Source organism: Myotis yumanensis, unplaced genomic scaffold, assembly GCF_028538775.1.
Source record: "Myotis yumanensis isolate MYYU_CA2020_CCGP unplaced genomic scaffold, mMyoYum1.0.hap1 SCAF_9, whole genome shotgun sequence".
NCBI classification, from domain to species: domain Eukaryota; kingdom Metazoa; phylum Chordata; class Mammalia; order Chiroptera; family Vespertilionidae; genus Myotis; species Myotis yumanensis.
Genome location: NW_027223760.1, coordinates 33741049 through 33813137, shown reverse-complemented (window position 1 = coordinate 33813137; position 72089 = coordinate 33741049). Strand labels below are relative to the sequence as shown.

At 43.1% G+C, this 72089-nt stretch overlaps 1 long non-coding RNA gene and 2 gene segments (V, D, J or C); all 3 read right to left on the bottom strand.

Moving 5' to 3' along the window:
- Positions 1–24945: 24945 nt before the first annotated feature.
- On the bottom strand, positions 24946–25911 carry LOC139015978 (T cell receptor beta variable 5-5-like). The segment is given in 2 exon segments: positions 24946–25295; positions 25833–25911. Coding segments are annotated over 2 exon segments (429 nt in total).
- Positions 25912–30151: 4240 nt separating this feature from the next.
- Positions 30152–30570, bottom strand: LOC139016901 (uncharacterized). The gene is made up of 3 exons (XR_011472736.1): positions 30541–30570; positions 30320–30392; positions 30152–30234 (listed from the first exon to the last, which is right to left on the bottom strand). It is a non-coding gene; the product is annotated as an uncharacterized lncRNA (long non-coding RNA).
- Positions 30571–56411: 25841 nt separating this feature from the next.
- LOC139015977 (T cell receptor beta variable 10-2-like) lies at positions 56412–56941 on the bottom strand. The segment is given in 2 exon segments: positions 56412–56797; positions 56893–56941. Coding segments are annotated over 2 exon segments (435 nt in total).
- Positions 56942–72089: the final 15148 nt, after the last annotated feature.

Genomic DNA, 72089 nt, shown 5'->3' with positions numbered 1-72089 from the left:
AGAGGATGGGCTGGGGGGTGGGAGCGGCTGGGGAGAGGTCAATGGGGGGGAAGGAGACATATGTAATATGTTAAACAATAAAGAATTTGAATTAAAAAATAATAAAAAGAGAAGGCTTCAGATGAAGAAATAATAAAAATAAAAAAGCAGGGAGGAGGGGTGGGGAAAGATTATAGCCTTGAGTATAGTCTGATCTGGTCCTGCTGTTTGAATAGAGGAGCTGTTTAAATCATAAGAGCTAACAATCTCAGGGTTTAATTATCAAGTACTTCTCATAAATTGTGGAAAGGCCACAACAAAGAAAAGGAGAGGCCTGTTTTCTGTCCTTACATTATATTTTCATTTTCATTTGGTTAAAATCACTTTAGAATTTCCCTTTTGCTTTGTTCTTTCCCCCATAGGTTATTTAGAAGATTGTTGTTTTCTTTCCAAATATTTGAGACTTTTCCAAGTCTCTTTCTGTTGTTGATTTCTAATTTAGTTCCTTGGTGTTCGGAGAACATGCTTTGTAAGACGGATTCTTTTAAATGTATTGATACTTATTTTATCATGATTCATGTACACTCAATAAGAATGTGTATTCTGCTGCTGTTGGGTGAACTGCTCTATAAATATCAGTTAGGCCAAGGTGATCAATAAGTTATTCCATCCATTACTGACAGGTGTTGAAATGTCTGACTATAATTATGAATTTGTTTATTTCTCCTTGCTGGTTTGGTTCAATGTTTTGAAGCTTTGTTTTTACATGAATAAATATTTATTATTGCTATGTCTTCTTATTAGATTGCTTTGTTATCATTAGAATATGACCTCTGTTATCCAGACGACATCCTTTGCTCTGAAATTTACTTTGATATTAATTTTGCTGCTCCAGCTTTTTTGTTATTAGTGTTAGCAAGGTATATCTTGTTCAGAGAACGTTCTGAGTCTTCATGTTTATAGTGCATTTCTAGTTGGTAGCATACAGGTTTTTTGTTTTTGTTTGTTTTGTAAGGAATATCACAGTCTATGGTTTTAATTGCAGTATTTAGACTACTTAGATTTGATATAATTATTGATCTAGTTTGTCAATAACTATCATCTTGCTATTTGTTCTATTAGTTCCAGCTCTTCTTTGTCCCTTTTCCTTTGTTTTATGTTTTTGTGTGTATTAATTGAGCATATTAATAACTCCATTTCCTCTTTTTTTGTTGGCTCATTGGCTTTAATTGTATTTGTTATTTTAGTGATGGCTCTAGGGTTTGCAATTCACATCTCTACTTTAACACAATCTACCTTCAAGTGATATTATACCACTGGACATAGATTAGGAAAACCTCACAATGGTAAGGTATCTATTTATCTACTCTCTGTCTTGCTATTGTTTTTACATACAGTAGTCCCGCCTTATATGCAGTTTCACTTTCACAGTTTCAGTTACCAGCAGTCAAGTGCTGTTCAGAATTGTTAATGGTCAATTCCAGAAATAAACAATTCCCAAGTTTTTACTTGAGCATCATGCTGAATAGCCTGATGGAATCTTGTGCTGTCTCATGCTGTCACACACAGGATACGATCCATCCCTTTGTGCAGCATATCCATGCTGTGTACACAACACGGTATTGGCCCCTTTGTAGCTGTCTTTGTTATCAGACTGACCGTACCAGCATCACGTAGCTTGTGTTCTAGACACCCTTATTGTGCTTAATAGTGGCCCCAAAGCACATGAATATTGATGCTGGCCATTTAGATTTTCCAAAGAGATGCCATAATGTGCTTCCTTTAAGTAAAAAGGTGTGTTTTATAGGAAAAAAACAGTCTGTATAGAATTTGGATACTATTTGTGGTTTCAGGCATCCACTTGAAAAGTATCCCCCCAAAATAAAAGGGGTTTACTGTAACTGTTATCAAGTCGTCTTTGAATCACTTTTCTTTAACACATTCTCAAGTAGGGTTTTTATTACATCAAGCTAAAGTTAAATTTTTATTAAAAATAGAGTGGAGAAGAAGACTACAGGATTGCAGAGAAAAATACTAAAACAATACATTAATGTGCATTATTGTGGGTGACAGGTGCTCCTGGATAATTGATTTCAATGACAGTTCTTACTGAGGGTTCTAATTTATGTATTTTAAGGCTGGTGGCTGCATGTGGCCTTGATAGTTCTTTGCATGGGCTGTCCACACAAGAGCTTAATGTGGTCTGAGTAAGAGACACTCAGTACAGGTAGTTTATTGTAAATGTGTTGAAATTTTATATTTTACAGGAGAAGAATTTAACATACTTGACTGAGCCTAAGTACGGGCGCTCAATCTCAATTGTAGAATCTTGAACTATAAAGGAATCCCAGAAATCCACAGACAGAATATTATTACCCAGCAGATCTGTTCTTGGGTTTCAAAGGTCATTTCCTGACCTCCCAGTATCAGAAAGACAGTGAAAGTGCCAACGGCACTTATTCCCCTTGATGAGGGAAGAAGAGGGCCACTCCTTTGTTCTGGGAACTATGAGGAGTGGTGAGCACATGAGGGTTTGAGAGCAGGAAGAGGGTGACTCTGCATCGCTGTGGTTAAGCTGCTGGCACAGAGGTACACGGCTGAGTCCCCCTGCTCTGCACGCTGGATCTTCAGAGTGGAGTAGGAGCCAGCAGGCCTCTCAGCATAGAACCGCTCTTTAGGCATCCCTGATTTGTCTAGGGGGTCGTTGTTCTGAAAGGAAATAAAAAACTCTGGGCCCTGCCCCAGCCTCTGTTGATACCAGTAAAGACCAACATGTCCAGAAATTGGATCACACCGGAGAGACACATTCTGTCCCCTCTCTGTGACTATAATCCTGGGGGACTGGGACACTCCAGTATTGGTGTGACCTGTGAAGACATAATTTGAAAATAGAATTAAGAAAAAACAATTGTAATAATCTCTCTCTCTCTCTCTCTCTCTCTCTCTCTCTCTCTCTCTCCCCTACCCCAACCAACCCCTCACACACACCATAGACACCTAGTTAAACTGCCTGGATTTCTGAGGACTCACCTGTCCCTAGGAGACAGAAGGTCACCCAGCAGAGAAGCCTGGTGCCCATGACAAAGTCAGGACAGGAACGGGAGGTTCTCCAGGTCAGAGTCCTTGTGAGCATGAGCAGAGGAAGAGAGGCCTCCTATGTCTGCACAGGCAGTTCCCATAGTGACATCACTACCTCGATCAATCCCCTCAACCTCAGAGACATGGGATCTATATTATAGCATTCTTGGCTGATTAATTTAAATATTTATAAGCTCCTTTTTCAACAAAATCCATGCATGGCTGTCACTCTGGACTTCCATGCTGTCTGGATTGCAGAGATCTCACCGAATCTCTAAGTTTATCTTCTCATTTGCCAGTCACTCCTGTCCCCTGGGCATTTTCACTAAGACCCGACAACAGCATCTTCATTACCAAAAGGTGAATTCATTGTCTTATTTGTAAGTCAGGATCTCCAGCGAGCATCACTGTGTATGTCACCATTCCCTACATTCTCCCAGTCACACATCCTGAACCTTATCTATTTCTTAGGCAAGGGTGGGCACTGGGTGTGGACGTGGCTTTGCCCTGGAATGCACTGGCATTCAGAGATATAAGAGATTAAATAATGTGGTAGAAAATTGTCTGAGTTGGATGCTCCTGTTCTTTCTGCAGGTCATGACCAAGTGCCCTCTCTATCTGCATTACCCTCCATGTTGTTTTATGTCTTCCCAGCTCATGGCAAAGCCTCATGTCCTTCTAGGTCACCATGCAGTAAACAGTAGGTATCCTATAGCTTTTTTATGGAAGAGGACTCCACTTCATTAACCTATAAGACACTAGTGTATAATATATAAGGGGGTCCACATGGATCTGAGTTACTGATTACTTTCCATCCTGGAGGCATCAGACTCAGATTGATGGTGAGAAAAGCTAGATCATGCGGAAACAACTTCCCAGCTAATGGTATTGCTTCAGAAGACAGGTAAACAGACAGTAACAGTGGGTAGTGTGTGCCCAAGGCCCTGGGTCTGGTCCAGGACTAACAGAAAGTACCCTGCAGGAGGACCACAGCACACAGGTATAGGAGTCTGTATAGGGCTCTGCTGAGACCTGGGGAGGGACTGCCCCCTGCCTTTTTGTGCAGAGAGGATGTGGCTTTGCTATGCTGTGGATTCACTGCTGGCACAGAAGTACACAGATGTCTGGGAGGGGGTGGCTGAGTCTAGTGTGAGGGCAAAGTTCTCTCTATTTGATCTAGAGACACTGTACCCATCAGCAACATCTCCTTTGTCAGTGATCCCAGCACCAACTGAGTAATGGATCAGCCTCAGCCCATGCCCCAGGTCTTGTCGATACCAGTACATATTGTTGTGTTTATCAGTCTGGTGACATCTGAGAGTCACCTTCTTTTCTCTCCCTGTGACCTTGTATGTTGGGCTCTGGGTGATTCGGGCATCCAGGTGTCCTGTAAAGAGAGAGTCACAGACCTGATACTGTCATCCTAAGATGAAGATTTGGGCTGAGATCTTGGGAATCCGGGCAGGAAGCCTACCATACTCACCTGCACACAGGAGACAAAGAGCCACCCAGAAGAAGAGCCTGGTGACCATTTCAGGTCCAGGGCAGAATCTCATGTCTTCCTGTTCTGTCTCAAGGAAATAGACTCAGTGATGTCTGAGCTGTAGAGCTAACCTGCCACACCCCTTCCCCACAAGAACAAATCAATGATCCTCTCAGTTACAGGAACCACATGACGTCCAGGAAGTTTTCAAAGTCTCAAGGTCAGAGTCATTGGAATCTGAAGATTTGTTTTACGTTGTCTCACAATTCACCGACTGATGGGAGACCTGCCTTCCTGCTCAGGTCCTTGTGTGCTCATGGGTGAGAGTTCTCCCTTGGTTTCATCTGAGGCCACAGAAGACTGGACCACTTAAGTCCCCATGACTGTGCCTTTTGTGAAAAAAAAAGAGGAGGCTTGCTAGCCAGGTGGATGAGATATTCAACAGAGGTACAGGTTTGCAGAATCACAGGGAAATGTTCTGTCTCCATTCAGAGGTCTTGGGAGAATATTGATTGAATCATATGTGTGCTACAGTGTGAAGGTTGTAACTAGTCAATATCAGTTCAAGCTGCTATTTCTTATACAGGTTATATCTCAGTGTGAGGTCACCTATTTCTGTGACTACATATTTTGATGTCATCTTGCTGACCAACTATAATCACATAACAGTGAGAAAGGACACGGAGTCATAAATCAGAGGCGAGGAGGAGGTTGATGGTCATCACATATAAAGGCTTGCAGCATGGGGCCTGGTTAACCCAGGAAAGGCCATTACATCTTATTCAGGACTTACCTGGTCCCAGGAAACCAAGAGCCAGAAAGCAAAGGAGCCCACTCCCTGAGGCAGGATCAATGCAAATAAAAAAAAAAAAAAAAAAAAAAAAGGAGTTTTTCAGCGAGGACTCACTTTGGGTTAGAGTACATGGAATCCCAGAGACCTGAGGACTGTTCTCACAAGAAGGTATGACCAAACCATACTGTTAGTATTCTCAATAATACCCTAATTTCTTTACAGATATAAGCATTCATTAGTAATAGTTCCTTTGTAAAGTATTTTTAATCAATTAGAGCCACAAATTTGATATTGCAGAAAACATGCACCTCATCTCAAAGCTATTTTTTGTGTGTTGTTTGTTTTTTTGCATTGGTGTCTCCCATGCACCCGGAGTAGTGCCTATTCATGTTAAATAGTGAAGAGAGGTTTGCTATGTGGACAATGAAGAATAATGCCAGGCCTTCTCATGTACACAGGACCTTTAGAAGACATCTACAAAAAATGTTATTCTCTTTTTCAAAAAGCAACCTAAATCAGCCCTGGCTGGTTTGTCTTAGTGGATAAAGCGTCAGCACGTGGACTACAGGGTCCTGGGTGAGATTCTGGTCAAGTGCATGTACCTCATTTGCAGGCTGGATCTCTGGCTCAGGTTGGGGCATGTGCAAAATGCAACCAATCAATGTGTCTCTCTCACATTGATATTTCTCTCTGTCCCCCCACCCTCCCTTCCACTCTTTCTAAAAATCAATGCAAAAATTTCCTCAGGTGAGGATTAACCAAAAAAAGCCCTCTAAATTTTCATAGATTTCAACCCACAAATCCCAAACTACTCTGTACCTGTATTTATTTAGTGTTGTTGAATGAATGATGAAAGGAATGAATGGTTATAGGAGTCCAGGCAGACTCCACTTCTGTAAAGATAACCCAGTCTAGTCAGTTATACATAGGTTCAGAGCTCGAAGGGAGCAACAACCCATGTGAGTCTGTTGAGAATTCAAAATTAATCAAAATAAATGGGGAAAAGATTCATTCCTATAAGTTATTATAAGACTTTTGCTTTTATTAGGCTTTTAAAATTAATAGATGGCAGAATGGATGAAATAAAAATGATGGTCACTTCCTTCCATACTGTCACCATTTAGGCTGGCCCCTGGAGGCACAGTCTGAGATGAGGACTTAGGTGCAAGTAGTTTATTTTGAAAATAATCTCAGGAAGCAAGAGAAAGAGAGCAGGGAGAAAGAAATAGTGAAGGAGAAATCTAGGATAAGGTGCAATATTGCAGTTATGCAGGCACATCAGGAGATGGATTTATGGATTTTGTTGGAATCTGCAGAGAAGCACACAGACCATCTCCTGAGCTGGCCTCCTGGATACAGAGGCTGAGCTGTCATCCCTGGCTCCTTTCCTTCCAGGAGCATTAGCACTTCTGCAGCTCTGGCTGCCGTGCAGTGCAGGCCATTTGTGCTCCCATGATAGAGAGGAGGCCAAAGCAGAAAGCAGAGGGACTCCCAGCCTGCAGGTGATGGGGTGCTGTCAGAACCAGGTAAATGCACACAATCTTGGATGTAATTCTCCACTGCAGCTGAGGCTGATACCAGAGCTGGGCCAGGACGGTACTAGAGGCTCCACTATGATAATCTCTCTTCACACAAAACTCTCCCTTCCATCAGCTCTTCCGTGTAATCACCAATCACTCTGAAGCCACAACTTTCTGGTAGCACCACACCTTTTTGTACATCAGACTTAACATCAAACAGGAAGTGCTGTCTTTGGTCCCATATTTATTTTCCCTTAAGAATCACCTCTCTGTAGTTAATTTAATTCAATAAATTATCAGACAACAGTATTAGCATTTCAAAGGAGTTTCTGTCTGAACCATAGACGAGTCAGGCAAAAGTAACCCATGGCTGCCTTTGATCCCAGAACTGCACATCTATATATATATATATATATATATATATATTTATATATATATATATATATATATATATATATATATATATATAAAAGCCTAAGCAATCATCCGATTGTCCAACTGTCTAACCGGTAGCTATGACATGCAATGACCACAAGGCGGCAGGCGCTCAATGCAGGAGCTGCCGAGCTGCGGTGACTTGGCAGCTGCGGTTCTCGGGTGACGCAACCAGAACCAGAGAGGAGGGAGCCCAATTCCAGGGTGCAACACCCGAGAACTGCCCTCTCACAATCCAGGACGCTTCAGGGGATGTTGGAGATCGGTTTCAGCCTGATCCCCACAGGCCAGGCCTAGGGACCTCATCTGTGCACAAGTTCATGCACCGGGTGTCTAGTAGTAAATAATTGTCCTAGACTAGAGATTTATCACAGTTTATAGAGAACAAAGATTAATTGAGCCTATATTTTTTATTAAACAGTTTGTTTTATTTGTTTGTGCAAATCTCTGCATGACACACATTATTGGCCCCAGGTTACAAATGCAAATATTCAGACAAATATTTTCTGAGTCCAACCCAATGCAAGTCAGAATATGAACAGACAGGTCCCCAAAGCTGGATCTCTTTCCTCTTCAGCATGTCCCTTCCCAGGTGAAAGCTGTTATGCAGATGATTTGGGTTAGAGCTTGCATTTCTGACAGGAACTTTTGGGTCCATATTCCTATTTTGCAGATGCCTCCCTCCACCAAATGCAGAAGGGTGGGATGATTTAAAGTATGGGTGGAAGTCAGTATGGTCCATGTTTTAATCCCTGTTCTGATATTTGTTAGCTGTGCCTCCTTTAGCAAATTATCCAAACAGTCTAACAATCAGTGTTTTCACCTATAACCTGGGTAATTTGTGTGCTACCTCACAGAAAATGAGCAACAAATAAGGTGATTGGATCAAATGCACAAAATGAATAGAATTAAAGTCGTCTGCATTCATCAATAAACTTGTATCCCGGTCTGTAAATGTCTACACCAGTGGTTCTCAACCTTGGCTGCACATTAGAATCACCTGGGTATCTTTTAAAAATCCTGATTTCTGGTCCTCATCCTCCAGAAATTCTGTTTCTTTGTTACTAATGTTGTGGCCCCACCCCATAACAAAGAAACAGAATTTCCGGAGGATGCGGCCCAGAAATCAGGATTTTAAAAAGGTTCCCAGGTGATTCTAATGTGCAGCCAAGGTTGAGAACCACTGGTCTATACCATTCATTTAATAGCTGTTTTGCTCAGGTGTTTTCTGCAGTTCCTGACCTGGGCAGAAGCAGCGATTTCAGATGTTCTGATGGAAAGTTTGGGCAAGCTGAGACCCTCCTTCCTCCACACTTCCCAGTGGTTTAGAAACACTGATTCCCTGCAGTAACCCCCAGAATCCTGCCTGCAATTCCTAGAGGGCTTCTGTTTTCTTGATGCATCTTCTGCTAGTCTGGAAATCCCCTAGTCCCTTAGCTCCTTTATTGGAGGGACATCATGGTCTCGCTCTATGTGAACTAGGACAGGACAGACATGTTCTCTGGCTTGAAGTTCTGTATCCTAGAAGTTGGCAGGCAATCAGCTGTGTAACCACGCATGGTGTGTGACCTCTGCATACTTGCTCTGATGCTCTGGAAATGGCAAAGACAGGGCTCTGTTATATTTTATTTTGTTTTTTTTTTTTTTACTTTTATAAAATTTATTTTTATTGTTGAAAGTATTATAGACCTCTTATTTTCACCCCCCCCCCTCCACACACACTGACCCCCTTCACCCCGTTCCAGCCTCCACCTAGACCTTCACTACACTATTGTCTATGACCATGGATTAGGCATATATGCATATTAGTTCTTTGGTTAGCTCTTCCCTTTCCACTCTCCCCCCTTCCCTCTGAGGTATGTCATTCTGCTCCATGCTTCTATGTCTCTGTATCTATTTTGTTCACTAGATTCCACATGTAAGTGAGATCATGTGATACTTGTCTTTCTCTGACCGGATTACTTTGCTTAGTATAATACTCTCCAGATCCCTCCTTGCTGTCTCAATGGATGAGAGATACTTCTTTTGTATAGCTGCATAGTATTCCATTAACTAAGACACAGGCAGCACCATGGAATTCTGGGGGAATGTTGACTTCCGAGGCCTGGAGATGTATGGATGACAAATGTGAAATATTTGGGACATCCAGGAGCTGCAACATCCTGGCTATAAAACCATATATGGAGCATTTTATCTTCTGTAAAATGGACACACAATGTCTACCTCGCATTAGCACACACAATGTGGACAACCAATCTACCACAGCAGGAGTTCCTGCCCTGTGCTAGGAATTGCAAGGTGCTGGAAGAGCTGGGAGGACAGTCAGGAAAGCTCTGGCTGAGCTCAGCAGGCCAGGGAGGTTGTTGCAAAAGAAGTTAGCCCTATACTGGTAACTTGCTAAGGCCCCCTCCCTCTTCTGTGACATCCTCAGCTGGGGCAGGGAGGTTTGAGCACAGAAAGCCATTGACCCTGCAGGGCTGTGTCTAAGCTGCTGGCACAGAGATACATGGCTGAGTCTCCCAGCTGCAAGGCACTCAGGGTCAGCTCAGAGCTGTAGTCACTGGACTGTTTCCCTGAGAACCGATCAGGGATGCTCCCCTTTTCTCTCTCCTTTTTTTCAAAATATTCAATGAGGAACTGGGGGCCGTGTCCCAGAGTCTGCTGGTACCAGTACACACTTCTGTGTCCAGAGATGGGGTGGCACTTCAGAACAGCCTTCCCCCCTTGTCCTTTGATTACATGTCTTGGGGACTGGGTGACTCCAGCAGCCACTGAACCTGTGGAGGAAGGAGACAGAAGCTGGAGACCAGCACAGGAAGGACATAGACAGGCAGTGACAGTTAAGAACTTTGGGTTCAAGGGATGTCCCACCTGAACTCAGGACTCACCTGCCCCCAGGAGACAGAGGGCCAAGCAACAGAGGAGCTGAGGGCCCCTAGAAGATTTGGACAGGGCAAGACTGGCCATCTCCCAGCTCTGGGCTCTGGTGCTTAGGGTGAGAGAACAGAGGCTTTGCCCCTCCCTTTGCTCTGAGTGGAGGGCTTGCCTGTGATGTCACTGTCCTTGTAGGCTCCACAGGCACCTTGCGCCTCCTGGACAGGCTCAGCTGCTCCAGGCATTCCTCATTCTGTCCATCTTCCTATGAACAGGTGCTATTGGCTGTGCTGAGCTGTCCAGGCAGGGTTTGGGCCTGTGGTTATCCCCACAGCTTCTCTGTTTCCTAGAAGCAGGTGCTCCTTGCTCTACACCTGACTTGAATTATCCACGCTACCCCACAGAAGGAAGCTCCCTCACACTCTCCACCAAACATAGGCTCCAAGAGAAGCCTTACCTCCAGACAAGCCAAGCTTGTGGCTTCCTGCTGTGACCAACACACCTGCATAGCAGTTAGTGTGAGAAGATATGATCAGCAAACCTGATTCATCAGATAGTCTCCCTGATGTAGGGACCAAGCCAAGACTCTCTCCCTTAACCCTCCCTCTCCCACAGGACCCCTTCAGCAGCTCACTCAGTGGATACACAGCGCCCCCACGCGGCCACTTGTGCAGTAGCGGTGTTGACACTGCCCAGGCTGGCTGGGTTCTGTCTGAATTAGGCCTCGGGATTGGTCGGGACCCTGCACGGTGATGTTTGCCTGTTTCAAGTTCACTCTTTCCAGGTGGTAGTGAGGAAGGCGTGATGCATATTTCCAAAAAGGGAATAAAATTCTAAATATCATCAATGAGTGGTCTAGGACGGCGGACACCGTGCATTTGCTGCCCTGGGAAGGGGTAGAGGGACCTTGGGCAAAGTGCTGTCTTTAACCAAAGGTAATTCTTGGGCAGGGTAGACCATGGGGTTCTATCGGCCAAAAATGCTCCTACATAGCTGGAAATAAACGCTCTATGGAGTGCCTACTTATAGATCCTTTTGGGGGGGCGGGGCAGGGGTGGGGGTGAGATCACCCTATTCAACTCTTTAATCTTTAAAAATTATTCATTTGTAGGAATTATTTTTATTTTTTATACATACCCTTCCTCAGATATATATTTTTTCTTGATTTCTTTTGATGAACAGGATTTCAAAATATTTGTAAAGAAAAATGTGCTTTTTAAAGATTAGAATATTTTTTGTTCTCTCTAAGAAATCTTTGCTATTCCAAGGTCATGAAAAGAATTTGCTCTGCTTTTTTTTTCAGAAGCTTTATATGTCATAATGAATGCTGACCCATCTCATATGAAAGTTTGCAAAATCAGCAAAAGTCTTCTGTAAATATTTCCGGTTTTCTGTCCCAGCTGCTCAGCTCTGTCACAGCTGTGCCAAAGCATCCAGAGACACTGTGTACATGAGGGAGCAAGGCTGTGCTCTAATAAACTTCCTGTATGGATACCAAAATCTGAATTTTACAGAAATTTTGTATGTCACAAATACTGGATTTTAATCTTTTTCAACCACTTAAAAATGTAAACACCATTGGTTAGCTTCTGGGCCCTATAAGATGGAGTGAGGTAGGATTAAAAATCATTATTTTCCCATATGCACCACTGATTATTTTTCCAGCACCATTGTTGAAATGACTATTTCACTCCTTTTGTGCTACTTTTAATGTTCGGTCTAGGGATTACAATATGCATGTTTAACTGACCATACTGTACTTGCAAAAATGTCCATTAACCATAAATTTTTTCATACATGCCCTTGATTAGGGGAAGGACTTTTTCCAATTTTTTTTTTTTTTTCGCTAAAAGTATTACAAAGGGTATTACATAAGTGTCCTTTTTTCCCCCCCGCCCTTGACAAACCCCTGCCCTCCCTTACCCCCCAGTGTCTTATGTCCATTAGTTATGGTTATATGGATGCATACAAGTCCTTCGGTTGATCTCTTAATCCCCTCCCTCCTCCCCCCCAACCCTCCCTGGCCTTCCCACTGCAGTTTGACAATCAGTTTGAGGCAGCTCTGCCTCTGTATCTATTATTGTTCAAAAGTTTGTAATGGTCTTTATTATCCATGAATGAGTGAGATCATGTGGTATTTTTCCTTCATTGACTGGCTTGTTTCACTTAGCATAATGCTCTCCAGTTCCATCCATGCTGTTGCAAATGGTAAGAATTCCTTCTTTTTTACAGCAGCATAGTATTCCATCGTGTAGATGTACCACAGCTTTCTAATCCATCCATCTACTGATGGGCACTTAGGCTGTTTCCAGATCTTAGCTATGGTGAATTGTGCTGCTATGAACATCGGGGTGCATATATCCTTTCTGATTGGTGTTTCTGGTTTCTTGGGATATATTCCTAGAAGTGGGATCACAGGGTCAAATGGGAGTTCCATTTCCAATTTTTTGAGGAACCTCCATACTGCCTTCCATAGTGGCTGCACCAGTCTGCATTCCCACCAGCAGTGCACAAGTGTTCCTATTTCTCCACATCCTCTCCAGCACTTGTCGTTTGTTGATTTGTTGATGATGGCCATTCTGACAGGTGTGAGATGGTACCTCATTGTTGTTTTGATTTGCATCTCTCGGATGATTAGTGACTTTGAGCATGTTTTCATATGTCTCTTGGCTTTCTGAATGTCCTCTTTTGAAAGGTGTCTATTTAGATCCTTTGCCCATTTTTTGATTGGATTGTTTATCTTCTTTTTGTTAAGTTGTATGAGTTCCCTATAAATTTTGGAGATTAAGCCCTTATCAGATATGACGTTGGCAAATATGTTTTCCCACGAGGTGGGTTTTCTTGTTGTTTTGTTGATGGTTTCTTTTGCTGTGCAGAAGCTTTTTATTTTGATGTAGTCCCATTTGTTCAGTTTCTCTTTAGTTTCAACTGCCCTAGGAGCTGTATCAGTGAAGAAATTGTTTTGGCATATATCTGAGATTTTGCTGCCTTTGTATTCTTCTAGAATTTTTATGGTTTCCTGTCGTACATTTAAGTCCTTTATCCATTTTGAGTTTATTCTTGTGTATGGTGTAAGTTGGTGGTCTAGTTTCATTTTCTTGCATATATCTGTCCAATTTTCCCAACACCATTTATTGAAGAGACTATCTTGGCTCCATTGTATGTTCATGCCTCCTTTGTCAAAAATTAATTGAGCATATTGGTTCGGGCTAATTTCTGGACTCTCTATTCTATTCCACTGATCTATATGTCTGTTCTTGTGCCAGTACCAGGCAGTTTTGAGAACAGTGGCTTTGTAATACAGCTTGATATCTGGCATTGAGATCCCACCTACTTTGTTTTTTCTCAGGATCGCTGCAGCTATTCGGGGTCTTTTTTTATTCCAGATGAATTTTTGGAGAGTTCGTTCTAGATCCTTGAAGAAGGCCATTGGTATTTTAATGGGAAGTGCGTTGAATGTATAGATTGCTTTGGGTAATATGGACATTTTAATGATGTTGATTCTACCAATCCAAGAACATGGTATGTTCTTCCATCTGTTTATGTCTTCCTCTATCTCTTTTTTCAACGTCCTGTAGTTTTCTGAGTAGAGGTCTTTTACCTCTTTAGTTAAGTTTATTCCTAGGTATCTTAATTTTTGGGGTGCGATGGTAAATGGGATTGTTTTTATAATCTCTCTTTCTGAAAGTTCACTATTGGTATATAGAAATGCCTCGGATTTCTTGGGGTTAATTTTGTATCCTGCTACATTTCCAAATTCATGTATTAAGTCTAGTAGTTTTTTGATGGAGTCTCTAGGGTTCTGTATGTATAATATCATGTCATCTGCAAATAAGGACAGTTTTACTTCCTCTTTTCCAATTTGGATGCCTTTTATTTCTTCTTCTTGTCTAATTGCAATGGCTAATACTTCCAGGACTATGTTGAACAGGAGTGGAGAGAGTGGACATCCCTGTCTTGTTCCTGTTCTTAGGGGAAATGGTGTTAGTTTTTGTCCATTGAGTATGATGTTGGCTGTGGGCCTGTCATATATGGCTTTTATTATGTTGAGGTATGATCCTTCTATTCCCACCTTGCTGAGAGTTTTTATCAAAAATGGGTGTTGGATTTTGTCAAATGCTTTTTCTGCATCAATTGATATGACCATGTGGTTTTTTTCTTTCAATTTGTTTATGTGATGTATCACGTTTATTGATTTACGGATGTTGTACCATCCTTGCATCCCTGGGATAAATCCTACTTGGTCATGGTGTATGATCCTTCTGATGTACTGCTGGATCCGATTTGCTAAGATTTTGTTGAGGATTTTGGCATCTATGTTCATGAGGGATATTGGCCTGTAATTCTCTTTCATTGTGTTGTCTTTACCTGGTTTTGGTATTAGGGTGATGCTAGCTTCATAAAATGTGTTTGGAAGTGTTCCATCCTCTTGGACTTTTTGTAGTAATCTGAGGAGGATAGGTTTCAGTTCTTCCTTAAAAGTTTGGTAAAACTCCCCTGAGAAGCCGTCTGATCCTGGGCTTTTGTTTGCTGGAAGCTTTTTGATGACTGCTTCAATTTCTTCCATCGTTATTGGCCTATTGAGATTTTTGGATTCTTCCTGATTGAGTTTTGGAATGTTGTATTTTTCTAGGAATTTGTCCATTTCCTCCAGGTTGTCTAGTTTGTTGGAGTAGAGTTGTCCGTAGTATTGTTTAACAATCATTTGTATTTCTTTGGGGTCTGTTGTTATTTCGCCTCTATCATTTCTGATTTGGTTTATTTGGGACCTCTCTCTTTGCTTCTTGGTGAGCCTGGCTAGGGGTTTGTCAATCTTGTTTATCCTTTCAAAGAACCAGCTCTTGGTTTCATTGATTTTCTGTATTGTTTTTTTGGTCTCTATTTCATTGATTTCTGCTCTAATCTTTATTATCTCCTTCCTTCTGCTCACTCTGGGCTTTTCTTGTTGCTCTCTTTCTAATTCTTTGAGTTGTAGAGTTAGATGTTTAACTACCATTTTTTCTTGTTTTTTGAGGTAGGCCTGTAGAGCTATAAACTTCCCTCTTAGGACTGCTTTCATTGTGTCCCAGAGGTTTTGGATTGTTGTGTTTTCATTGTCATTAGTGTCCAGGATGTTTTTAATTTCTTCTTTGATGTCATCGGTAACCCAATCAATATTTAATAACATGCTATTCAGCTTCCAAGTGTTTGAGTATTTTGGGTTGTTTTTATTGTGGTTTATTTCTAACATTATGCCATCGTGGTCTGAGAAGATGCTTTTTATGATTTCAATCTTCTTGAATTTGTGGAGACTTTGCTTGTGACCCAATATGTGGTCTATTTTTGAATATGTCCCATGAGCACCTGAGAGGAATGTATATTCCGCAGCTGTGGGGTGAAGTGTTCTGAAGATGTCAATTAAGTCCATCTGATCTAGTGAGTCATTTAGGATTGCTGTTTCTTTGCTGAGTTTTTGTCTAGCGGATTTATCCAGTGATGTTAGTGGTGTATTAAAGTCCCCTACTATGATTGTATTGTTGTCGATCTCTCCCCTGATACCTTCCAGGAGTTTTCTTATGTATGTGGGTGCTCCTGCATTGGGTGCATATATGTTTATCAGGGTTATATCCTCTTGTATTGATCCCTTTAGTATTATGAAGTGGCCTTCCTTATCTCTGGTTATGGCCTTCACTTTGAGGTCTATTTTGTCGGATATAAGTATTGCTACCCCAGCTTTTTTTTCATTTCCATTTGCCTGAAAGATATTTTTCCATCCCTTCACTTTCAGTCTGTGTGAGTCCCTTCTAATGAGGTGGGTCTCTTGTAGACAGCAAATGTATGGGTCATGTTTTTTTATCCATTCAGCCACTCGATATCTTTTGATTGGACCATTTAGTCCATTTACATTTAAAGTTATTATTGAAAGGTACTTGTTTGTAGCCATTTCTATTTTTTTGTGGCTGCTTTCTTTCTGGGCTTTTTATTTCTTCTTTTTACACCAGTCCCTTTAGCATTTCTTGCATTGCTGGCTTGGTGGTGATGAACTCCCTTAGCCTTTTTTTGTCTGTGAAGCTTCTTATTTCCCCTTCAATTTTGAATGATAGCCTTGCTGGATAGAGTATTCTTGGATTCAGTCCTTTGCTTTGCATCACTTTGTAGATTTCCGTCCATTCTTTTCTGGCCTGATGTGTTTCTGTTGAGAAATCGTTTGATAATCTGATGGGGGACCCTTTGTAGGTAACTCTCTGTTTCTCTCTTGCAGCCTTTAAGATTCTCTCTTTGTCTTGTACATTTGCCATCGTTATTATGACGTGTCTTGGTGTCGGTCTTTTGGGGTTCATCTTGCCTGGGACTCTCTGTATTTGTGTAACTTTTTTCTTCCCCATATCTGGGAAGTTTTCTGTCATTATTTCTTCAAATAGATTTTCTAATCCTTGCTGCTCTTCTTGTCCTTCTTGCAGCCCTATTATGCGTATGTTACTTCGTTTCATGTTGTCCTGAAGCTCCCTTAGGCTCTCCTCCTGTTTTTTAATTCTTTTCTCCAGTTGCTGTTCAGATTGAGCTTGTTTCTCTGCCTTATCTTCTAACTCACTAATTCGGTCTTCTGCTTCTTCTAGTCTGCTGTTGAAACTTTCCATGGTGTTTTTGATTGTAGCTATATCACTTTTCATTTCTTCCTGATTCTTGCATAGGTTGTTGATTTTCTCATCCATCCGGTGAATGAATTGTACAACCATCATTCTGAATTCTTTTTCTGTCATGTTGCACGCTTCAGCTTCATTAATTTCCTTTCTTGGTGATTCTTCATTGTCTTTCCTCTGGGTATTGTGTCATCTCTTCATTCTGATTATCTCCTGATGGTTCAAAGGTTGAGTTGCGTGGGCCTGGGCCGTGCGCAGTGGGAGGCTCCCACCACCCTAGTGTCACTGAAGAGCTCTGACACTAAGATGTGTGGTTGTTGTTGGTTGGTGGGAACCAGGCTCGCTCTGTGTCAGTGTTGCCAACACTCAATGTGGCCTCACACGTGCCCTTAGAATTAGGGACCCTGCCTGCACTGTGCTGAAATAGAGGCCCCCCTGACGCGTGTTTAGAACCAGAGCAGAGCCCCCTAGCTTGCGCCAGGAGTCAGAGTTCCCCAAGAGTTCAGTATCAGAGTCTCTGTTGCTTCGCTCAACCTCACCTTGAGAATCCGGGTCCCTGTGTGCCCTTGCACCAGGAATTGGATTCACTGGCTCTTAGTATGAATGCACAGGAAATCAGGATCTCAGGCGCAGGTGATAAGAAACACAGTCAAGTCACTGGTGCTTGGTGCTGCCTCCTGCCCTGAGAAACGGGGTTTCTGGGCCTGTGCTAGGCGGAGAAACTCCCGTTCGCGCGATTGCTCCCAGCCCAGGGCTCTGATGCCAGCAGTGCGCACAGGATTAGTTCCTGGTGCTGTGCGCGTTTTTGCTCCCAGCCCAGGGCTCTGATGCCAGCAGTGCGCACAGGATTAGTTCCTGGTGCTGTGCGTGTTTTTGCTCCCAGCCCAGGGCTCTGAAGCCCGAAGTGCGCATAGGATCAGTTCTAAGGTGCTCGCGCACTTTCAGGCCAAAGTTTCTGCAGCGCTGAGGCCCCGGCAAGGGGTAGGTCTATCAGTTAGTTACTCTGGCACTGCCCGCGATCCTGGGGGAAGGGGGGATGGGCTCTGTTACTCACGGATCTGCAGCAGGGATTTCTGAACTTTCCGTGTCTGCAGGTCTGTAGCTGAGGTCACAGGTCTCTGTCCCCAGTGGCTGCAGGGTCCTGGTATGCGTCTGAGATCAGACTGGGTGGTGCTGAGGCCAGGATCCTAGTCTCAAGCAGCTCTGTTTCCCAAGGTGGCGTGGTCGCTGTGCCTTTGCTGGCCGCCCAGGAGTGTCTGCCTTTCCGTGGAGGGGTGCAGGTCTCCTCTGGGCTCTTGCAGTCGCGCTGCTTGCGAGTCGTTGCCTCCGGGTTAGTAGCCGCCGGGTTAGTAGCCGATCTCTGGATGCCGGTAACCGCTTCCCAAGATGGCGCGGTCTCGCCGCTGCGCTGGCGCCCAGGGGGAAGTTTCAGCCTCAATCTCTAACCATCCGCATTTTTCAGGAGTTCTCTGTCTTTCCTGGCTGCAGACTGTCTCTCAGCTGAACCTCCCCAGCTTGATCGGGCTGATTGTTACCCGTTTCAGCTGCTCGCCCCTATCTGCTCCGGGACGAAGGACCAACACGTCCGTCTAAGCCTCCGCCATTTTTTTCTCTCTCGACTTTTTCCAATTTACTGAATTTTTATCAGGAATTGATGTTGGCTTTAATCAAATGCTTTTAAGAATTTATAGAGATGATCATGTGATTTTTCTTTTTTTTTAATATTTGAGTACATTGACATATTTTTTAATGTTAAACTAACTGCACTTTAGTGAGATAAGCCCCACTTGATTATGATGTTTGTTACCCTCTGTAGATGTCATTGCATTTTGATATACTGAATTCTAAAAGGATTGTTAATCTGTGTCCATGAGGGATATTGGTCTGTAGGTTTTTGTTTAGTGTTGTTTTGGTAATTTCTCGGTCTCATTTGAGTACCATAGTAGTGCTGGCCTCAGGATGAGTAGGGAATTATTCCTGAGTTTTCGGGTTCCTCAGTAGGTACTTCTTTAGTGGCATCCTACAAATTTTGATATATTTTCATTAAGTTAAAATCCCTTTATAATTTCCATTTTGATTTGTTCTTAGCCTCATGCGTTATTTAGAAGATTGCTATTTCATTTCCAAATATTTGGAATTTTTCCAGATCTCTTTCTGTTATTGATATCTAATTTAATTCCTCTGTGGTTGAGAGAACATGCTTTGTATGACTTGAATTCTGTTAAATGTGTCAATACTTATTTTATACCCAAAGTTTATAGCATTCTGGTCCATGGTCCATGTGCACTCGATAGAATATGTATTCTGCTGCTTTTGGGTGAACTGTAAATATCCGTTAGGTTGGGGTGATCATTAATGTTGTTTATGTCTTCTATATCCTCACTGATTTTATTAGGGGCGGTCATGATGTTCAATCAATTACGACAAGTGGCCCTAGCTCAATTGCCTCAGTGGATAGAGTATTGCCCCAAGAACTAAAGGGTCCTGGGTTTGATTCCAGTCAAGGGCATGTACCTCGGTTGCAGCCTCGATTCCTGGCATCCAGTATGGGTATGTGCAGGAGGCAACCAAGATATGTGTCTCTCAGCAGCACTTGACAGTTGGGGACTAAAATGCTGACTTTATCACCTTCACTCTGAGCTCTCCTATTTCTAATCTTCATCCTGCATTTTCTTGGTCCTTCCCAGGATTTGGGCAGCACTAGGATATGTGGGAAGGAAAAGGTGGGAAAGATGGTAGAATTTTCAAGTCTTTGCTCTTTGCCCTGAAAGCAGTTTGAATTCACAGTTCAAAGCTGCTGGGGATGAAATGGTGCCTCTGGTGGGTACTGATCTAAGTTGGTTAGGTTCTTCTATTAACTTTAAAGGAAAAACAATACCCTCTATTATTAATTCATTTATCTACATATTGACTTTTGCCCTCAACTCCTTATCACAATACCTCTTGTATTTACAAGTCAGTTCTAAAGTAAATAAATGTTCCCAAATTACAAGAGAGTGGAGGTTCTGACTCCTCATTCTAGGTCCAGCCTGTGAATAATCAATCCCTTTTATCTGAAAAGGAAGGTAAATGAGCGCCCTCTAGGGCGTGCATTTCCAAACTCAGTAGAAACAAGTAACATTTCCACAGGCTTTAGACTTGCTCAGTTTGTGTTTTTAATTCAAGTGGCAGTAGAATTACAATGTTGGTTGTGGTGTCAACACAGGGTTGATGAACACGTCATAGCTTTCTCAAATAAAGTTCCCACAAAGAAGTGGGAAGAAATGCTGTTGTCTCAGGAAGATATTCTCACTCCAGTACTTTTAGGGTTCTACTCTTTGAAATAAGAGTCTATTTTCAGTCTTTGCTGACTGACAGCAACAGTGGGGAGTGTGCGTCCGGGGTCCGAGGTCTGGTCTGGGCCTGGCAGACACTGCCCTGCAGGTGGACCTCAGCACACACTGAAGTTCATCCTGCAGGCACAGGCCACTGGGGATTCCATGGTTTGTTAGTTTGCATAGGGCTCTGTGGAGTCAGTATTCAGGGCCCCACCCCTACCTTTTTGTGTAGAGAGGAGTCAGCCATGAACCAGTGGATTCACGGCTGGCACAGAAATACACAGATGTCTGAGAGGAGGTTGCTGAGTCCAGTGTGAGGGCAAAGTTCTCTGTATTTGATCTAGTGACACTGTACCCATCAGAGACCGCTCCTTTTTCAATGCTGCCAACACCATATGAGTACTGGATCAGACTCAGCCCATGGCCCAGGTCTTGGCGATACCAGTACATAACGGTTTGGTTATCTGGTGACACCTGAGAGTCACCTTCTTTTCTTTCCCTGTGACCTTGTATATTGGGCTCTAGGTGATTCATGCATCCAGGTGTCCTGTAAAGAGAAAGCCACAGGCATGATGCTGTCATCCTAAGATGAAGGCTTTGGCTGAGGTCTTGGGAATCTAGTGCAGGTAGCCCCCCTGTACTCACCTGCCCACAGGAGACAAAGAGCCACCCAGAAGAGCCTGGTGACCATTTCAGATCCAGGGCAGAATCTCATGTCTTTCTGTTCTGTTTTGAGGAAATAGACTCAGTGATGTCACTGTCCTTGACAAACACTTTTTCTGCAGAACTAATCTGCTACACCCTTTCCCCACTGGAACAAATCAATGACCCTCTCAGTTAGAGGAACCACCTGATGTCCAGGAAGTTTTCAAAGCTTCAAGGTCAGGGTCATTGGAATCTGAAGATTTGTTTTGCTTTGTCTCAAAATTCACTGACTGATGGGAGCCCTGTCTTCCATGTTCAGATCCCTGTGGTCTCCCTTGGTTTCAGCTGAGGCCACAGAAAACTGTTTCACCTAAGTCCCCATGACTGCTTTTTGTTAAAGAGAGAGTAGGCTTGTTAGCCAGGTAAATGAGATATTCAGCCAGAGGTACACATTTCTGATGCTTGAAGAATCACAAGAAAATGTCTGTTTCCATTCAGAGGTCTTGCACACACCTCCACCCCTTCCCCCGACAGTATGAGAGAATATTGATTAAATCCTAAATGAGCTACAGTGCCACGCTTGCAACTAGTCAATATCAGTTGGAGCTGCTATTGCTTATACAGGTTATATCTCAGGGTGAGGTGTCCCCATTTCTGTGACTGCATATATTGATGTCATCTTGATGGGCAACTATAATCACACAACAGTGAGAAAGGACAAGGAATCAGAAATCAGAGGCAAGGAGGAGGTTGATGGCCATTGCATAGAAAGGCTGGCAGCTTGGTGCCTGTCCAACCCAGGAAAGGCCTTTATATCTTGTCCAGAACTTATCTGGTCCCTGGGGAACAAGAGCCACACAGCAAAGGAGCTGCATACCAGGCTGGAGCAGTGCAAAATAGAGAGTTTTCACTAGGACTCACATTGTTTGGATTAGAGTACATGGATTCCCAGAGATCTGAGGACTGTTCTCACAATCAGATATCATCTATCCATATTGTTAGTATTCTCAAAATACACTAATTACTTTAGTAAAATAAGCATTTACCAGGAATAGCTGCTTTGTAATTTTCCTATAAATTAATGAATTAGAGTCATAAATGTGATGTTCAATAAAAAATGTATGTCATCAGAAAGCTTTTTTCTGGACCTTGTGTGTTTGCATAGGTGTCTCCCAAGCTCCTAGATAATGCCTCTATATGGTAAATAGTGAAGGCAGGATGGGCCATGCAGGCAATGAAGAATAATTTCAGGCCTTCTCATTTGTGCAGAAACTGTCCAAGACTTCTAAATATTTTCTTGTTTTCTTTTTAGAAAAGCACCATAATTATAAGCATACGTTTCCACCAAGCCCAAATGATTCTTTACCTGAATTCAATTAGGGTTTGTTGAATGAAAGGAATGAATGTTTATTGGAGTCCAGGCAGACTCAACTTCTGTAAACATAACTCAATCTAGTCAGTCACAAATAGAACCTATTTCAGAGCTTGAAAGGAGCAGAGACCCATGTGAGTCTGTTGGGAATTTTAAATAAACCAAAGTGAACTGGGAAAAATCTATTTATACCTGTTGTTATAAAACTTTATTTTTTAATGTACTTTATTGATTTTTTTATTTTTATAAGACTTTTTGAATGATTGGATGGCAGAATGAACGAAACAAAAATGGCAGTTCCTCTTCCAAAGAGAAGAGATGGTCATTTCCATCCATCACTGTCACTGTTTAGGCTGCCCCTGGACACCCATCTGAGATGAGGATTTAGATGCAAGTAGTTTATTTTGGAAATGATCTCAGGAAGCAGGAGAAAGAGAGCAGGGAGGAAAGGTCATGGAAGGAGAAAATCAGAATAAGGTGCAATACTGCGGTTGTGCTGGGACACCAGGAGATGGATTTTGTTGAAATCTGCAGAGAAGCACACAGACCACCTCCTGAGCTGTCCTCCTGGATACAGAGGCTGAGCTTTCATCTCTGGTTCCTCTCCCTCCAGGAGCATTAGCACTTCTGCAGCTTTGGCTGCCCTGCTGTGCAGGCCACGTGGGCTTCCATTATAGAGAGGAGGCCAGAGCAGAAAGCAGAGGGACTCCCAGCTGGCAGGTGAAGGGGTGCTGTCAGAACCAGGTAAATGCACACAATCTTGCATGTAATTCTCCACTGCAGCTGAGGCTGATACCAGAGGTGGGCCAGGAATGGATGGGTACTAGAGGCTCCACTATGATGGCCTCTCTTCACACAAAACTGTCCCTTCTATCAGCTCTTCTGTGTGATCACCAGTCACTCAGAAGCCACAACTTTCTGGAAGCACCACACCTTCTCGTACATCATACTTAACATCAATAGGAAGTGCTGTCCTGGGTCACCTTTTCATTTTCCCTTAAGAGCACCTCTCAGTAGGTAATTTTACCCAATAAATTATTAGGCAACAGGATTTTCATTTTAAAGGAATTTCTTTCTGAGCCATAGATGAGTCAGGCAAAAGTAACCCCTGCCTGCCTTTGATCCCAGAGCTGCACATCGCAAAAATTTTTCTACACTGGAGATTTGTCACGGAGTTTATAGAGAACAAAGATTACTTGAGCCTATATTTTTTATTAAGCAATTTGTTATATTTGCTTGTTTTAAATATCTACAAGACACGCATTATTGTCCCCAGTTTACAAATGTAAAAACTCAGGCAAATAGTTTCTGAGTCATCATCCTGAGGCAGGCCAGAATATGAACAGACAGGTTCCCAAAGCTGGATCTCTTTCTTCTTTAGCATGTCACCTTCCAAGTGAAGCTGTTATGCGAATGATTTGTGTCAGAGCCAGAGTTTCTGAAAGGGATCTTTGGGTTCATGTTCTCATTTTGAAGATGCCTCCCTCTACCAAGAGCAGAAGGGTGGTGTGATTTAAAGCATGGGTGGAAGTCAGTATGGCCCATGTTTGAGTCCCAGTTCTGATATTTGTTAGCTGTGCCCCTTTAGCAAAGTATCCAAACTCTAACAATCAGTGTTTTCACCTGTATCCTGGGTAATTTGTGCTACCTCACAGAAAATGAGCAATGAATAAGGTGATTGGAGTAAATGAACAAAATGAGTAGCATTGAAGTCGTCTGCGTTCATCAATAAACTTGTACCCCAGTCTGTAAAAGTCTACACCATTCAATTAATAGCAGTGATGCTTAGCTGTTTTCTGCAGTTCCTGTCCTGGGCAGATCTAATGATTTCAGATTATCTGCTTGAAAGTGCTGAGTGTTAGGGCAAGCTGAGACCTTCCTTCATACACTGTCGGTTTAGAAACACTGATTCCCTGTAGTAACTTCCAGAATTCTCTTGAAATTCCTGGACAGATTCTGTTTTCTTGGTGAACCTTCTGGAAATCACCCTAGTCACTTAGCTCCTCTTTAGAGGGACATCATGGCCTCCCTCTATGTGAACTAGGACAGGACAGATGCACATTCGCTGGTTTGAAGTACTACCCTATATAATAAAAGCATGATATGCAAATCAACCAAACATTGGAACAACTGATGAAACAACCGGTCACTATGATGCACACTGACCACCAGGGGGCAGATGCTCAATGCAGGAGCTGCCCCTAGCCTGCAGGCCCAGGACAGCCAAGGTGGGTGCCAGGCTCCTTCCCCCATCAACTGCCCTGGCAGTCACCCCACAGATCGGCCCTGAGCGCTGGCCAGGCCTAGGGACCCTACCCATGCATGAATTTCATGCACTGGGCCTCTAGGGTCTTATAAATTGCCAGGCAATCAGCTGTGCAACCACACATGAGGTGTGACCTCTCCATCCCAGCTCTGATGCTCTTGAGGGGAGAGACAGGGCTCAGTTATATTCTATGAACCAGGCACAGGCAGCACCATAGAATTCTGGGGGAATGTTGACTTCTGAGGCCTGGAGATGTAGGGTTGTCATTTATGATAAATTTGGGATATCCAGGAGCTACAGCTTCCTGTCTATAAAATGGTATACTGAGCACTTCCTCCTCTGTAAAGTGAACACACAATGTCGACTGTGCATTAGCACACACAACTTGGACCCCATTCTATCAAAGCAGGAGTTCCTGCCATGTGCTAGGAATTGCCAGGTCCTGGCAGAGCTGGGAGGACACTCAGGAAAAGCTCTGGCTGAGCTCAGCAGGGCAGGGGGAGTTTTAGAAAATAACTTAACTCTGGAACTTGCTAAGGCCCCCACCCTCTCCTGTGACATCCTCAGCTGGGGCAGGGAGGTTTGAGTACAGAAAGCCATTGACCCTGCAAGGCTGTGTCTAAGCTGCTGGCACAGAGATACACGGCTGAGTCTCCCAACTGCAAGGCGCTCATGGCCAGCTCAGAGCTGTAGTCACTGAACTGTTTTGCTGAGAACCGATCTGGGATGTTTCCTTTCTGTTCCTCCTCCTTTTCATACAAACTAATGAGGAACTGGGGGCCGTGTCCCAGAGTCTGCTGGTACCAGTACACACTTCTGTGTCCAGAGATGGGCTGGCATTTCAGAATGGCCTTCCCCCCACGACCTTTGATTATGTGTCTTGGGGACTGGGTGACTCCAGCAGCCACTGTACCTGTGGAAGAAGGAGACAGAAGCTGTAGACCAGCACAAGAAGCAGATGGACAGGCCAGCAACAGTAAAGAACTTTGGATTCAAGAATCCTTATTCTTGGTAATCAGTCCTCGCTCTTTTTTTTAGAGTATTAGCTCGCCAGAAACTCTTAGCTAGGGAGATTTCTGTCTGTAAAGTAGAATTTAAGTTGCTCTTTCCTGATTTATAATTTTCTATACTGAGTTAAAATTTTAAGATTTTAAGGTTAATTTAAAGGTATAATATTTGTAAAGACTGCAACCCAGAGAAGTTTAAAACAAAGGCTGGCTAATTCCAAGACTACTTGTAAGGACCAGAGAGAGAAAGAAACAAGTTCTAAAGTTAACTATTTGTAAAAGAGTTGTAAAAGAGTCATAAAATTCTCAGGGAGATTTAAACTAAGAACCACTAGCTAGTTTATTGCTTGCCTGTAAATAAAAGGTCCTTATCTCCCCCTGCCAAAAAAAAAAAAAAAAAGAACTTTGGATTCAAGGGGTATCCACCTGAACTCAGGACTCACCTGCCTTCAGAAGACAGAGGGCCATGTAGTAGAGGAGCCAGGGGCCACTGGAAGACTTGGATAGGAAAAGACTGACCATCTCCCCGCTCTGGGCTCTGGTGTTTGGGGTGAGAGAGCAGAGGCTTTTGCACTTTCCTTTGCTCTGTTTGGAGGGCTTGCCTGTGATGTCACTGTTCTGATGTTACTGTCCTTGTAGACTTTCACGGGCAATCTGCACTTCCTGGACAGGCTCAACTGATCCAGGCATTCCCCTTTCTGTCCATCTTCCTATGAGCAGGTGCTACTGGCTGTGCTGAGCTGGGTGAAGCACGGTTTGTGACAGGTGACGATTGCTTCTCTGTTTTCCTTAAAGCAGGTGTTCTTTACTCTACACCTGACTTTAATTATCCAGGCTGCCCCATTGAAAGAAGCTCCATCACACTCTCCAAACTTAGGCTTCAAGAGAGAGCTTAACTTCAGGCAAGGCCATTCACATGGCTCCCTGATGTGACAACACACCTGCATAGCAGTTCACATGAGAAGATATGATCAGCAAACCTCTGAGTCATCAAATAATCTCCCTGATGTAGGGACCAAACCAAGAGGATGTCCCTTAACCCTCCCTGTCCCATAGGGCCCCATCAGCAGCTCACTCTGTGGATCCATAGTGCCCCCAAGTGGCCACTTGTGCAATAACAGTGTTGACACTGCCCAGGCTGGCTGGGTTCTGTCTGAATTAGGAGTCAGGACCAGCCAGGAGAGTGCAAGCTCCTGCTGATGTGATGTTTACCTGTCTCAGCTCACCCTTTGCAGGTGGCACTGAGAAAAGCATAGCGCATTTTCTAAGAAGGAAACACAAATTCCAAATCTCATCCATGAGTGTTCTGGGGAAGAGGACACCATGCATGCAGCTGCCCTTGGAAGCAGTAGAGGAAACTTGGGGGAAACGTTCTCTCTTCTCTCTCTCTCTCTCTCTCTCTCTCTCTCTTAAAAAATATTTTTATTGATTTCTGAAAGAGGAAGGGAGAGGGAGAGATAGAAACATCAATGATGAGAGAGAATCATTGACTGGCTGCCTCCTGCATGCCCCCTATTGGAGGCCGAGCCCTCAACCCCGGTATGTGCCCTTGACCGGATTGAACCTGGGACCTTTCAGTCTGCAGGTCGATGCTCTATCCCCTGAGCCAAACCAGCTAGGGCGAAACGTTATCTTTAACCAAAGGAAATTCCTGGGATGGACTTAAAGTGGGGTTCTTCCAGCCAAAAAAAATCTAAGCAGCTGGAAATTAACCCTCTTTGAAGAGGGAGCTGCCTACTTATAGATCTTTCTCTCTTTTTTCTTATCACCCTGTTGAACTCAATTGCTTATTTAAAAACAATTGAATTGCATATCTTATAAAATTATTGATTTGTAGGAATTATTTATATTTTGAATACATGACTTCTCATAGATACATGTATATTTTCTTAATATATATTGTTGATCAGGATTTTAAAACTTTTAATAAACAAAAATATGCTTTTAAAGATATTTCTTGTCCTCTCAAAGTCACCTTTGCCTACTGCAAGGTCATGAAGAAAATTTGCTCTGTTTTCTTTTAGAACCTTTATAGATCATTGAGAATGTTGACCCATCTCATATTTATTCGTTTTTGTTTATGGCAAGATTAGCAAACTTATGCTGCAAAGGGTCAGATGGTAAAGATTTTGGCTTTCTGTCCCAGCTCCCCAGCTCTGCCACTGCAGTGTCAAAGAGCCAGAGACACTGCACTCGCAGTGAGCATGGCTGTGCTCCAATAAACCTGGTGTATGGATACTGAAATCTGAATTTCATATAATTTCCTATGTCGCAAATATTATTTATTTGGATTTTTTCAACCACATACGTAAACATCATTGGTTAGCTTTTGTGCCATATAAGGACAAGCAGGCCGATGTTGCCCACTCCTGGTTTATGGAGTGGGATAAGAATTGAGTTTCATTATTTTCAATATGGATATGCTTTTTACAGCACCAGTGTTGAAATGACTATTTCTCCCCTTTTGGTGCTACTTGACATGTTTGATCTAGGAATCAGAACCTGCATCTTTAATTTATCATAGTCTACTTACAAAAATGTCTATCAACCAAAGATTTTTTTCATAAATGCCTTTGATTAGGGAAAGGAGTTTCCAATTACCTCTGATTTACTAAGAGTTTTTATCAGTTACAGATGTTGGGTTGTTTAAGTGTTTTTTAACATCTATAGAGATGATCATATGATTTTTCTTTTTTTTGTATTTGAGAGGTTAAACTACATTTCATATTTTTAAATTTAAAACTGGTTGTACATTACTGAGATAAATATCCTCTTTAGATGTCATTGCATTTGATATAATGGAATTTTGAAGGGATTATTAATCTGTGTTCTTGAGAAATATTGGTCTATTGGTTTTTGGGGTGTGTGTGTGTGTGTATGTGTGTGTTTTGGTTTGGTTTTGGGGGCTTTTGTTTGTTTTTTTGTTTTTTGCTGACTTATTAGTTATAACTCTGTGTTTGTTATTTTAGTGGTGGCTCTACGATTTGCAATTTATATCTCTGCCTTAACACAGTCTACCTTCGAGTGATATTATACCACTGGACACAGATTAGGAAAACCTCACAATGGTAAGATATTTATCTATTCATCTACTCTCTGTCTTGCTATTGTTTTAAATACAGTAGTCCTTTCACTTTCCCCAGTTTCAGTGACCAGCAGTCAAGCTCTGTTCAGAATTATTAATGGTCAGTTCCAGAAATAAACAATTCCCAAGTTTTTACTTGAGCACCACTCTGAATAGCCTGATGAAATCTTATGCTGTCTCGTTCCACCCCAGGCGGGACATGAGCCTTCCTTTCTCTAGCGTATCAAGGCTCTGTGCACAACCCGGTGTTAGACACTTTATAGCTGTCTCTGTTGTCACATTGACTGCAGCAACATTGCAGTGCTTGTGTTCTGGTCACCCTTCTTTCACTTAATAGTGACCCAAAGTACAAGAGTAGCTATGCTGGCAATTCTGACATGCCAAGGAGATGTCATAAAGTACTTCTTTTAAGTAAAAAGATGTGCATGTATAAGGTAAAACATATAGCCCTAACCGGTTTGGCTCAGTGGATAGAGTGTCAGCCTACGGACTCAAGGGTCCCAGGTTCAATTCCGGTCAAGGGCATGTACCTTGGTTGTGGGCACATACTCAGTAGGGAGTGTGCAGGAGGCAGCTGATCGATGTTTCTAACCCTCTATCCCTCTCCCTTCCTCTCTGTAAAAAAATCAATAAAATATATATTTTTTAAAAAAAGGTAAAACATATATGAAGGGTTCAGTACTATTAGTGGTTTCAGACATCCACTGCAGGTTATTTCTGTATAAGGGGGGACCACGGTAACTGTTATTCAGGTCTTCTTTAAATCAATTTTCTTTAACACCTCCTCAAATAGGGATTTTATTAAACCAAGCTAAATTTAAATTTCTAGTAAAAATACATTAGACCCTGCCTGGTGTGTTTAGTGGTTGTGCCTCAATCCATGAACCTAGAGGTCCTCAGTTCACTTCCATTGGCACATGCTTGGGTTTCGGGCTAAATCCATAGTGTGATGGTTTGCTGGAGGCAGCCAATTGATGTTTCTCTCCAATCAATATTTCTCTCTCTCTCTCCCCCTCTCCCTCCCTTTCTTTATAAAATCAATAAAATCATATTTTTAAAAAATAGATTAGAGAAGAAGACTGCAGAATTGCAGAGAATACACTAAAATAATATATGGGCTTACATTAGCGTGCATTAATGTGGGTGACAGGTGCTCTTGGTTAATTGATTTCATGACAGTTCTTACTAAGGGTTCTAATTTATGTATTTTAAGGCTGGTGGCTGCATGGGGCTTTGACAGTGCTCTGCACTGGCTGCGCACACAAGAGCTTAATGTGGTCTGAGTCAGTGACACTCAGTACAGAGAGTTTATTGTAAATGTGTTGAAATTTTATATTTTCCAGAAGATTCCACAATACCTGACACTCAGTCTGGGTGCTCAATCTCAATTGTAGTATCTTGAACTGTATAAAGGGATCCCAGAAATCCACAGCCAGAATGTTATTACCAAGGTGACCTTACTGTATTTCAAAGGTCATTTCCTGAGCTCCCACGATCAGAAAAGCAATTAAAGTCCCAAAGCACTTAATCCACTCATTTGTTAAGGACTTTGGTATCTCTGAAGAGAGGTGAGTGCATGAGGGTTTGAGAGCAGGAAGAGGGTGACTCTGCAGCGCTGTGGTTAAGCTGCTGGCACAGAGGTACACGGCCGAGTCCCCCTGCTCTGCACGCTGGATTGTCAGAGTGGAGTAGGAGCCATCAGGCCTCTCAGCAGAGAACCGCTTGTTAGGAATCCCTGATGTGTCTAGGGGATTCTTGTTCTGAAAGTAAAGCAAAAACTCTGGGCCCTGCCCCAACATCTGTCGGTACCAGTAAAGGAAGCTGTGTCCAGAAATTGGATCACACCTGAGAGTAACATTCTGTCCCCTCTCTGTGACTATGTGCCTGGGGGACTGGGACACTCCAGCATCTGTGTGACCTGTGGAGACAGATTTGGAAATAGAATAAGGACAAATAATTGTAATCATCACACAGATACACACACACACACACACACACACACACACGCACGCACAATGAAAGTGGTTTTCTGAGGACTCACCTGCCCCCAGGAGACAGAAGCTTACCCAGCAGAGGAGCCTGGTGCCCATGGCAGGGTCAGGACAGGAATGGGTGGTTCACCAGGTCAGGGTCCTTGTGAGAATGAGCAGAGGAGGAGGGACTTCCCTGTATGCACAGGCAGTTCCCATAGTGACATCACTGAGCCCTAGGATTGCCTGATACTAATTAATTAATTAATATACTAATTAATTAATTAAGATGCCAGAAGTTCTGAGATGCCCCATTCTTTTAACTACAATAAGAAAGAAAAAAATATTGTCACTCATAATCAGAAGCTTCTATTGTTTCTGCAGGTCACAACCAAGTGCCTTCACTGTGTTCATTAACCTCCATGTCTTTTCATTTCTCTACAGCTCATAGCAAAGTCTTGTGTCCTTCTTGGTCACCATGCAGTAAACAATAGGTTCCTAGAGCTTCTTTCTGGAAGAGGACTCCACTTTATTGACCTTTAAGATACTAGTGTGATGAGGTGAAAATCTAGAGCGCGGGAAGCACTTTCCCATGTAACAGCTCACCTACAGAGGACAGACTGACAGACTGCAATAGTGCACAGTGTGTGTCTGAGGTCCTGGGTCTGATGCAGACCTGGCAGATACTGCACTGAAGGTGGACCTAACCACCCACAGAGGTTCAACCTGCTGGCTCAGGCCACTGGGGGCTCCATGGTGTGAAGTTTGTTTAGGGGTCCCCTAAGTCCAGGGTGCAGGGCCTCTCCCTGCCTTTTTGTACTGAGAGGAGGCGGCCCTGAAATGCTGTGGATTCTCTGCTGGCACAGAAATACACAGATGTCTGGGAGGGTGTCTCTGACTCCAATGTGAGGGCAAAGTTCTCTGTATTTGATCTAGAGACACTGTACCATCAGCACCATCTCCTTTGGCAGTGATCCCAGCACCAACTGAGTAATAGATCAGCGTCAGCTCATGGCTCAGGTCTTGGCGATACCAGTACATAACGTCGTGGTTATTAGTCTGGTGACAACTCAGTGTCACATTCTTTTCTGTCCCCACAACCTTGTATCTTGGGCTCTGGGTGATTCGGGCATCCAGGTGTCCTGTAAGGAAGCCACAGACCTGATGCTGTCATCCTAAGATGAAGGCTTGGGCTGAGGTCTTGAGAATCCAGGGCAGGAAGCCCCCCTGTACTCACCTGCCCACAGGAGACAAAGAGCCACCTAGAAGAAGAGCCTGCTGACCATTTCAGGTCCAGGGCAGAATCTCATGTCTTCCTGTTCTGTTTGGGGAAAATAGACTCAGTGATGTCACTGTCCTTGACAAATGCTTGAGCTATAGAGCTAACCTGCCACACCCCTTCCCCACTGGAACAAATCAGTGATCCTCTCAGTTACCAGGAACCACCTGATGTCCAGGAAGTTTTTAAAGCCCCAAGGTCAGGGTCATTGGAATCTGAAGATTTGTTTTATGTTGTCTCACAATTCACTGACTGATGGGAGCCCTGCCATCTGTGCTCAGGTCTCTACATGCTCATGGGAAAGAGTTCTCCCTAGGTTTCATCTGAAGCCACAGAAGACTGTTTCAGCTACGACCCTGTGACTGTGCTTTTTGTGAAAAAGAGGAGACTGGTTAGCAATGTGGATGAGGCTACACACTTCTAACGTCTCCAGGAAGGTCTTGCACCCACCAAACGGGAGAATATTGATTGAATCATAAATGTGCTACAGTGCCAAGCTTGCAGCTAGTCAATATCAATCAGTACATGCTGCGATTTCTTATACAGATTATACCTCAGTCTGAGGTGACCCCATTTCTGTGACGACATAGCTCAATGTCATCTCAATGGGCAACTATAATGACATAACAGTGACAAAGGACATGAAGTCAGAAATCAGAGGTGAGGAGGAGGTAAATGGTCATCACATGGAAAGGCTTGCAGCTTGATGCCTGGTAAACCCAGGAAGGGCTGTTACATCTTATCCAGGACTTAACTGTTCCCAGGGCACCAAGAGCCACACAGCAAAGGAGCCTACATTCTAGTCTGGGTCAATGTGAAAAAGAGGAGTTTTTCAGCTAGGACTCACAGTGTTTGGGTTAGAGTGCATGGAATCCCAGAGATCTGTGGACTGTTCTCACAAGAAGGTATCATCTACCCATATTCTTAGTACATTCTCACAAATACCCTAATTTCTTTAGGGAGATTAACATTTACCAGGAATAGTTCCTTTTCAATTCTCTTCTAATTAATGAATGAGAGTCACAAATTTGATGTTGAATAAAAATGTACCTCAGTAGAAAACTTTTTATTTCTCCTTGTGTTCTTGCACATTTTCCCCAAGATCCTGAATAAGGCCTGTACATGGTAAATAGTGAAGGCTGGATGGGCCATGGAGACAATGAAGAATAATTTCAGGCCTTCTCATTTGCATGGAAACTGTTCAAGACTTCTAAATATTTTTCTATTTTCTTTTTAGAAAAGCACCATAAAATTTTATAAGCATACATCCCCACCAAGTCCAAACTACTCTGTACGTGTATTCAATTAGTGTTTGTTGAATGAAAGGAATGAATGGTTATCGGAGTCCAGGCAGACTCCACTTCTGTTAATATAACCCAGTCTAGCCAGTTACAAATAGGTTCAGAGCTTGAAGGGAGCAGAGACACATGTGAGGCTGCTGGAAATTCAAAATAAGACAAAGCAAACTGGGAAATTTTCATTTATACTTGCTATTATAAGACTTTTTGAATGATTAGATGGCAGAATGAATGAAATAAAAATGACAGTCTCTTGTAAAGGGATGGGTCCTTTGATGGTCACTTCCTTCCATCGCTGTCACCATATAGGCTGCCCCTGGAGGCACAGTCTGAGATGAAAATATAGGTGCAAGTTGTTTATTTGGAAAATGATCTCAGGAAGCAGGAGAAAGAGAGCAGGGAGGAAAAGTCATGGAAGGAGAAAATCAGAATAAGGTGCAATATTGTAGTTGTGCAGGAACATCAGGAGATGGATTTTGTTGGAACCTACAGAGAAGCACACAGACCACCTCCTGAACTGTCCTCCTGGATACAGAGACTGAGCTTTCATCCTTGGCTCCTTTCCTTCCAGGAGCATTAGCACTTCTGCAGCTCTGACTGCCCTGGGGTGCAGGCCAAGTGGGCTTCCATTATAGAGAGGAGGCCAGAGCAGAAAGCAGAGGGGCTCCCAGCCTGCAAGTGAGGGGGTAAATGCTGTCAGAACCAGGTAAATGCACATAAACTTGCATGTAATTGTTCACTGCAGCTGAGGCTGATACCAGAGGTGGGATGGGATGGATGGACGGCACTAGAAGCTCCCCTATAATGGTTTCTCTTCACACAAAACTGTCCTTTCCATCAGCTTTTCTGTGTGATCACCAGTCACTCGGAAGCCACAACTTTCTGGAAGCACCACACCTTCTTGTACATCAGACTTAGCATCAAAAGGAAGTGGTGTCCTATGTCCTATTTAATTTTCTCTTAAGAGGCACCTTGATTTCACCCAATAAATTATAAGATGACAGTATTTGCATTTCAGAGGAGTGTCTATCTGAACCATAGATGAGTCAGATAAAGTAACCCATGGCTGCCTTTGATCCCAGAACTGCACATAATAAATAATTGTTCTAGACTAGAGATCGGTCACAGTGTTTATAGAGAACAAAGAGGACTTGAGCCTATATTTTCATTATGCAATTTGTTGTATTTGCTTGTGCATTATTTGCCCCAGTTTACAAATGTAAAAACTCAGACAAATAGTTTCTGAGTCACCATCCCAAGGCAGGTCAGAATATGAACAGACAGGTCCAGGAAGCTGGCTCTCTTTCCTTAACAGTGAAAGTTGTTATGCAAATGATTTGTGTTAGAGCCTGCAGTTCTGAAAGGGACCTTTGGGTCAAGGTTCCTATTTTGAAGATGCCTCTCTCTGCCAAATGCAGAAGGGTGAGGTGATTTAAAGGATAGGTGGAAGTCAGTATCATCCATGTCTGTGTCCCAGTTCCGATATTTGTTAGCTGCACCACCTTAAGCCAAGTATCCAAACTCTCTAACAATCAGTGTTTTCACTTATAAAGTGAGTAATATATGCTATAAATTATAAATTAATTTATAAATTATCTCACAGAAAATGTGAAATAAATAAGGTGGTTGAATTAAATGAACAAAATGTGTGGAATTAAAGTCATCTGCATTCACCAATAAACTTGTACCCCAGTCTGTAAATGTCTACACCATTCATTTAATAGCTGTGATGCTCAGATGTTTTCTTCAGTTCCTGACTTGGGCCGAAGCAGGGATTTAAGATGTTCTGATGGAAAATGCAGGCAAGCTGAGACCCTCCCACCTCTAAACCTTCCAGTGGTTTAGAAACACTGATTCCCTGCAGTATCTCCCAGGATCCTGCCTGCAATTCCTAGAGGCCTTCTCTTTTCTTGGTGAACCTTCTGCTAGTCTGGAAATCACCCTAGTCACTTAGCTCATCTATTAGGGGGACATCATGGCCTCCCTCCATGTGAACTAGGACAGGACAAATGCACATTCTCTGTCATGGAGTTTTGTGTCCTAAAGTTGGACGGCAATCAAGTGTGTATCCTCACATGATGGGTGACTTCCCCCATCCCAGCTCAGATGCTCTTGAAATGGGAGAGCCAGGGCTCTGTTATATCCTACTAGAGGCCTGGTGCACGAAATTCATGCGTGGATAGGGTCCCTAGGCCTGGCAGGGGATCAGGGCCCATCTTTGGGTTGACTGGAGGGGCCCTGCTTTGGCTTGCCTGGTGCCACCCATTCGCCAGCCCTGCCCTCTGCTGCTGGTGCCAGTCACCTCCCTCTGCAGGTCAACCAGTGGGATAATCGGGGTTGGAGGGGGTGGGCGCTGGCACCCACCTTGGCTAGCCTGGGGCCTGCGGGCTGGGGGAAGCTCCTGCGTTGGGCATCTGCCCCCTGATGGTTAGTGCATGTCATAGCGACCAGTCATTTCACCATTTGTTCCCCTGTTCAGTAGATTTGCATATTAGGCTTTTATTATATAGGATGGGCCAAGCCCAGGAAGCATCATGGAATTCTAGAGGTAATGTTGCTTTTGGAGGCCTGGATATTTAGGGTTGACATATGTGAAATATTGGGAATGTCCAGGATCTGCAGCTTCCTGCCTATAAAAAGTTATATTGAAGGCTTCTTCTTCTGTAAAGTGGACACACATTAGTGACAATGCATTAGCACACACAACATGGACCCCACTCTATCACAGCAGGAGTTCCTGCCATGTGCTAGGAATTGCAAGGTGCTGGCAGAGTTGGGAGGACACTCAGGAAAGCTCAGGCTGAGCTCAGCAGGCCAGGGAGGATGTTGCAAAAGAAGTTAGCCCTATACTGGCAACTTGCTAAGGTCCCCTCCCTCTCCTGTGACATCCTCAGCTGGGGTAGGGAGGTTTGAGTACAGAAAGCCTTTGACCCTGCAGGGCTGTGTCTAAGCTGCTGGCACAGAGATACACAGCTGAGTCTCCCAGCTGCAAGGCGCTCAGGGTCAGCTCAGAGCTGTAATTATTGAACTGTTTTCCTGAGAACCGATCAGGAATGTTTCCTTTATGTCCATCCTGCTTTTCATAAAAACTAATGAGGAACTCGAGGCCGTGTCCCAGAGCCTGCTGGTACCAGTACACATTGCTGTGTCTGGAGATGGGGTGGCACTTCAGAACAGCCTTCCCGCCTTGGACTTTGATTATGTGTCTTGGGGACTGGGTGACTCCAGCAGCCACAGAACCTACAGAGGAAGGAGACAGAAGCTGTAGACCAGCACAGGAAGGAGATGGACAGGCCAACAACAATCAAGAACTTTGGGTTCAAGGGATGTCCCATCTGAAGTCAGGACTCACCTGCCCCCAGAAGGCAGAGCACCACGCAGCAGAGGAGCTGGGGGCCCCTGAAAGATTCAGGCAGGACAAGACTGGCCATCTCCCAGCTCTGGACTCTGGTGTTTGGGGTGAGAGAGCAGAGGGTTTGCCTCTCTTTCTGCTCTGAGTGGAGGGCTTGCCTGTGATGTCACTGTCCTGATGTTACTGTCCTTGTAGGCTCCGCAGGCAGCCTGCACTTCCTAGACAGGCTCAGTTGGTTTAGGCATTCCCCATTCTGTCCATCTTCCTATCAGTAGGTGCTCTGGCTGTGCTGAGCTGGGCCAGGCTGGTTTTGTGGCAGGTGACCATCCCCCAGCTTCTCTGTTTCCCAGGAGCAGGTGCTTCTCGCTCTACACCTGGCTTGAATTATCCCAGCTGCCTGACTGAAAGAACTCCCTTCACACTCTCCACCAAGCATAGGCTTCAAGAGAGAGCTTAACTCCAGGCAAGGCCAACCTCATGGCTCCCTAATGTGACAACACACCTGCATAGCAGTTAATGTGAGAAGATATGACCATCAAACCTCTGATTCATCAGACAATCTCCCTGATGTAGGGACCCAGCCATGATTCTCTCCCTTAACCCTCCCTCTGCCACTGGGCCCCATCAGCAGCTCACTCCATGGATCCACAGTGCCCTCAAGCGGCCACTTGTACAGTAGTGGTGTTGACACTGCCCAGGCTGGCTGGGTTGTGAATTAGAGTCAGGACTGGACAAGATACTGCAAGCTCCTGCTGATGTGATGTTTACCTGACTCAGCCCACCCTTTGCAGGTGGCACTGAGGGAGGCATGGTGCATTTTTCTAAGAAGGAAACACAAATTCTAAATCTCATCAATGAGTGTTCTGGGAAAGAGGACACCATGCATGCAGCTGCCCTGGAAAGGGGATGAGGGACCTTGGGCAAAGTACTCTGTTTAACCAAAGTTAATTCCTGGGGAGGGCTGACCTTGGCCTTCTATCAATCAAAAAATCTAAGCAGCTGGAAATAGACCATCTCTGAAAAGGGAGCTGCCTAATTATAGATTTTTTTTACCAGTCTTTTTAATTCTTTTGCTTTTTAAAATAATTGAATTATTTACTTTTAAATTATTGATTTGTAGGAAATATTTATATTTTGAATACATTACCAGCAAAAAATATATTCATAGATATTTATTTTTTCATAATATATCTTGTTGAACAGAATTTTAAAACTTTTAATAAAGAAAAATATGCTTTTTAAAGATGAGAGTATTTTTTTGTCCTCTCAAAGACATTTTTGCCTACTCCAAGGTCATGAAAAGAATTTGGTCAGCTTTCTCTCAGAACTTTATTGAGAATGTTGACCCATCTTATATTCATTTTTGTTTATGGAGCTATCAGCAAACTTTTTCTGGAAAGGATCAGATGGTAAAGATTTTGGTTTTCTGACCCAGCTCCCCAGCTCTGCCCCTGCAGTGACAAAGAGCCAGAGACACTGCGCTCTCGAGTGAACGTGGCTGTGCACCAATAAACTTGGTGTATGGACACCGAAATCTGAATTCCATATTATTTTCCTAAGTCAGAAATATTATTTTTTCAATTTCTTCAACCATGTATGTAAACATCATTTGTTAGCTTTTGGGCCATACAAGAACAAGTAGAGGCCAGATTTTGCCCACTCCTGGTTTATGGAATGAGATAAGGATTGAGATTTATTGTTTTTTTTATATGTAAACAGTTTTTCCAGCACCATTGTTGAAATGACTTTTTCCCCCCTTTTTGTGGTACTAGTATTTGATCTAGAGATCACAACATGCATCTTTACCTCACCCACAAAAATGTCTATTAACCATGATTTTTCATAAATGCCCTGGATTAGGGGAGGATGTTTCCAATGATTTCTGATTTACTGAGTTTTTACCTGGAACATATGTTGAATTGTATTAAGTGTTCTTGAGCATCAATGGAGATGATCATATGATCTTTCCTTTTTTTTTTTTTTTTTTTTTTTTTTAGTATTTGAGAGTTTAAACAACATTTCATATTTTTTAATGTTAAACTGGCTGCACATTGCCGAAGTAAAAGCCCGCCTTGGTTTGGCTCACAAAAATGTCTTTGAGAGGACAAAAACGTACTCTGATCTTTAAAAAGCATGTTTTTCTTTATTAAAAGTTTTAAAATCCTGTTCAACAAAATATATTAAGAAAAAATAAATATCTATGAATATATTTTTTGCTGGTAATGTATTCAAAATATAAATATTTCCTACAAATCAATAATTTAAAAGTAAATAATTCAATTATTTAAAAAAGCAAAAGAATTAAAAAGACTGGTAAAAAAAAATCTATAATTAGGCAGCTCCCTTTTCAGAGATGGTCTATTTCCAGCTGCTTAGATTTTTTGATTGATAGAAGGCCAAGGTCAGCCCTCCCCAGGAATTAACTTTGATTAAAGAGAGTACTTTGCCCAAGGTCCCTCCTAAACTAGGTGAGGAGGCATTATTCTCTGTAGATATTGTTCTATTTGATATACTAGAATCCTAAAAGGATTATTAATCTGTGTTCTAGAGGTATATTGGCCTACAGGTTTTTGGTGGTTTATTTATTTTTGTTTTTGTAATACCTTGGTCTCATCTTAGTATCATAGTATGCTGGAGTCAGAATAAGTAGGGAATTATTCATGATTTTTCAGGTTTCTCAGTGGGTACTTCTATGGTGGCATCCTACCAATTTGATATGACATATTTTAATTTTCATTCCATTAATATTCCTTTATAGTTTTCCTTTTGATATGTTCTTTGCCATTTCATTTACAAATATTTGGGATTTTCCCAGAATGCTTTATGTTATTGATTTCTAATTTAGTTCCTCTGTGATGATAGAACATAGTTTGAATTCTGTTAAATTTATTGATCCTTAATTTATACCCAAAGTCTATAGTATCCTGGCCATAGTCTGTGTGCACTCGATAAGAATGTGTATTCTGCTGTTCATGGGTAATCTGTTCTATAAATGTGAGTTAGACCAAGGTGATCAATAATGTTGCTGATGTCTTCTGTATCCTCACTGATTTTGTTGCGGGGGGTGGGGGGGATGTCAAGTTGTTCAACCAATTACTGACAGGGGTTGAAATGTTCGATTATAATTGTGAATTTGTCTATTTCTCAGTGCTGTTTTTGTTCAGTGTTTTGAAACTCTCTTTTTAGATGCATAAATATTTATGATTACTATGTTTTCTTGATCAAATTTGTCCTTTTATCATTAGAATATGAGCTTTGGTATCTCAGGCAATATTCTTCTCTGAAATTGACTTTGTCTGATGTTATTATTGCTGCTCCAGCTTTCCTGTGATTAGTGTTAGCATGGTATATCTTGTCCATTCTTTTACCTTTACCTTCTGAGTGTTTATATTCATAGTACATTTCTGATGGGCAGCATACAGTTGTTGGTTTTCAGTTTTACTCAAAATCACATGTGTGCTTTTTATTTGGGGCATTAAGACTACTTAGATTTGGTATACCTATTGAACTAGTTAATTAGTATGTATCAAAATCTTGCCATTTGTTGAATTAGCTCTATCTTTGGTTTTTCCCTCTTTACTTCTCTTTTTGTATTCTTATGCATTAATTGAGCACTTAAATAATTCCATTTTTTCTTTTTTTGCTGACTTATTAGTTATAACTTTGTGTTTGCTTTTTCAGTGGTGGCTCTAGGGTTTGCAATTCACATCTCTGCCTTAAGAGTCTACTTTCAAGTGATATTATGTTGTAATGTACTCCCCGAATCATACAAGGATGCCTCAAGAAGTCGAATTAAGGAGTCACATTTATTCAAATCTGGGACTGCGAGGGGGCATTTCGCTCTCCCAAATCTCACAGTACCCTCCCCAGCCCCAACATCAGATTTATATAGGCAAAGATCACAAAGGTATTGATTACATCCCAGGGTTTGGAATGAGGAACCTGGTTTGCACAAAGCAGTTAAAGAAGCGAAATTGAGCCGATTAGTTATCTACAAAGATTAATTATAGTTTTGGGTCTTCGGACCACTGAGTTGACAGAAACGCAGTATCTAGAGCCCTCGGGTCTTGGGACCACTGAGACAATTTAGGACAATTGTGCTGTCCTGGTTTCCAGGTACAGAAGAATGTGCTTTCTAAAACCAGTATGACAACAACCAATGGGGTATTCACATTACAATCAGTAGGGTATTCAATCGAATGGGATAATTTATATAATTCAGAAAATCAAAGTAACTTTTCTATTGTTAAACAAAGCAAATAAGTACAGAAGCCAAACAGCAGGGTTAAAGTTAAACTATAGTTTCTGCCTGAGATGATTGCTACCATACTTCAATTATATCACCGGATATAGACTAGGAAAACCTCACAATGGTAAGATATTTGTCCATTCATCTGCTCCCTGACTTGCTATTGCTGTTACACATTTTACATTTATGTGAAGAGAAACCGAAGTCCCTCCCTTATCTGCAATTTCACTTTCCACTGTTTCAGTAGCCAGCTGTCAAGCACCATTTAAAATTAAATAGTCATTTCTAGAAATAAGCAATTCCCAAGTTTTCACTTGAGCACCATTCTGAATAGCCTGATGGAATCTTGTGCCATCTTGTTTTGCCAGACAAACCATCCCTTTGTCCAACATGTCAAGGCAGTGTCATATAACCCACCGTTAGTCACTTACTGGCCATCTAGATTGGTGTTATCACATGGACTGTAGCAGCGTCACAGTGCTTGTGTTCTAGTCAACCTTCTTTCACTTAAAAGTGGCCGCAAAGCACAAGAGTATTGAAGCTGTCAATTCTGACATGCCAACGAGATGTTATAAAGTGCTCCCTTTAAGTGAAGAGGTATGCATATATAGGGTAAACAGTGTATAGAGGGTTTGGTACAATCAGTGCTTTCAAGCATCCACTAGGATTATTGGAAAGTATACTCCAAGGATAAGGGGGGAACCACTGTAACTCTTAGTCAGGTCTTCTTTGAATCAATTTTCTTTAACACCCATCTCATGTAGGGTTTTTATTAAACCAAGCTAAATTTTAATTTCTACTAAAAATAGATTTGAAAAGAAGAATGCATGTTTGCCTGAAAAAATACTAAAACAATATGTGGATGTACATTAACCTGCATTATTGTGGCTGATAAATGCTCCTGGATAATTATTTCAGTGGCAATTAATATTGATTTCAGAGAGAGAGGAAGAAAGAGATAGAAACATTGATGAGAGAGAACCATTGATTGGCTGCCTCTTGCACACACCCCACTCAGGATCTAGCCCGTAACCAGGCTGTATGCCCTGACTATGAATCGAACCAGTGACCTGTCAGTTCCTGGGTCGATGCTCAACCCCTGGCTGGGTTCAATGACAGTTCTTACTGAGGATTCTAATGTATGCATTTTAAGGCTGCTGGCTGCATGTGGCCTTGACAGTGCTCTACTTAGTGTGGTCTGAGTCAGTGACACTCAGTACAGGGAGTTTACTGTAAATGTGTTGAAACTTTCTATTTTACAGGAGAAGATTTCACCATACCTGACACTCAGCCTGAGTACTCAGGCTCCATTGTAGAATCTTTGAACTGTATAACGGAATCCCAGAGCTCCACAGCCAGAATAATATTCAGGTATTTCGAAGGTCATTTTCTGACCTCCCACTATCAGGAAAACAGTTACAGTCCCAATGCACTTATCCCCCTTGATGAGGGAAGAAGAGAGCCACTCTTTGTTCTGAGACTCTGGGAACTCTGCGGAGAGGTGAGCACATGAGGGTTTGAGAGCAGAAAGAGGGTGACTGTGCCATGCTGTGGTTTGCTGCTGGCACAGAGGTACACAGCTGAGTCCCCCTGCTCTGCACGCTGGATCTTCAGAATGGAGTAGGAGTCATCAGGCCTCTCAGCAGAGAACCGTTCTTTAGGCATCCCTGATGTGTCCAGGGTCTCCATGTTTTGGAAATAAAGCAAAAAATTCAGGCTCTGCTCTAGTGTCTGTTGGTACCAGTAAAGTCTGGTGTGCCCAGAAATTGGATCACACCTGAGAGTGACATCCTGTCCCCTCTCTGTGACTATGTGCCTGGGGGACTGGGACACTCCAGCTTTGGTGTGACCGGTGGAGACAGAAGTTGGGAATAGAGTGAGGAAAAACAACAGTAAAACACACACACACACACACACACACACACACACACAAACTCTTGTCCACAGTTAAAATGATAATTTTTAAGGACTCACCTGCCCCCAGGAGACAGAAGCTCAGCCAGCAGAGGAGCCTAGTGCCCATGGCAGGGTCAGGACAGGAATGGGAGGTTCACTAGGTCAGGATCGTGTGAGCATAGGCAGAGGAGGAAGGACACCCCTTGTCCCCACGTGGCAGTTTCCATAGTGACATCATTTTCTCTTTCAATCCCTTCAACCTCAGGGACATGTGATATATATTACAGCACCCTTGGGTGACTAATTTGAATATTTATAAACTCCCTTTTCAATAAATTCAATGCATGGCTGTCACTCTGGACTCCTATGCTCTCTACATGCAGAGGTCTCACTGCATTTCTAAGCTTTTCTTCTCATTCACCAGCCAGTCCAGTCCCTTGGGCATTTTCGGTTAAGACAGATAGATCAACAGCATCATCAATACCAGATACCAAAGGGTTAATTCACTGTCTTCTCTGCAAGTCAGGATCTCCTGTGAGCATCCCTGTTTCTGTCATCATGCCTTCCTCTCTGCCAGTCACACATGCTCAACCTTATCCAGTTCTTAGACCAGGGTGGGCACTGGGCATTGACTTGGCTTTGCCCTGAAATGCACTAACATTCAGAGATATGAGATAAAATGATTCCCTGGGAAAGTGTCTGAGTTGAAAGCTCCTATTCTTTCTGCACGTCATGACCAAATGCCCTTCCTATGTTCATTACCCTCCATGTCGTTTTATGGCTCTATAGCCCATAGCAAAGCCGTATGTCCTTCTAGGTCACCATGCAGTAAACTATAGTTTTTCTTATTGCTTCTTTGTGGAAGAAGACTCCACTTCATTGACCTTTAAGATACTAGTGTGTAACATACAAGGGGGTCAGGATGGATGTCATTTATAGTTGACTTTCCACTCTGGAGGCATCAGTCTCAAGCTGATGAGGTGAAAACCTACAGCTGGGGGAGCACCTTCCCAACTAATAGGGTAGCTGCAGAGGACAGACTGACAGACAGCAATAGTGGGGAGTGTGTGTCCCAGGCCCTGCGTCTGGTCAACACCTGTCAAAAACTGCCCCAGAGGTGGTCTTCAGCGTACACAGACGTTCAATCTGCTGACAAGGCCACTGGGGGCTACTCAGTGCAGGGGTTTATGAGTCCAGGGTGCAGGGCCTCTTCCTGCCTTTTTGTACTGAGAGGAGGCGGCCCTGCAGCGCTGTGGCCAATTTCACTGCTGGCACAGAAGTACACAGATGTCTGTGAGGGGGTCGCCGATTTCAGTGTGAGGACAAAGTTCTCTTTATTTTGTCTAAGGGCACTGTACCCATATGCACCATCTCCTTTGGCAGTGATCCCAGCACTGACTGAGTAATAGATCAGCGTCAGCTCATGTCCCATGTCTTGGCGATACCAGTACATAACGTCGTGGTTATTAATCTGGTGACAACTCAGTGTCACATTCTTTTCTGTCCCCACAACTGTGTATCTTGGGCTCTGGGTGATTTCGGCATCCAGGTTTCCTGTAAGGAAGCCACAGACCTGATGCTGTCATCCTAAGATGAAGGCTTGGGCTGAGGTCTTGGGAATCCAGGGCAGGAAGCCCCCCTGTACTCACCTGCCCACAGGAGACAAAGAGCCACCCAGAAGAAGAGCCTGCTGACCATTTCAGGTCCAGGGCAGAATCTCATGTCTTCCTGTTCTGTTTGGGGGAATAGACTCAGTGATGTCACTGTCCTTGACAAATGCTTGAGCTGTAGACCTAACCTGCCACACCCCTTCCCCACTGGAACAAATCAGTGATCCTCTCAGTTACCAGGAACCACCTGATGTCCAGGAAGATTTTAAAGCCTCAAGGTCGGGGTTATTGGAATCTGAAGACTTGTTTTATGCTGTCTCACAATTCACTGACTGATGGGAGCCCTGCCATCCGTGCTCAGGTCTCTACATGCTCATGGGAAAGAGTTCTCCCTTGGTTTCATCTGAAGCCACAGAAGACTGTTTCAGCTACGACCCTGTGACTGTGCTTTTTGTGAAAAAGAGGAGGCTGGTTAGCAATGTGGATGATGCTACATACTTCTAACGTCTCCAGGAAGGTCTTGCACCCACCAAACGGGAGAATATTGATTGAATCATAAATGTGCTACAGTGCCAAGCTTGCAGCTAGTCAATATCAATCAGTACATGCTGCGATTTCTTATACAGATTATACCTCAGTCTGAGGTGACCCCATTTCTGTGAAGACATAGCTCAATGTCATCTCAATGGGCAACTATAATGACATAACAGTGACAAAGGACATGAAGTAAAAAATCAGAGGTAAGGAGGAGGTAAATGGTCATCACATGGAAAGGCTTGGAGCTTGATGCCTGGTAAACCCAGGAAGGGCTGTTACATCTTATCCAGGACTTAACTGTTCCCAGGGCACCAAGAGCCACACAGCAAAGGAGTCTACATTCTAGTCTGGGTCAATGCGAAAAAGAGGAGTTTCTCAGCTAGGACTCACAGTGTTTGGGTTAGAGTGCATGGAATCCCAGAGATCTGTGGACTGTTCTCACAAGAAGGTATCATCTACCCATATTCTTAGTACATTCTCACAAATACCCTAATTTCTTTAGGGAGATTAACATTTACCAGGAATAGTTCCTTTTCAATTCTCTTCTAATTAATGAATGAGAGTCACAAATTTGATGTTGAATAAAAATGTACCTCAGTAGAAAGCTTTTTATTTCTCTTTGTGTTCTTGCACGTTTTCCCCAAGATCCTGAATAAGGCCTGTACATGGTAAATAGTGAAGGCTGGATGGGCCATGCAAGCAATGAAGAAAAATTTCAGGCCTTCTCATTTGCATGGAAACTGTTCAAGACTTCTAAATATTTTTCTATTTTCTTTTTAGAAAAGCACCATAAAATTTTATAAGCATACATCCCCACCAAGTCCAAACTACTCTGTACATGTATTTAATTAGTGTTTGTTGAATGAAAGGAATGAATGGTTATCGGAGTCCCGGCAGACTCCACTTCTGTAAATATAACCCAGTCTAGCCAGTTACAAATAGGTTCAGGGCTTGAAGGGAGCAGAGACACATGTGAGGCTGCTGGAAATTCAAAATAAGACAAAGCAAACTGGGAAATTTTCATTTATACTTGCTATTATAAGACTTTTTGAATGATTAGATGGCAGAATGAATGAAACAAAAATGACAGTCTCTTGTAAAGGGATGGGTCCTTTGATGGTCACTTCCTTCCATCGCTGTCACCATATAGGCTGCCCCTGGAGGCACAGTCTGAGATGAGAATTTAGGTGCAAGTTGTTTATTTGGAAAATGATCTCAGGAAGCAGGAGAAAGAGAACAGGGAGGAAAAGTCATGGAAGGAGAAAATCAGAATAAGGTGCAATATTGTGGTTGTGCAGGAACATCAGGAGATGGATTTTGTTGGAACTTACAGAGAAGCACACAGACCACCTCCTGAACTGTCCTCCTGGATACAGAGACTGAGCTTTCATCCCTGGCTCCTTTCCTTCCAGGAGCATTAGCACTTCTGCAGCTCTGACTGCCCTGGGGTGCAGGCCACGTGGGCTTCCATTATAGAGAGGAGGCCAGAGCAGAAAGCAGAGGGGCTCCCAGCCTGCAAGTGAGGGGGTAAATGCTGTCAGAACCAGGTAAATGCACATAAACTTGCATCTAATTGTTCACTGCAGCTGAGGCTGATACCAGAGGTGGGATGAGATGGATGGACGGCACTAGAAGCTCCCCTATAATGGTTTCTCTTCACACAAAACTGTCCTTTCCATCAGCTCTTCTGTGTGATCACCAGTCACTCCAAAGCCACAACTTTCTGGAAGCACCACACCTTCTTGTACATCAGACTTAGCATCAAAAGGAAGTGCTGTCCTGTGTCCTATTTAATTTTCTCTTAAGAGGCACCTTGATTTCACCCAATAAATTATCAGATGACAGTATTTGCATTTCAGAGGAGTGTCTATCTGAACCATAGATGTGTCAGATAAAGTAACCCATGGCTGCCTTTGATCCCAGAACTGCACATAGTAAATAATTGTTCTAGACTAGAGATCGGTCACAGTGTTTATAGAGAACAAACAGGACTTGAGCCTATATTTTCATTAAGCAATTTGTTGTATTTGCTTGTGCATTATTTGCCCCAGTTTACAAATGTAAAAACTCAGACAAATAGTTTCTGAGTCACCATCCCAAGGCAGGTCAGAATATGAACAGACAGGTCCAGGAAGCTGGATCTCTTTCCTTAACAGTGAAAGCTGTTATGCAAATGATTTGTATTAGAGCCTGCAGTTCTGAAAGGGACCTTTGGGTCAAGGTTCCTATTTTGAAGATGCCTCTCTCTGCCAAATGCAGAAGGGTGGGGTGATTTAAAGGATAGGTGGAAGTCAGTATCATCCATGTCTGTGTCCCAGTTCCGATATTTGTTAGCTGCACCACCTTAAGCCAAGTATCCAAACTCTCTAACAATCAGTGTTTTCACTTATAATGTGGGTAATATATGCTATAAATTATAAATTAATTTATAAATTAATATAAATTATCTCACAGAAAATGTGAAATAAATAAGGTGGTTGAATTAAATGAACAAAATGTGTGGAATTAAAGTCATCTGCATTCACCAATAAACTTGTACCCCAGTCTGTAAATGTCTACACCATTCATTTAATAGCTGTGATGCTCAGATGTTTTCTTCAGTTCCTGACTTGGGCAGAAGCAGGGATTTAAGATGTTCTGATGGAAAATGCAGGCAAGCAAAGACCCTCCCACCTCTAAACCTTCCAGTGGTTTAGAAACACTGATTCTCTGCAGTATCTCCCAGAGTCCTGCCTGCAATTCCTAGAGGGCTTCTGTTTTCTTGGTGAACCTTCTGCTAGTCTGGAAATCACCCTAGTCACTTAGCTCATCTATTAGGGGGACATCATGGCCTCCCTCCATGTGAACTAGGACAGGACCAATGCACATTCTCTGTCATGAAGTTTTGTGTCCTGAAGTTGGAGGGCAATCAACTGTGTATCCTCACATGATGGGTGACTTCCCCCATCCCAGCTCAGATGCTCTTGAAATGGGTTATCCAGGGCTCTGTTATATCCTACTAGAGGCCTGGTGCACGAAATTCATGCGTGGATAGGGTCGCTAGGCCTGGCAGGGGATCAGGGCCGATCTTTGGGTTGACTGGAGGGGCCCTGCTTTGGCTTGCCTGGTGCCACCCATTCGCCAGCCCTGCCCTCTGCTGCCGGTGCCAGTCACCTCCCTCTGCAGGCCAACCAGTGGGATAATCGGGGTTGGAGGGGGTGGGCGCTGGCACCCACCTTGGCTAGCCTGGGGCCTGCGGGCTGGGGGAAGCTCCTGCGTTGAGCATCTGCCCCCTGATGGTTAGTGCATGTCATAGGGACCAGTCGTTTAGCCATTTGTTCCCCTGTTCAGTAGATTTGCATATTAGGCTTTTATTATATAGGATGGGCCAAGCCCAGGAAGCATCATGGAATTCTAGAGGTAATGTTGCTTTTGGAGGCCTGGACATTTAGGGTTGACATATGTGAAATATTGGGAATGTCCAGGATCTGCAGCTTCCTGCCTATAAAAAGTTATATTGAAGGCTTCTTCTTCTGTAAAGTGGACACACATTAGTGACAATGCATTAGCACACACAACATGGACCCCACTCTATCACAGCAGGAGTTCCTGCCATGTGCTAGGAATTGCAAGGTCCTGGCAGAGTTGGGAGGATAGTCAGGAAAGCTCAGGCTGAGCTCAGCAGGGCAGGGAGGATGTTGCAAAAGAAGTTAGCCCTATACTGGCAACTTGCTAAGGTCCCCTCCCTCTCCTGTGACATCCTCAGCTGGGGCAGGGAGGTTTGAGTACAGAAAGCCTTTGACCCTGCAGGGCTGTGTCTAAGCTGCTGGCACAGAGATACACGGCTGAGTCTCCCAGCTGCAAGGTGCTCAGGGTCAGCTCAGAGCTGTAGTTATTGAACTGTTTTCCTGAGAACCGATCAGGAATGTTTCCTTTCTCTCTGTCCTCCTTTTCATAAAAACTAATGAGGAACTGGGGGCTGCGACCCAGAGACTGCTGGTACCAGTACACATAGCTGTGTCCGGAAATGGGGTGGCACTTCAGAACAGCCTTCCCCCCTTGGACTTTGATTAGGTGTCTTGGGGACTGGGTGACTCCAGCAGCCACAGAACCTGTGGAGGAAGGAGACAGAAGCTGTAGACCAGCACAGGAAGGAGATGGACAGGCCAACAACAATCAAGAACTTTGGGTTCGAGGGATGTCCCACCTGAATTCAGGACTCACCTGCCCCCAGAAGGCAGAGGGCCACATAGCAGAGGACCCGGGGGCCCCTGAAAGATTCAGGCAGGACAAGACTGGCCATCTCCCAGCTCTGGACTCTGGTGTTTGGGGTGAGAGAGCAGAGGGTTTGCCTCTCTTTCTGCTCTGAGTGGAGGGCTTGCCTGTGATGTCACTGTCCTGATGTTACTGTCCTTGTAGGCTCCGCAGGCAGCCTGCACTTCCTAGACAGGCTCAGTTGGTCTAGGCTTTCCCCATTCTGTCCATCTTCCTATCAGTAGGTGCTCGGCTGTGCTGAGCTGGGCCAGGCTGGTTTTGTGGCAGGTGACCATCCCCCAGCTTCTCTGTTTCCCAGGAGCAGGTGCTTCTCGCTCTACACCTGGCTTGAATTATCCCAGCTGCCTGACTGAAAGAAGTCCCATCACACTCTCCACCAAGCATAGGCTTCAAGAGAGAGCTTAACTCCAGGCAAGGACAACCTCATGGCACCCTAATGTGACAACACACCTGCATAGCAGTTAATGTGAGAAGATATGACCATCAAACCTCTGATTCATCAGACAATCTCCCTGATGTAGGGACCCAGCCATGATTCTCTCCCTTAACCCTCCCTCTGCCACTGGGCCCCATCAGCAGCTCACTCCATGGATCCACAGTGCCCTCAAGCGGCCACTTGTACAGTAGTGGTGTTGACACTGCCCAGGCTGGCTGGGTTCTGAATTAGAGTCAGGACTGGACAAGATACTGCAAGCTCCTGCTGATGTGATGTTTACCTGTCTCAGCCCACCCTTTGCAGGTGGCACTGAGGGAGGCATGGTGCATTTTTCTAAGAAGGAAACACAAATTCTAAATCTCATCAATGAGTGTTCTGGGAAAGAGGACACCATGCATGCAGCTTCCCTGGGAAGGGGAGGAGGGACCTTGGGCAAAATACTCTGTTTAACCAAAGTTAATTCCTGGGGAGGGCTGACCTTGGCCTTCTATCAATCAAAAAATCTAAGCAGCTGGAAATAGACCATCTCTGAAAAGGGAGCTGCCTAATTATAGATTTTTTTTACCAGTCTTTTTAATTCTTTTGCTTTTTAAAATAATTGAATTATTTACTTTTAAATTATTGATTTGTAGGAAATATTTATATTTTGAATACATTACCAGCAAAAAACATATTCATAGATATTTATTTTTTCATAATATATCTTGTGAACAGGATTTTAAAACTTTTAATAAAGAAAAATATGCTTTTTAAAGATGAGAGTATTTTTTTGTCCTCTCAAAGACATTTTTGCCTACTCCAAGGTCATGAAAAGAATTTGGTCAGCTTTCTCTCAGAACTTTATTGAGAATGTTGACCCATCTTATATTCATTTTTGTTTATGGAACTATCAGCAAACTTTTTCTGGAAAGGATCAGATGGTAAAGATTTTGGTTTTCTGATCCAGCTCCCCAGCTCTGCCCCTGCAGTGCCGAAGAGCCAGAGACACTGCGCTCGCGAGTGAACGTGGCTGTGCACCAATAAACTTGGTGTATGGATACCGAAATCTGAATTCCATATTATTTTCCTAAGTCAGAAATATTATTTTTTCTATTTTTTCAACCATGCATGTAAACATCATTTGTTAGCTTTTGGGCCATACAAGAACAAGTAGAGGCCAGATTTTACCCACTCCTGGTTTATGGAATGAGATAAGGATTCAGATTTATTATTTTTTATATGTAAACAGTTTTTCCAGCACCATTGTTGAAATGACTATTTCCCCCCTTTTTGTGGTACTTTTAGTGTTTCATCTGGAGATCACAACATGCATCTTTACCTCACCCACAAAAATGTCTCTTAACCATGATTTTTCATAAATGCCATGGATTAGGGGAGGATGTTTCCAATGATTTCTGATTTACTGAGTTTTTACCTGGAACATATGTTGAATTGTATTAAGTGTTCTTGAGCATCAATGGAGATGATCATATGATCTTTCCTTTTTTTTTTTAGTATTTGAGAGTTTAAACTACATTTCATATTTTTTAATGTTAAACTGGCTGCACATTGCCGAAATAAAAGCCCGCCTTGGCTTGCCTCACAAAAATGTCTTTGAGAGGACAAAAACATACTCTGATCTTTAAAAAGCATGTTTTTCTTTATTAACAGTTTTAAAATCTTGTTCAACAAAATATAGTAAGAAAAAATAAATATCTGTGAATATATTTTTGCTGGTAATGTATTCAAAATATAAATATTTCCTACAAATCAATAATTTAAAAGTAAATAATTCAATTATTTAAAAAAGCAAAAGAATTAAAAAGACTGGTAAAAAAAAATCTATACTTATGCAGCTCCCTTTTCAGAGATGGTCTATTTCCAGCTGCTTAGATTTTTTGATTGATAGAAGGCCAAGGTCAGCCTTCCTCAGGAATTAACTTTGATTAAAGAGAGTACTTTGCCCAAGGTCCCTCCTAAACTAGGTGAGGAGGCATTATTCTCTGTAGATATTGTTCTATTTGATATACTAGAATTCTAAAAGGATTATTAATCTGTGTTCTAGAGGTATATTGGCCTACAGGTTTTTGGTGGTTTATTTATTTTTGCTTTTGTAATACCTTGGTTTCACTTTAGTATCAGAGTATGCTGGCCTCAGGATAAGTAGGGAATTATTCATGATTTTTCAGGTTTCTCAGTGGGTACTTCTATGGTGGCATCCTACCAATTTTGATATGACATATTTTAATTTTCATTCCATTAATATTCCTTTATAGTTTTCCTTTTGATATGTTCTTTGCCATTTCATTTACAAATATTTGGGATTTTTCCAGAATGCTTTTTGTTATTGATTTCTAATTTAGTTCCTCTGTGATGATAGAACATAGTTTAAATTCTGTTAAATTTATTGATCCTTAATTTATACCCAAAGTCTATAGTATCCTGGCCATAGTCTGTGTGCACTCGATAAGAATGTGTATTCTGCTGCTCATGGGTAATCTGTTCTATAAATGTGAGTTAGACCAAGGTGATCAATAATGTTGCTGATGTCTTTTGTATCCTCACTGATTTTGTTGAGGGGTGGCGTGTCAAGTTGTTCAACCAATTACTGACAGGGGTTGAAATGTTTGAATATAATTGTGAATTTGTCTATTTCTCAGTGCTGTTTTTGTTCAGTGTTTTGAAACTCTCTTTTTAGATGCATAAATATTTATGATTACTATGTTTTCTTGATCAAATTTGTCCTTTTATCATTAGAATATGAGCTTTGGTATCTCAGGCAATATTCTTCTCTGAAATTGACTTTGTCTGATGTTATTATTGCTGCTCCAGCTTTCCTGTGATTAGTGTTAGCATGGTATATCTTGTCCATTCTTTTACCTTTACCTTCTGAGTGTTTATATTCATAGTACATTTCTGATGGGCAGCATACAGTTGTTGGTTTTCATTTTTACCCAAAATCACATGTGTGCTTTTTATTTGGGGCATTAAGACTACTTAGATTTGGTATACCTATTGAACTAGTTAATTAGTATGTATCAAAATCTTGCCATTTGTTGAATTAGCTCTATCTTTGGTTTTTCCCTCTTTACTTCTCTTTTTGTATTCTTATGCATTAATTGAGCACTTAAATAATTCCATTTTTTCTTTTTTTGCTGACTTATTAGTTATAACTTTGTGTTTGCTTTTTCAGTGGTGGCTCTAGGGTTTGCAATTCACATCTCTGCCTTAAGAGTCTACTTTCAAGTGATATTATGTTGTAATGTACTCCCCGAATCATACAAGGATGCCTCAAGAAGTCGAATTAAGGAGTCACATTTATTCAAATCTGGGACTGCGAGGGGGCATTTCGCTCTCCCAAATCTCACAGTACCCTCCCCAGCCCCAACATCAGATTTATATAGGCAAAGATCACAAAGGTATTGATTACATCCCAGGGTTTGGAATGAGGAACCTGGTTTGCACAAAGCAGTTAAAGAAGCGAAATTGAGCCGATTAGTTATCTACAAAGATTAATTATAGTTTTGGGTCTTCGGACCACTGAGTTGACAGAAACGCAGTATCTAGAGCCCTCGGGTCTTGGGACCACTGAGACAATTTAGGACAATTGTGCTGTCCTGGTTTCCAGGTACAGAAGAATGTGCTTTCTAAAACCAGTATGACAACAACCAATGGGGTATTCACATTACAATCAGTAGGGTATTCAATCGAATGGGATAATTTATATAATTCAGAAAATCAAAGTAACTTTTCTATTGTTAAACAAAGCAAATAAGTACAGAAGCCAAACAGCAGGGTTAAAGTTAAACTATAGTTTCTGCCTGAGATGATTGCTACCATACTTCAATTATATCACCGGATATAGACTAGGAAAACCTCACAATGGTAAGATATTTGTCCATTCATCTGCTCCCTGACTTGCTATTGCTGTTACACATTTTACATTTATGTGAAGAGAAACAGAAGTCCCTCCCTTATCTGCAATTTCACTTTCCACTGTTTCAGTTGCCAGCTGTCAAGCACCATTTAGAATTAAATAGTTATTTCCAGAAATAAGCAATTCCCAAGTTTTCACTTGAGCACCATTCTGAATAGCCTGATGGAATCTTGTGCCATCTTGTTTTGCCAGGCAAACCATCCCTTTGTCCAGCATGTCAAGGCAGTGTCATATAACCCACCGTTAGTCACTTACTGGCCATCTAGATTGGTGTTATCACATGGACTGTAGCAGCGTCACAGTGCTTGTGTTCTAGTCAACCTTCTTTCACTTAATAGTGGCCGCAAAGCACAAGAGTATTGAAGCTGTCAATTCTGACATGCCAACGAGATGTTATAAAGTGCTCCCTTTAAGTGAAGAGGTATGCATATATAGGGTAAACAGTGTATAGAGGGTTTGGTACAATCAGTGCTTTCAAGCATCCACTAAGATTATTGGAAAGTATACTCCAAGGATAAGGGGGGAACCACTCTAACTCTTTTTTTTTTAAATATATATATATATATTAATTTAATGTATTTTACTGATTTTTTACAGAGAGGAAGGGAGAGAGATAGAGCGTTAGAAACATCAATGAGAGAGAAACATCGATCAGGTGCCTCCTGCACATCTCCTACTGGGGATGTGCCCGCAACCCAGGTACATGCCCTTGACCGGAAACGAACCCGGGACCCCCCAGTCCCCAGGCCGAAGCTCTATCCACTGAGCCAAACAGGCCAGGGTTGTAACTCTTATTCAGGTCTTCTTTGAATCAATTTTCTTTAACACCCATCTCAAGTAGGGTTTTTATTAAACCAACCTAAATTTAAATTTCTACTAAAAATAGATTTGAAAAGAAGAATGCATGTTTGCCTGAAAAAATACTAAAACAATATATGGATGTACATTAACCTGCATTATTGTGGCTGATAAATACTCCTGGATAATTATTTCAGTGGCAATTAATATTGATTTCAGAGAGAGAGGAAGAAAGAGATAGAAACATTGATGAGAGAGAACCATTGATTGGCTGCCTCTTGCACACACCCCACTCAGGATCTAGCCCGTAACCCGGCTGTATGCCCTGACTATGAATCGAACCAGTGACCTGTCAGTTCCTGGGTCGATGCTCAACCCCTGGCTGGGTTCAATGACAGTTCTTACTGAGGATTCTAATGTATGTATTGTAAGGCTGCTGGCTGCATGTGGCCTTGACAGTGCTCTACTTAGTGTGGTCTGAGTCAGTGACACTCAGTACAGGGAGTTTACTGTAAATGTGTTGAAACTTTCTATTTTACAGGAGAAGATTTCACCATACCTGACACTCAGCCTGAGTACTCAGGCTCCATTGTAGAATCTTTGAACTGTATAACGGAATCCCAGAGCTCCACAGCCAGAATAATATTCAGGTATTTCGAAGGTCATTTTCTGACCTCCCACTATCAGGAAAACAGTTACAGTCCCAATGCACTTATCCCCCTTGATGAGGGAAGAAGAGAGCCACTCTTTGTTCTGAGACTCTGGGAACTCTGAGGAGAGGTGAGCACATGAGGGTTTGAGAGCAGAAAGAGGGTGACTGTGCCATGCTGTGGTTTGCTGCTGGCACAGAGGTACACAGCTGAGTCCCCCTGCTCTGCACGCTGGATCTTCAGAATGGAGTAGGAGCCATCAGGCCTCTCAGCAGAGAACTGTTCTTTAGGCATCCCTGATGTGTCCAGGGTCTCCATGTTTTGGAAATAAAGCAAAAAATTCAGGCTCTGCTCTAGTGTCTGTTGGTACCAGTAAAGCCTGGTGTGCCCAGAAATTGGATCACACCTGAGAGTGACATCCTGTCCCCTCTCTGTGACTATGTGCCTGGGGGACTGAGACACTCCAGCTTTGGTGTGACCTAAGGAGACAGAAGTTGGGAATAGAGTGAGGAAAAACAATAGTAAACAACACACACACACACACACACACACACACACAGAAATTCTTGTCCACAGTTAAAATGATAATTTTTAAGGACTCACCTGCCCCCAGGAGACAGAGGCTCACGCAGCAGAGGAGCCTGGTGCCCATGGCAGGGTCAGGACAGGAATGGGAGGTTCACTAGGTCAGGATCGTGTGAGCATAGGCAGAGGAGGAAGGACACCCCTTGTCCCCACGTGGCAGTTTCCATAATGACATCATTTTCTCTTTCAATCCCTTCAACTTCAGCGACATGTGATGTATATTACAGCACCCTTGGGTGACTAATTTGAATATTTATAAACTCCCTTTTCAATAAATTCAATGCATGGCTGTCACTCTGGACTCCTATGCTCTCTACATGCAGAGGTCTCACTGCATTTCTAAGCTTTTCTTCTCATTCACCAGCCAGTCCAGACCTCTGGGCATTTTCAGTTAAGACAGATAGATCAACAGCATCATCAATACCAGATACCAAAGGGTTAATTCACTGTCTTCTCTGCAAGTCAGGATCTCCTGTGAGCATCCCTGTTTCTGTCATCATGCCTTCCTCTCTGCCAGTCACACATGCTCAACCTTATCCAGTTCTTAGACCAGGGTGGGCACTGGGCATTGACTTGGCTTTGCCCTGAAATGCACTAACATTCAGAGATATGAGATAAAATGATTCCCTGGGAAAGTGTCTGAGTTGAAAGCTCCTATTCTTTCTGCACGTCATGACCAAATGCCCTTCCTATGTTCATTACCCTCCATGTCGTTTTATGGCTCTATAGCCCATAGCAAAGCCGTATGTCCTTCTAGGTCACCATGCAGTAAACTATAGTTTTCTTATTGCTTCTTTGTGGAAGAAGACTCCACTTCATTGACCTTTAAGATACTAGTGTGTAACATACAAGGGGGTCAGGATGGATGTCATTTATAGTTGACTTTCCACTCTGGAGGCATCAGTCTCAAGCTGATGAGGTGAAAACCTACAGCTGGGGGAGCACCTTCCCAACTAATAGGGTAGCTGCAGAGGACAGACTGACAGACAGCAATAGTGGGGAGTGTGTGTCCCAGGCCCTGCGTCTGGTCAACACCTGTCAAAAACTGCCCCAGAGGTGGTCCTCAGCGTACACAGACGTTCAATCTGCTGACAAGGCCACTGGGGGTTACTCAGTGCAGGGGTTTATGAGTCCAGGGTGCAGGGCCTCTTCCTGCCTTTTTGTACTGAGAGGAGGCGGCCCTGCAGCACTGTGGCCACCTTCACTGCTGGCACAGAAGTACACAGATGTCTGTGAGGGGGTCACCGATTTCAGTGTGAGGACAAAGTTCTCTTTATTTTGTCTAAGGACGCTGTACCCATCGGCACCATCTCCTTTGGCGGTGATCCCAGCACTGACTGAGTAATAGATCGGCGTCAGCTCATGTCCCATGTCTTGGCGATACCAGTACATAGCGCTGTGGTTATTAGTCTGGTGACAATTCAGTGACACATTCTTTTCTGTCCCCACAACCGTGTATCTTGGGCTCTGGGTGATTTCGGCATCCAGGTTTCCTGTAAGGAAGCCACAGACCTGATGCTGTCATCCTAAGATGAAGGCTTGGGCTGAGGTCTTGGGAATCCAGGGCAGGAAGCCCCCCTGTACTCACCTGCCCACAGGAGACAAAGAGCCACCCAGAAGAAGAGCCTGCTGACCATTTCAGGTCCAGGGCAGAATCTCATGTCTTCCTGTTCTGTTTGGGGGAATAGACTCAGTGATGTCACTCTCCTTGACAAATGCTTGAGCTATAGAGCTAACCTGCCACACCCCTTCCCCACTGGAACAAATCAGTGATCCTCTCAGTTACCAGGAACCACCTGATGTCCAGGAAGTTTTTAAAGCCTCAAGGTCAGGGTTATTGGAATCTGAAGGCTTGTTTTATGTTGTCTCACAATTCACTGACTGATGGGAGCCGTGCCATCTGTGCTCAGGTCTCTACATGCTCATGGGAAAGAGTTCTCCCTTGGTTTCAGCTGAAGCCACAGAAGACTGTTTCACCTATGACCCTGCAACTGTGCTTTTTTTTGCAAAAAGAAGAGGCTGGTTACAATATGGGTGAGCTATTCAGCCAGAGCTACACACTTCTTACATCTCCAGGAAGGTCTTGCACCCACCAAACGGGAGAATATTGATTGAATCATAAATGTGCTACAGTGCCAAGCTTGCAGCTAGTCAATATCAGTACATGTTGTGATTTCTTATACAGGTTATACCTCAGTCTGAGGTGACCCCATATCTGTGACTACATATCTTGATGTCATCTCAATGGGCAACTATAATGAAACAACAGTGACAAAGGACATGAAGTCAGAAATCAGAGGTGAGGAGGAGGTAAATGGTCATCACATGGAAAGGCTTGCAGCTTGATGCCTGGTAAACCCAGGAAGGGCTGTTACATCTTATCCAGGACTTAACTGTTCCCAGGGCACCAAGAGCCACAAAGCAAAGGAGCCTACATTCTAGGCTTGGTCAATGTGAAAAAGAGGAGTTTCTCAGCTAGGGCTCACATTGTTTGGGTTAGAGTGCATGGAATCCCAGAGATCTGTGGACTGTTCTCACAAGAAGGTATCATCTTCCCATATTGTTAGTATTCTCAATAATACCCTAATTTCTTTAGGGAGACAAACATTTACCAGCAATAGTTCCTTTGCAATTCTCATTTAAATTAGTCAATTAGAGTCACAAATTTTATGTTGATTTAAAAATGTATGTCATCAGAAATTTTTTGTCTTGTCCTTGTGTTTTTGCACTGGTTTTTCCCAAGCTCCTGGATAGTGCCTGTACATGGTCAGTAGTGAAGGCTGGATGGGCCATAGAGGCAATGAAGAATAATTTCAGGCCTTCTCATTCTCACAGGACATTTCCAAGACTTCTGAATCTTTTCTTCTTTCTTTTTTAGTAGAGCACCCTAAAATTACATAAGCATACATCCCCACCAAGCCCAAACTACTCCTCACCTGATTCAAGTAGTGTTTGTTGAGTGAAAGGAATGAAAGGTTATCAGAGTCCAGGCAGACTCCACTTCTATAAAGATAACCAAGTCTGGTCAGTTATAAAGAGGTTCAGATCTTGAAGGGAGCAGAGACCCTTGTGAATCTGTTGAGAATTAAAAATAAGCTACAGTAAACTTAGGAAAATCATTTATATCTGTTATTATAAGACTTTTTGGATGATAGGATAGCAGAATGAATTAAACAAAAATAGCCGTGTCTTCCAAAGGGATGGGTCCTTTGATGGTCACTTCCTTCCATCACTGTCACCATATAGGCTGCCCCTGGAGGCACAGTTCGAGACACAGACATAGATACAAGTAGTTTATTTGGGAAGTCATCTCAGGAAGCAGGAAAAAGAGAGCAGGGAGGGAGGAACCAGGAAGGAAAAAGCCTAGATAAGGTGCAATATTACAGTTGTGCAGGGACATCGGGAGATGGATTTATGGATTTTGTTGGAATCTGCAGAGAAGCACACAGACCACCTCCTGAGCTGGCCTCCTGGATACAAAGGCTGAGCTGTCATCCCTGGCTCCTTTCCCTCCAGGAGCATTAGTACTTCTGCAGCTTTGGCTGCCCTGGGGTGCAGGCTATGTGGGCTCCCATGATAGAGAGGAGGCCAGAGCAGAAAGCAGAGGGACACCCAGCCTGCAGGTGAGGGGGTGCTGTCAGAACCAGGTAATGCACACAAACTTGTATGTAATTCTCCACTGCAGCTGAGGCTGATACCAGAGGTGGGCCAGGGATGGATGAGGGCACTAGAGGCTCCACTATGATGGCCTCTCTTCACACAAAACTGTCCCTTCCATCAGCTCTTCTGTGTGATCACCAGTCACTCTGAAGCCACAACTTTCTGGAAGCACCACACCTTCTTGGACATCAGACTTAACATCAACAGGAAGTGCTGTCCTGGGTCATCTTTTCATTTTCCCTTAAGAGCACCTCTCAGTAGTTCATTTCACCCAATAAATTATAAGATAGCAATATTTGCATTTCAAAGAAGTTTCTGTCTCAGCCATAGATGAGTCAGGCAAAAGTAACCATGCCTGCCTTTCATCCCAGAACTGCACATAGTAAATAATTGTGCTACACTAGCGATTTGTCAGAGTTTATAGAGAACAAAAATGACTTGAGCCTATATTTTTGTTAAGCAGTTTTTCATATTTGCTTGTTTTAAATCACTACGAAACACCCCTTATTGGCCCCAGTTTACAAATGCAAAACTGGAACAAATAGTTTCTGAGTCACCATCCCAAGGCAGGTCAGAATATGAACAGACAGGTCCAGGAAGCTGGATCTCTTTCCTCTCCAGCAGGTTCCCTCTCAAGTGAAAGCTGTTATGCAAATGATTTGTGTTACAGCCTGCATTTCTGAAAGGGACCTTTGGGTCCATGATCCCGTTTTGAAGATGCCTCTCTCTACCACATGCAGAAGGGTGGGGTGATTTAAAGCTTGGGTGGAAGTCAGTATCGTCCATGTCTGTGTCCCAATTCTGATATTTGTTAGCTGTACCTCCTTTAGCCAAGTATCCAAACTCTCTAACAATCAGTGTTTTCACTTGTAATGTGAGTGATTTATGCTACCTCACAGAAAATGTGCAATAAATAAAATGATTGAATTAAATACACAAAATGTGTAGAATTAAAGTCATCTGCATTCACCAATCAACTCATACCCTAATCTGTAAATGTCTGTATTATTCATTTCATAGCTGTGATGCTCAGCTGTTTTCTGCAGTCCCTGACCTGGGCAGAAGAAGCAATTTCAGATGTTCTGATGGAAAGCGGGGCAAGCTGAGACCCTCACTCCTCCACACTTTCCAGGTTTAGAAAAACTGATTCACTGTAGTAACTCCTAGAATCCTGCCTGAAATTCCTAGAGGGCTTCCGTTTTCTTGGTGAATCTTCTGTTAGTCTGGAAATCCCCTAGTCCAGTGGTAGGCAAACTGCGGCTCGCAAGCCACATGCTGCTCTTTGGCCCATTGAGTGTGGCCACGAAGTTTCAATCGCACTGTACATGCACGCCCGCACGTGGCATTTTGTGAAAGAGCCACACTCAAGGGGCCACAGTTTGCCGACCACTGCCCTAGTCCCTTAGCTCTTCTATTAGGGGACATCATGTCCTCCCTCTATATAAACTAGGACAGGATAGAGGCACGTTCTGTGATGTGAAGCTCTGTGTCTTAGAAGTTGGCAGGCAATCAGCTGTGTAGCCCCAAATGAGGTGTGACCCCCGCCCCCATCCCAGCTCAAATGCTCTTGAAATGGGAGAGCCAGAGCTCTGTTATATCTTATGAACCAGGCCAAGGCGGCACCATGGAATTCTGGGCAATGTTGACTTTGAAGGCCTGGAGATGTAGGGTTAACATATGTGAAATATTTGAGATGTCCAAGGACTGAAACTTTCTGCCTATAAAATGGTATAATAAGCTCTTCCTCCTCTGTAAAGTGGAACACAATGTCAACTGTGAATTAGCACGCACAACATGGACCGCACTCTATCACAGCAGGAGTTCCTGCCATGTGCTAAGAATTGCCATGTGCTGGCAGAGCTGGAAGGACACTCAGGAAAGCTCAGGCTGAGCTCAGCAGGGCAGGGAGAGTCTTAAGAAAGAACTAGAAGCCCTGGAACTCACTAAGGCCCCCACCCTTTCCTGTGACATCCTCAGCTGGGGCAGGGAGGTTTGAGTACAGAAAGCCATTGACCCTGCAGGGCTGTGTCTAAGCAGCTGGCACAGAGATACACGGCTGAGTCTCCCAGCTGCAAGGCGCTCATGGCCAGCTCAGAGCTGTAGTTACTGAACTGTTTTGCCAAGAATCGATCTGGGATGTTTCCTTTCTGTCCCACCTGCTTTTCATAAAAACTAATGAGGAACTCGGGGCTCTGGCTCAGAGCCTGCTGGTACCAATACACCGTATTATGTCCGGAGATGGGATGACACTTCAGAACAGCCTCCCCCCCTTGGACTTTGATTAGGTGTCTTGGGAACTGGGTGACTCCAGCAGCCACGGAACCTGTGGAGGAAGGAAACAGAAGCTGTAGACCAGCACAGGAAGGAGATGGATAGGCCAACAATAATCAAGAACTTTGGGTTCAAGGGATGTCCCATCTGAATTCAGGACTCACCTGCCCCCAGAAGGCAGAGGGCCACACAGCAGAGGAGCCAATTGCCACTGGAAGATTCAGGCAGGACAAGACTGGCCATCTCCCAGATCTGGGCTCTGGTGTTTGGGGTGAGAGAGCAGAGGCTTTGAGTATTACTTTGCTCGGGGTGGAGGGCTTGTCTGTGATGTCACTGTTCTGATGTCGTTGTCCTTGTAGGCTCCCACACACAACCTGTACTTCCTGGACAGGCTCAGTTGGTCTAGAGCAGCCGTGGGCAAACTATGGCCCGCGAGCCGGATCCAGCCCATTTGAAATGAATAAAACTAAAAAAAAAAAAAAAAGACCGTACCCTTTTATGTAATGATGTTTACTTTGAATTTATATTAGTTCACACAAACACTCCATCCATGCTTTTGTTCCGGCCCTCCGGTCCAGTTTAAGAACCCATTGTGGCCCTCGAGTCAAAAAGTTTGCCCACCCCTGGTCTAGAGTCTAGTAGACACTCTGTCCATATTCCTATGAGCAAGTGCTGCTGGATGTGCCCAGCTGGGCCAGGCAGGGTTTGTGGCAGATAACCATCCTCACAGCATCTCTGTTTCCTAGGAGCAGGTACACCTGGCTTGAATTATCCAAGCTTCAGGCTGAAGGAAGTCCCATCACACTCTCCACCAAACATATGCTCCAAAAGAGAGCTTAATTCCAGGCAAGGCCAAGCTCATGGCTTCCTGCTGTGACAACCCACCTGCATATCAGTTAATGTGAGGAGATATGATCAGCAAACCTCTGATTCATCAGATAGTCTCCCTGATGTAGGGACCAAGCCAAGACTCTCTCCCTTAACCCTCCGTCTCCCACAGGGCCCCATCAGCAGCTTATTCTGTGGATCCACAGCGCCCTCAAGTGGCCATTTATGTAGTAGCAGTGTTGATACTGCCCAGGCTGGCTGGGTTCTGTCTGAATTAGGAGTCAGGACCAGCCAGGACACTGCAAGCACCTGCTGATGTGATGTTTACCTGTCTCAGCTCAGCCTTAGCAGGTGGTAGTGAGGGAGGCATGGTGCATTTTTTCTAAGAAGGAAATATAAATTCTAAATCTCATCAATGAGTGTTCTTGGAAAGAGGACACCATGCATGCAGCTGCCCTGGGAAGGGGTGGAGGGACCTTGGCTGAAGCGTTCTCTTTAACCAAAGATAATTCCTGGGGAGGGCTGACCTTAGGGTTTTACTAGCCAAAAAAAGAATTTGAGCAGCTGGAAATATACCCTCTATGAATAGGGAACTATCTACCTATAAATCTTGGGTGGTTTTTTGTTTTGTTTTGTTTTGTTTTCCACTCTGTTTAACTTTTCTGTTCTTTTTTAAAAATTGAATTACTTACCTTTTAAGTTATTGATTTGTAGCAATTATTTATATTTGGGATACATGCCCTTTCTTAATATCTTTTGATTAACAGAATTTTAAAATTTTGACAAAGAAAAATGTGCTTTTTAAAGATTAGAATATTTTTTTGTCCTATCAAGGCATCTTTGCCTACTCCAAGGTCATGAAGAGAATTTGTTCTGCTTTCTCTCAGAAGCTTTATAGATAATTGAGAAAGTTGACCCATCTTATATTCATTTTTGTTTATGGAACTATCAGCAAACTTTTTCTGGAAAGGGTCAGATGGTAAAGATTTCTGTTTTCTGTCCCAGCTCCTCACCTCTGCCCCTGCAGTGCCAAAGAGTCAGAGACACCACACAAGTGAGTGAGCATGGCTGTGCTCCAATAAACTTGGTGTATAGATACTGAAATCTGAATTTCATATAATTTTCCTATGTCACAAACATTGTTGATTAGCTTCTGGGCCTTATAAGAACAAGTAGAGCCGAAACCGGTTTGGCTCAGTGAATAGAGCATCAGCCTGTGGACTGAAGGGTCCTGGGTTCGATTCTGGTCAAGGGCATGTACCTGGGTTGCGGGCACATCCCCAGTGGGAGATGTGTAGGAGGCAGCTGGTCTATGTTTCTAGCTCTCTATCTCTCTCCCTTCCTCTCTGTAAAAAATCAATAAAATTTTTTTTTTTTTTTTAAAAAGAGCAAGTAGAGGCCAGATTTTGCCCACTCCTGGTTTATGGAATGAGATAAGGATTGAGATTATTTTTCATTATGCACGCAGTTTTCCCAGCACCATTGTTGAAATGATTATTTTCCCCCCTTTTGCAGTACTTTTATTGTTTGATCTAGAGATCACAACATGCATCTTTACCTTACCTGTAAAAATGTCTATTAACCATAGATTTTTTTCATAAATGCCCTTGATTAGGGGAAGGATGCTTCCAATTACTTTTTATTTACTAAGAGTTTGTATCTGGAACAAATGTTGGATTGTATAAAGTATTTTTTTTGAGCATCTATAGAGATGATCTTATGATTTTTCTTTTTTTTAGTATTTGAGAGGTTAAACTGCATTTCATATTTTTGAATGTTAATCTGTACATTTCTGAGATAAACCCATCTTGGTGATGATGTATTATCCTCTATAGATGTTGTTCTATTTGATTTGGAATTCTAAAAGATTTATTAATCTGTTCTTGAGGGATAGTGGTCTATCGTTTGTTTTTTTGGTGATTTTGTGTGTGTGTGTGTGTGTGTGTGTGTGTGTGGTAATATCTCGATCTCATTTGAGTAGCATAGTAGTGCTGGCCTCAGTGTGAGTAGGGAATTATTCCCTATTTTCCAGATTTCCTACTAAGTACAATCAATTTTAATATGACATATTTTCATTTAATTAAAATCCCTTTATAATTTCCCTTTTGAATTCTTCTTTGCCCCATGGGTTATTTAGAAGATTGTTGTTTCATTTACAAATATTTGGAAGTTTTCCAGTACTCTTTCTGTTATTGATATCTAATTCAGTTCCTCTGTGGTGAAAGAACATGCTTTTGAATTATTTTAAATGCGTTGGTACTTATTTTATACCCAAAGTCTACAGTATCCTGGCCATGGTCTGTGTGCACTCAAGAAGAATGTGTATTCTGCTGCTGTTGGGTGATCTGTTCTATAAATGTTAGTTGGGCCGAGGTGATCAATAATGTTATTGATGTCTCCTGCTTCCTCACTAATTTTATTGGGGGGCTGGTGTCAAGTTGTTCAACCAACTACTGACAGGTGTTGAAATGTCTGATTATAATCGTGAATTTGTCTATTTCTCCTTGCTGTTTTTGTTCAGGGTTTTAAACTCTCCTTTTAGATGTATAAATATTTATGATTGCTATGTTTTCTTGATCGATTTGTCCTTTTAGCATTAGAATATGAGATTTTTTATCCCAGACTATATTCTTTGCTCTGAAATTGATTTTGTCTGATGTTATTATTGCTGCTCCAGCTTTCCTGTGATTAGTGTTAGCATGGTATATCTTGTACATTCTTTTACTTTTACCTTCTGAGTCTTTATGTTCATAGTACATTTCTGGTGGGCAGCATACAGTTGTTGATTTTTCATTTTTACTCAAAATCACAATCTGTGCTTTTTATTTGGGGCATTGAGACTACTTTGATTTGATACGACTATTGATCTAGTTTGTTAGTATCTATCATAAACTTGCTATTTGTTGTATTAGCCCCATCTTTTGTTTGCCCCCTCTTTACTTCTTTTTATGTCCTCTTGGGTATTAATTATTTTAATGATTCCATTATCTCTATTTTTGTTGACTTAGTAGTTATAATTCTGTGTTTGATATTTTAGTGGTGGCTCTAGCATTTGCAATTTACATCTTTGCCTTAACACAGTCTACCTTGAAGTGGTATTATACCACCAGACATAGATTAGGAAAACCTCACAATGGTAAGATAATTTATCTGCTCTCTGTCTTTCTCCTGTTGTCATACATTTTACTTTTATGTGCTAGAGCACCCCTCCCCCTCCTTATCTGCAGTTTCGCTTTCCACAGTTTTAGTTTCCAGCAGTCAAGCACCATTCAGAATTATTAAATGGTCAATTCCAGAAATAAACAATTCCCAAGTTTTTACTTGAGCACCATTTTGAATGCCTGAGGACATATTGTGCCATCTGGTCTGTCCCATGCAGGACACGAACCATCCCTTTGTCCAGCACAACAATGCTGTGTGCACAGCCCACCGTTAGTCACCTAGTAGCTGTCTCGGTTGGTTATCACATTGACTGTAGTCACATCACAGTGCTTGTATACTAGTCACCCTTATTTCACCTAATAGTGGCCCCAAAGCGCAAGGGTAAACAGTATATACAGGGTTCGGTACTATCAGTGGTTTCAGGCATCCATTGGGGTTCTTAGAAAGTATCCCCCAAAGATAAGGGGGGCAGTGTAACTGTTTTTCAGGTCTTCTTTGAATCACTTTTCTTTAACATTGTCTCAAGTAGGGTGTTTAATAAACCAAGCTAAATTTAAATTTCTATTCAAAATAGATTTGAGAAGACAGCGGATTGTCAAGAAAAACAATAAAACAGTATATAGACATACATTAACATGCACTATTGTGGCTGACAGGTGCCTCCTGGATAATTATTTCAATGTCAATTCATATGTATATATATATATATATATATATGATTTCAGAGAGATAAAGGGAAAGGGAGAGAGAGATGAAAACATCAATGAGAGAGAAACATTGATTGGCTGCCTCCTGCACACTCCCCACTGGGATTCTAGCCCCACAATCCATGTGTGCTGACTAGGAATCGAACCAGCAACCACTCTGTTCATGGGTCGATACTCAACCATTGAGCGCTTGATGACAGTTCTTACTAATGTGTATATTTTAAGGCTGTATATTCTAATGTATATATCTTAAGGCTGGCGGCTGCATGAGGCCTGGACAGTGTGCTCTGCGTTGGCGGCCCACACTAAAGCTTAGTGTCATCTGAGTCAGTGATGCTCAGTGCCAGTAGTTTAATGTAATTGTGTTAAAACTTTATATTTTACAGGAGACCATACCTGACACTAAGCTCTGGTGCTCAATCTCAATTATGGAATCTTGATCTACATAAAGGAATCCTAGAAAACCAGACAGAACGCTACTGCCCAAGGTGACCTGTTCTGGTATTTTGAAGGTCATTTTTTTTTTTACCTCCCACCGTAAGAACAACAATTCAAGTCCCAAAGCATTTATTTCCCCTTATTTTAGGACTCTGGGAACTGTGCGGAGAGGTGAGCACATGAGGGTTTGAGAGCAGGAAGAGGGTGACTCTGCAGCGCTGTGGTTAAGCTGCTGGCACAGAGGTACACGGCCGAGTCCCCCTGCTCTGCACGCTGGATCTTCAGAGTAGAGTAGGAGCCATCAGGCCTCTCAGCAGAGAACCGCTCTTTAGGCATCCCTGATTTGTCTACGGGCTGCTTGCTCTGAAAGTAAAGCAAAAACTCCGGGCCCTGCCCTAGTGTCTGTTGGTACCAGTAAAGGACCGCGTGTCCAGAAATTGGATCACACCTGAGAGAAACATCCTGTCCCCTCTCTGTGACTAAGTGCCTGGGGGACTGGGACACTCCAGCATCTGTGTGACCTATGGAGACAGAAATTGGGAATAGAATGAGGAAAAATAATTGTAATCATCAAACACACACAAAACACAATGAAAGGGCTTGGTTTTCTGAGGACTCACCTGCCCCCAGGAGACAGAGGCTCACCCAGCAGAGGATCCTGGTGCCCATGGCAGGGTGAGGACAGGAATGGGAGGTTACCCAGGTCAGGGTCCTTGTGAGCATGAGCAGAGGAGGAGGGACTTCCCTTATCCCCACAAAGCAGTTCCCATAGTGACATCACTAAGCCCCAGGATTCCCTGATATTAAGTAATTAAGCAATGAATTAATTAATTATATCTTAGATGCTAGCTGCACAGTGATGGCGAACCTATGACACACGTGTCAGAGGCGAACTCATTTTTTTGGTTGATTTTCCTTTGTTAAATGGCATTTAAATATATAAAACAAATATCAAAAATATAAATCTTTGTTTTACTATGGTTGCAAATATCAAAAAATTTCTATATGTGACACGACACCAGAGTTAAGTTAGGGTTTTTCAAAATGCTGACACGCCAAGCTCAAAAGGTTCGCCATCACTGTGCTAGCAACTCTGGGATGCACCATTCTATTAACTACTATTAAGAAAGAAAAAAAAATATTGTGACTCATAACCAGAAATGTTAAAAGATGAAAATTGTGAAAGAGAATGAATGAGAAATAGTAATTCAAACATGGATGTAAATACACACCGACTCTGTTTTTGGTTGTCATCCCTCTGAGCTCCAGTGCTCTATCGCCCCGACCCCACACTCCCTATCTGGCCAGTCTTCTCTAGTGTCTCGTTCTCTTCACGTTGTTAGTTGTACATTTCCACCTGAATTCAACAGCACTTCACAGTTGAGGTCTTCACCTTCCCTTTGAGGTCTCCTAATTCTAATCTTCATCCTGCATTTTCTTTGTCCTTTTTATGATTTGGGCAGCAGTGGGATATGTATTGGAGGGTGGGAGGTATGGATGGGAGGTTGTCCCATTTTCCCCTGAGAGCAGTTTAAATTCACAGTTCAAAACTTCTGGGGATGAAATGGTGCCTCTGGTGAGTACTGATCTAAGTTGGTTAGGTCCTTCTATTAAATTTGGAGGTAAAAAAACAATACCCTCTATAAATTCATTTATCTTCAAAATGACTTTTGTCCTCAATTCCTTATTAAGGTGCCTCTTCTGTTTCTAAGTCAGTTCTAAAATAAATAAATGTCCCCAAACAACAAGAGTGGAGGCCCTGACCCCTCAGTCTAGCTCCACCTGTGAATAACAACCCCCCCCCCCTCCCCGCCCCGCGCCCGCCCCTTTATCTGAAAAGGAAGGTAAATGAGCGCCCTCTAGCGCCTGCATTTCCAAACTCAATAGAAACAAGTTACTACATTTCCACAATTCAAATGGCAGTAGAATTGCAATTTGGTTGTGGTGTCAACACAGGGTTGATGAACACGTCATAGCTTTCTCAAATAAGGTTCCCACAAAAACTGGGAAGAAACACTGTTTTCTCAGGAAGATATTCTCACTCCAGTACTTTTAGGGTTCTACACCTTGAAATAAGAGTCTATTTTCAGTCTTTGCTGCCTAAGGAAAGGAAACTACATTCATCTTTTTTAAAAAATATGTTTTATTGATTTCTTACAGAGAGGAAGGGAGAGGGATAGAGAGTTAGAAACATCGATGAGAGAGAAACATCGATCAGCTGTCTCCTGCACACTCCCTACTGGGTATGTGCCCGCAACTAAGGTACATGCCCTTGACTGGAATCAAACCTGGGACCCTTGAGTCTGCAGGCCAACACTCTACCCATTGAGCCAAACCGGTTAGGGCCATTCATCTTTTTTTAAATATATATTTTTATTGATTTCAGAGAGTCAGGGAGAGGGAGAAAGACACAGGAACATCAATTATGAGAGAGAATCATTGATTGGCTGCCTCCTGCACACACCCAACTGGGAATGGAGCCCACAACCCAGGATGTGCCCTGACCAGGAATCTAACCTTGACCTCCTCTTTTATAGGTTGACACTCTACTACTAAGTTTCACTGGCTGGGCCATTAGTCTTTAAAGCATTGATCTGAATCATTCAGGCAAATCTTGGACTTTGGTCTATTCTTGGACCGTCCTAGACAATGTTATTGTTTCAACCCAGAAAGATGCTCACAGTTCTTTAAGGACTAGTACATGGCCTCTCTCCGTAAATGGGGCCTCTCTCCGTAAATGGAGCCTCTGCAGACAGGAACAGCTTTTCCAAGTAGCCACCAAATATAAATTTCATGTTGAATGCTACTGCTCCTCTGCTTATTCAGTTACCAGAATATTCCTAATAAAGTGCTATTTGCATTTACACACCAACACGTACGTACACAGGCACACCCTGTGATGATGGACCTCAGTTCACACGGAGGGTCACGCTGCTGAGGTTCTCACTGGAGCCCTTCAGGCTGACATTCCATTGCAGAGGAGTCGGGTGAGAGCATCAGGAGGGGCAAGTTTTTCTCCTGGCAAGACAGAGGCCTCAGGAAGGAGTGTCCTCCACACTATGGCTGCCCTATTTGTGCAGAGGGCAACTGGCTGCACATCGCTGTGTACTGACTGCTGGCACAGAGGTACAAAGAGGTCTGGTTGGTGTTGGCCAACTTCAGGGTCAAGAGAAAATGCTCATTCTTGTTTCAGGAGACACTGTACCCTTCTGTGACATCCCCTTTGGAAGTGCTGCCGAAACTGTGTGAATAATGGATCAGCCTCAGCCCCTGTCTTGGGTCTTGTGGATACCAGTACATCACAAAGTGATACATGTCCTGGGAACATTCCAGGGTCACCTTCTTTCCTGATTGTATAGTATAGTATCTTGGGGTCTGGGTGATTGCAGCATCCATGGGGCCTGTTGGAGAAGCAGATGTAAGTAAAGACAAGACTTGAGGAATAAGCTGGATACTGAAAGGGGTGGGGGAGATTGGAGCTGGGACTTCGAAAACCCCTGGCAGAGGTTTCCAGCTGAAAGGAGACAAAGCATCACACAAAAGAGGTTGGGGCTCATGGCCAGCCAGGTCAAGGCGAGATGGGGCTGTCCCAGCTAAATGCTCTGACCACAGACTGAGAGGGATCTCAGGGGCCCTTCTCCAGTGAGTACACAGGTTTGCCTGGGATGTAACTGCCCCCCGCCCAGCAGAGGCTCCATGGCCCAGGGCTCCTACAGACTTGGCTCAGGTTGAAGTTTTCAGTTGGATCCATGCCCTAGTTTTCTTAACTCTTTTCTGTTATCCCAGAATCTCCCCAGAGCTCTTTAAGATACCAATGGCATCACAGTGCCATCTGGTGGCCAAGAATTCAAGTTTCTTCATTGTTTCTTCTGCAGTGGCCCCAAGGATGCTGGGAAGAGTTTGCAGGATCAGCAGGGAGAATATTCCAGAAGCAGTATCCTTCAACTTGTATGCTCAATGTCTAAAAACTCTAATGTCAATATTAATTCAAACCCAACTCTATTCCTTTGACTTACCACACTTAATATCTCACCCTCATTCTACTTAACTATTATCACATTATTTGGCAGCTATAGTCTAAGTAAGATATGCTTCCTTAAAACTATTTTGTGAAAAGGAGAGAGAGAAGAGGAGGGATGGAAGGAAATAATATTTAGTCTAAAATAGGAAGAAATACACACAAGTTGAAGTGTGAGGAGGTTTTTTTTTTAACTTCATTACTAAAAATATACAAAATGCAAAAGAGAAAAAAGACAATTATTGTTATATCCAAAATACAGATCAGCAGATCACAGTACTATCAATCCCCTCAACCTCAGGGACATGTGATGCATATTACAGCACTCTTGGATGACCTATGTAAATATTTGTAACTCCTTTTTCAACAAATTCAACGTGTGGCTGTCCCTGTGGACTCCTGTGCCGTCTGGATGCAGAGGTCTCACCACATCTCCAAGCTTTTCTTCTCGTTTAGCAGTCATTCCTGTCCCCTGGCATTTTCACTAAGACCAGTCAGCAGCAGCACCAATACCAGATACCAAAGGGTGAATTCATTGTCTTACCTGCAAGTCAGGATCTCCTGTGAGCATCTCTCTTTCTGTTACCATGCCCTCCTCTCTACCAGTCACACATGCCCAACCTTATCCATTTCTTAGGCGAGGGTTGGCATCCAGGTCTGACTTGGCTTTGCCCTGGGATGCACTGGCATATTCAGAGATACAACAGATAGAATGACTCCTGGGAAAGTGCCTGAGCTGAAGCTTCTATTTTTCTGCAAGTCATGACCAAGTGCCCTCTCTGTGTCTTAACCTCCATGTTGTTTTATGTTTCCTGAGCCCATAGCAAAGTCTCATGTCCTTCTAGGTCACCATGCAGTTAACAATAGGTTTCCTATAGCTTCTTTATGGAAGAGGACTCCACTACATTGATTTTTAGGATACTAGCGTTTAATATACAGGAGGGTCTAGATGAATCTGAGTTACTGATGACCTTCCACCCTGGAGGCATCAGACTCAGGCTGATGATGAGAAAAAGTAGAGCCAAGGAAGCAGCTTCCCAGCTAACAGGGCGGCTGTAGAGGACAGACAGACAGTCAGCAATAGTGTGTGTGGAGGGCGGGAGGAGGAGAGGGGTGCCCGAGGCTCTGGTTCTGGTCTAGGCCTGGCAGACACTTCCCTGGAGGTGGACCTCACCACACACAGAGGTTCAACCTGCTGGCTTGGGCCACCGGGGGCTCCACGGTGTGGAGTTTGCATAGGGCTCCCCTAAGTCTAGGGTGGAGGGCCTCTTCCTGCCTTTTTGTGCAGAGCAGAGGCAGCTGTGCAGCGCTGTGGATACACTGCTGGCACAGAAGTACACAGATGTCTGGGAGGGAGTCGCTGACTCCAGGGTGAGGGGGAAGTTCTCTGTTTTTGATCTAGTGACATTGTACCCTTCAGGGACATCTCCTTTTTCAGTGACCCCAGCACTGATTGAGTAATGGATCAGTCTCATCCCATGGCCCAGGTCTTGTCGATACCAGCACATGTAGTTGTGGCTCATATCTTGGGAACATCTCAATGTCCCTTTCTGTCCTGTTTTCCAGATCTGAAATTTGGGGGTCTGAGTGATGACAGCGTTCACCAGACCTGTGATGAAGAAAATAAAACTGATGCTGCAGCCCCCACGGAAAGGCTTAGTGGTGGACTCTTCAAATTTTCATCCACGGGGAGGACCCAGC